The sequence below is a fragment of the Zingiber officinale genome, chromosome 9A (assembly GCF_018446385.1).
Source record: "Zingiber officinale cultivar Zhangliang chromosome 9A, Zo_v1.1, whole genome shotgun sequence".
In the NCBI taxonomy this organism is placed as follows: domain Eukaryota; kingdom Viridiplantae; phylum Streptophyta; class Magnoliopsida; order Zingiberales; family Zingiberaceae; genus Zingiber; species Zingiber officinale.
In genome coordinates, this window is record NC_056002.1 from 119,309,022 (window position 1) to 119,381,110 (window position 72,089).

General features: G+C 42.4%; 1 protein-coding gene and 1 long non-coding RNA gene across 2 annotated transcripts; both read right to left on the reverse strand.

Annotated features, from left to right (window-relative positions):
- Positions 1–28,711: 28,711 nt before the first annotated feature.
- Positions 28,712–29,892, reverse strand: LOC122020377 (protein MKS1-like). The gene has a single exon (XM_042578287.1). It carries the CDS (start codon positions 29,741–29,743, stop codon positions 29,060–29,062), a length of 684 nt encoding a protein of 227 aa, XP_042434221.1. The 5' UTR covers positions 29,744–29,892; the 3' UTR covers positions 28,712–29,059.
- Positions 29,893–56,997: 27,105 nt separating this feature from the next.
- On the reverse strand, positions 56,998–57,559 carry LOC122019855. Its single transcript, XR_006122050.1, has 3 exons — positions 57,448–57,559; positions 57,298–57,361; positions 56,998–57,066 (listed from the first exon to the last, which is right to left on the reverse strand). It is a non-coding gene; the product is annotated as an uncharacterized LOC122019855 (long non-coding RNA).
- Positions 57,560–72,089: the final 14,530 nt, after the last annotated feature.

A 72,089-nucleotide genomic window follows, 5' to 3' on the forward strand; every position in this document is an offset into this window, starting at 1 on the left:
ACGGTCTTCCGCTCGGAGGGTTTATAGACGCCGGCTCGTCTGTCGATTTTTAACGTCGAAGCTCGACGGTCTTCCGCTCAGAGGGTTTATAGACGACTGCTCGTCTCTTGATTTTTAACGTCGGAGCTCGACGGTCTTCCGCTCGGAGGGTTTATAGACGCTGGCTCGTCTCTTGATTTTTAACGTCGGAGCTCGACGGTCTTCCGCTCGGAGGGTTTATAGACACCGGCTCGTCTCTCGATTTTTAACGTCAGAGCTCGACGGCCTTTACGACTCATTTTAACACTGATGACATACGTCCTACCGAGCGGCGAGGGGTCTTCGTCTTCAATGACTTGGCTTGGATAATTTTTACGCCCGGTCGAACGGCACGGGGTCTTCGCCATCGATCTTGACTGTTGTAACCATACGCCCGGCCGATCAGAACGGGTCTTCGCCATTTAGTCGGTGACTCGGATCTTATACATCATGGAGATAGGCCGCTCGACCGATAATGCCAATTGCGTTTAACATTTTGCTTCCTGCATTTCAGATATACAGCCAAACGGAAAATATACAGGACACAGTATATTGGTGCACCTTTCACCCTGCCCCGGAAAGGCTGTAGATAATTTGTGCTTCATGGTTGATCCAAGTCCCAATCCATCTTCATCCGCTCGGCGGTGCTCCCCCTTGGATGTCGGTTGGATCATTGTCTCGGCGGAGGCGTTCGCTCGGGGATCATTGCCTCCGCTCGACCACCTGATGCTGACGTTGTTTGTTGCTTCAGCCGCTCGGCTTGCGCATTCTCTCTTTGTTGCTCCACGAGCTTAGCTGCTCTTGCCTTGATTAGAGCGTCGAGCTCCTTCGTGGAGAGCATCACCGTGTGCGGTCGTCCAGTCTCGTCCATTGCTTTCGATCGGATGCAGGAGCGTTCCCACAGACGGCGCCAAATTGATCCTGTCCAAACGCTGAATCAACGGACGTTGGGCACATGGCGCTCTCCAACTGCTGACGTAGATCTCTGGCCGTCCGCACGGACCTCCGGCAAACCTGCAAGCAAGTCGGGCTGGGAAGGGGTTCCCGGCGACGACCCTCCGACGCTCAAGTCAGGTAAGCGAACAACGAAGAAGTGGCTCCCAGTATCAAATAACGCATACCTCTGGTGAAATGCAAAGCTCCTTATATAGAGCTGGGGAGGAGCTCAGGCACACATACCTAGGCAAACACGTGTCCTCAGCCCATACCCCAGTAAGGGCCTGTCAGCAAGCTTACCTGACACCATACTGCTACAGTCCAAGCATGTCTTCGATGGGACAGCGGAACCCCTTGTCGTAAGATTTGGAGTATGGCCGGATTATAGAGCATGTCCGCTGTCAGAAGATGTCTCTTGTCCTTTTCTCCTTACTCCCTGCCGGGCGTCCGGCCGACCATCACTCGCCTTACGTCCGACCGGTCATATATAGTGATCTACTTGGGAGATTCTCGGTAATGTGCTCTGTGGAGACTGTTAGCAGCATTCTACCTTATGTCTTCGGCCGAGCGTGTCATCCGCTCGGCCCTACGATCCTGTTCAACAAGCGCAGGAACCCCGACTCCCGCCGGGGCACCTTTTGCCATCAGTTGGACACCGGTGGGCCGGCCGGGCGGTCGGCCCACCATTCTCCGGTCGGCATATCGATCCAACCTTTTCTAAGGCGTCCGGTCGGTCCATCCTTCTCCGATCGGCCACCTGGCCTTTTGACTTCCACGTGGCGTTGACTCCCAGGACGGGGGTCCCCTGTTCTTACCGCCGGATCAGTAATGCAAAATACTATGATAAAACTAAAGTTAGATTTACCAAGATCCGTTGGTTCGGTTGATTACCCGGTCGACCAAAAACCATCCGATCAAACTTGCTTGGAGTTTACTCTTCCAAGACTTCTCATTATCTAAGGTTACCTCCTCCTAGGAGTTTCTCCATCTATCTTCACTCACCATAATGTAGAGTTACCTCCCTCTAGGATTTTCTCCACCTAGCTTCATTCACTAGGACCTAAGGTTACCTCCTCATAGGATTTCTCCACCTAGTTTCACTCATCAGGACCTAAGGTTACCTCCCCCTAGGATTTTCTCCACCTGGCTTCACTCACCAAGACTCAGCATTGAATTGACCTACTAGGGATTCGATATCCCTCTAGACCTATCAAATCTTTCTACCTAGTTTCCACTATCTGTTGAGATTTCTCTTACCTAGTTGTTATTAGGACTTCCTTTGCCTAATCACAGTTAGGATTAGTCAATCGGTAGACTTATCATCCTTGTCTAGCCGCGACTAGGACTTCTCTTGATCAAGCTCCATTAAACATATTTGTCGAACATTAAAACCTCGTAGGTCGATCGCACCAATATAACCCAACCTCTGAAACCTAGAGGTAAAATCTAATTGTCTTAATCCCAGAGTTAAAAAAATAAAAATGTTATTAGATAATATAAATATATACCCCATGAGCACCTAATTTTTTTTTTAAATTTTAATTTTTTTTAGCTTGAACACTATAATCCAATCCCTAAACTCTAAATACAAAATCTAACTAGCTTAACCCCCGGAGTGTATATATATATATATATATACACACACACATACTATAACTCAAGAGGGAAGTCTGAACCCTAGAGGAAAAATCTTATTGACTTAAACTCATTAAAACTCAATTCCTAAATTCTAAAATTTTGAACTCTAAATACATATAATATACCAAAAAATAAAAAATTTAAAAAATGTTCTGAGTCAATTCAGGCGCCTGGATTAACTCCAGGCGCCCGGGGTCAGCAGGGTCACGCGACGTACAGTCCACAACAGAGCAATTTCGTATATAAATAATTGGTGATAAATTCAGCTATTTAATTGGTGACAAAACAATAAAATAGTAAATTTAATCAGTGGCAGTAGCCACAATTTGTTTACACTAAACAAATATTCTAGTTCTGCCCCTCCTGATCATAGTTGTTAAAAATCGTAACTGTTGGTGCAACCTTAGGTTAAGGTTGACCTGGGTGACCCGACTCGAGTTGACCTGACTCGAGGTATATTTTGATGTTTGACAAGAATAGAGAAGTTATATTTTGATGTTTGACAAGAATAGGAACTTGGGGGATTGTGGGTGCAACCTTTGGTCAAGGTTGACCTGGTTGACCCGACTTGTGTTGACCTGATTCGGGAAAAGTCCAAGTATGGAGACTTGGCACGGAAAGGTCCAAGCAGGGAGCTTGGCACGGGAAAAGTCCAAGTATGGAGACTTGGCACGGGAAAAGTCCAAGCAGGGAGCTTGGCACGGGAAAAATCCAAGGATGGAGACTTGGCACGGAAAAGTCCAAACAGGGAGCTTGACACGGGAAAAGTCTAAGCAGGGAGCTTGTCACGGGGAAAAGTCCAAGTATGGAAGCTTGGCATGGGAGGTCGGAGAGGGCTCAGTAGCTCGTTCTCTGGACTGGATGGAGTCGGAGAGGGCTCGGTAGCTCGTTCTCTAGATTGGGTGGAAGTCGGAGACGGCTCGGTAGCTCGTTCTCCGGACTAGGTCAGAGAGGGCTCGGTAGCTCGTTCTCTGGACTGGATGGAGTCGGAGAGGGCTCGGTAGCTCGTTCTCCGGACTAGGTCAGAGAGGGCTCGGTAGCTCGTTCTCTGGACTAGGTCAGAGAGGGCTCGGTAGCTCGCTCTCTGGACCGGACGTGGAAGTCGGAGAGGGCTCGATAGCTCGTTCTCCGGACTAGGTCAGAGAGGGCTCGGTAGCTCGTTCTCTGGACTGGACGTGGAAGTCGGAGAGGGCTCGGTAGCTCGTTCTCCGGACTAGGTCAGAGAGGGCTCGGTAGCTCGTTCTCTAGATCAGGAAGGCTTTAGGTTTAAGGCTGGGAAATTGGATCGGTCTGCTGACCGATCCAGTGATATACTGGGTCATCTGATCGATCTAGTGACCGATCAGAAACCAAACAGATTGGGAGAAGGAATAGTCTGATCGGTCCACAGATCGATCAGGGCTCTGGCAACCAACTCGCTGTGAGAGTTGGGATCGGTCTGGGGACCGATCAGCCTAGGGCCTGATCGGTCCACAGACCGATCAGGGAACGCAACCAACTCTCTGTGAGAGTTGGGATCGGTCTAGCTTACGGCCTGATCGGTCCCCTGACCGATCAGAGCCATCCTGGACCGATCAGGGTGGAGCCTGATCGGTCCAGGTCTAGCCGTTGAGTCACAACGGCTAGATTTCTTTCTGTGTCTTTTTCTTCGCAGGTTCATATAAGAGGGCAACTACAGGGAAGAGCAGTTTGGTTCTTGTTCCTTGCGATCTGAGTTTTGCTGAGCTCTCCATTACTGAAGCTTCGTGTGAGCTTCCCTCGGCTGGGTCTCCAACTGATAGTTGCTGCTGTGGTTGGCCTCCGTGAAGTTGCTGCTTCATCAACAGTCGACAAGAAGGCAAGCAAACTAGTGTTTTTACATTCATATTGTTCTTGGCTTCTTGCTGTATTTCTTGTACGCTGATCTTGCTGTTGCAAGAGAGATTATGGCGAGGTTTCTCCACCCAGAAGGAGTTTTTATTAGCCGGTTCTCCGGGGTCTCATCCACCGACGGATTGATAGGATTCGTCCACCTTACGGACACGCCGAGGAGTAGGAGTATCATCTCCGAACCTCGTTATATCGTCGCGTTTAAGGTTTGATCTTCTCCATTTTCGTTTCTATCTTTTATTTTCGCTACGCTAACTAAAATTGTAGGAAGAAACGTGAATTTGGAGTCGGCTATTCACACCCCCCCTCTCTAGCCGCGTCCGAAGGTCCTAACAAGTGGTATCAGAGCCAGGTTGCTCTTTGTCGGATTAACACCCGGGGGAGCACGAGCTAGAGAATGGATCAACTTGGAGAAGACGTCACGATTCCACCCTTCTACGATCGCGACAACTTCGCGTATTGGAAGGTAAGAATGAAGTATTTTCTTATGACTAACCTAGTAAATTGGAATTGTGTACAAGTAGGTTTTATTCCTCCGGTGGATAAAGAAGGAGAACCTCTCGAGAAGAAGAAGTGGACGAAGGAACAAATCCACCAATCCATAATCAACGACGAGGTAACGAAAATCTTTGAATTTTCATTACCTAATGATATCTTGTGTAAGATAGGTGGATACAATAGTGCCAAGGAGTTGTGGAACAATTTGGCTAAGTTCCATGAGGAGAACTCCAATTCAAGTCATGAAGAGGAGTCAAGTGAGCCAAGTAGCTCACATCATGGAGGTATGGAATTAGAAGTTGAGGGCTACTCAACATCTAAGGAAGAAGAGGAGGAGAGTTCTTCTTCAAGACTGGAGCAAGAAGAAGAAGCTTCTACCTCCGGAAGGGATGAAGGAGAGAGCTTATATCCATCCTCAACCTAGGTAACTCAAGCAACTTAATTTCAAGTAAATTACATATAATGTGCTTTGAGTGTAAGGAATATGGACATTACAAAAGTAAATGTCCAAAGAGGATTAGGAAGACTCCACCGGCACCAAAAGTCAAGGAAGCCGGAGTCCCGATATGCAAGGGCAAGGAGCACGTGGTGTGCTTCTAATGCAAGCAAAGGGGACATTATAGGAGTCAATGTCCAAGGGGGAGGCAACCTCACAAGGACAAGAAACCAAGCACATCTATGGGGGGAGCTAAGGCAAACCCTAAGGTATCCTTTAAGGCACATTCTTGCAATTCTAATAAGACACATGCTAGTAGTTTTATTGCAATTGTCAATAATGATAAGCATGATAACCATAGAAACCGATACATGTGCTTAGGTGCCAAACATGTTAGCCTAGATAAGGACAATGCTAGAAATGTCAACCCTAGAGTTAACTGATCTAAGGTTAAGGAAAACCTAGATAGGAATCCCAAAACAACTAGACATATGCCTAGGAATACCTTAAAGAAAAACGAAAAATTAAAGCTTGAGGTATTAAAGAAGGAAAATCAAGTCTTGAGGTCAAGACTTGACACTTTAGAAAAGGCTTTTAAGAATTTGGAGAAGTCAACTCTAGGGTCTAAGGGTTAAAAACCAAAGCCCAAGGACATGAGAGGTTTGAGTCACAAACCTAAGTCTCAAGTGGTCAAACCCACTTATCATAATGTTCCATTCGATTATGGAACAAGACCTAGGGCTAAGAAGACCATCACCAAGGTTACAAGGGGAGTCACCCCTAGAGTTAATCTTGATGAGTCTCAAATGACCAAGGCTTTAAAGCCTAGGAGGGTCATTAGGAGGGTTGCTAGGGAAGTCATCCCTAGTGAATATTTAGTGAACCCAATGAGCTCAAATAGGTATTGGGTTCCTAGGAGCGTGATTCCTTCACGCTAGATGGTTTAGAGTGTGCCAACCTTAATTGGATAGGTAGTTAACCTACTCATGGCAAAAGGTGGCATTTTAGGAATTTTCAAGGTGTAATCAAGCATTGAAAATGAAATTAAAAATTATTCCTAAGGTGATTATGATGTGCCAACCACATTTGAGGAGTTTTCTAGGGTCAATCTAATTGACACATAGTGATCTAAAAATCTTTAGTATATGATTTTAGGTCTATTACACTTAGGAATATAGAATTTATAGTAAAATGATCAAAATTATCAAAAATGGCAACTAAGGCTAGAATTAGGTATTTTCTATACCTTTATATGTTATTTGTCATACATTGTTTGTCATATGCATGTCAAGACATCATATTTATTTTATTATCATTTGAAATGTCATGATAATGCTTAGGTTAGTTATATGTCATGCCTTATTTAAGTTTCATACTTGATGACATGACATCATGACATTGGCACATGTTTTCACTTATGATATTATTTTATGCCATGTCATCATCTCTTGCATTTATGATCAATTAATTTGATTTAAGGATAGAAACACAATTTGATATGGAGATCAAATTGTTGTTTAGAAAATGCATGAGAACTTAGCTTAAGATGACCTAAACCCATATCTCACATCAAAATTGACTTGGATGTGTTTGATACACCTTAGATGTGTGTGAGATATTAGGATTATGAGTTAGGATCAAGGTGCATAGTTCTTGTACCTAGATGAGCCTAATTCGAATTTGAGGATCATAGGGAAAACTTGTGTACAAGTCATGTACATTTAGCCCTAAGATTGTGGTCCTAAATTGAATGGGTTTAAGATCATTTCAAAATTGATTTGAAAAACCTTGATGAAGCTTTTCTAGTGATAGCATTCATCATTGAGCAAGTTGATACAAAGATGGATTAACCTTGAGCTATTTCAAAGTCTTTCAAACTTTGTATCAAGATTTAAAAATGAGAGTTATTTTCATAGAAAACTATTTTTCCATCATAATATATGTTATGAGGAATGTATCCTCAAAATTTTATAATTTTTGGAATTTTCTGTAATTTTTTAGGGGTTTCTGAATTTCGGGAGAAAAATCAGAAATTCTTATCAGAGAATTGTGGACCGATCAGAGAAGATTCTGATCGGTCCAGGGAAGTCTGGATCGGTCACTGGACTGATCCAGGGCAGTGTGGATCGGTCTGGTGACCGATCCAGTGAAGTCCTGATCGGTCTGGTGACCGATCAGAGCGTGCCAAAATGCTGATTTTCGACTGATTGTCTGAAATTTCAGCTGTGGAAGTTGGTGTTTTAGATTTCTAAAGGGTTGAAACTCTCCAAGACATTGTTGGTGCAATGGTCAAGGAGGAGTTGACCTTTAGGGGGAGTTTTACCTATTGGTCAAGGGGGAGTTGACTTTTAGGGGGAGTTTTTACTTGTCAAGATTTCTGAGGATGAGTGATATGGGATTATCACAAAGTTGATTGTTGACTTTAGTATCAAGGGGGAAATTAAGGGTTTCAATGAAAGGTATGAGACTTTCATTAGGAAGAAACTCTTGACCTTTATTCACTCTTTTTTATGTGTGTCAAAAAGGGGGAGAATGTTCAGAGAATGTTCAAGGAAGAACATTAGAGTTTGGGGAGAATGTTCAAGGAAGAACATTGGAGAACTATTGGAAAACCTAAGTTAGGTTATCGGGTTAACCTAACTTGATTATGGTTTTTGTCAAACATCAAAAAGGGGGAGATTGTTGGTGCAACCTTAGGTCAAGGTTGACCTGGGTGACCCGACTCGAGTTGACCTGACTCGAGGTATATTTTGATGTTTGACAAGAATAGAGAAGTTATATTTTGATGTTTGACAAGAATAGGAACTTGGGGGATTGTGGGTGCAACCTTTGGTCAAGGTTGACCTGGTTGACCCGACTTATGTTGACCTGATTCGGGAAAAGTCCAAGTATGGAGACTTGGCACGGAAAGGACCAAGCAGGGAGCTTGGCACGGGAAAAGTCCAAGTATGGAGACTTGGCACGGGAAAAGTCCAAGCAGGGAGCTTGACACGGGAAAACTCCAAGGATGAAGACTTGGCACGGAAAAGTCCAAGCAGGGAGCTTGGCACGGGAAAAGTCCAAGCAGGGAGCTTGGCACGGGAAAAAGTCCAAGTATGGAAGCTTGGCATGGGAGGTCGGAGAGGGCTCGGTAGCTCGTTCTCTGGACTGGATGGAGTCGGAGAGGGCTCGGTAGCTCGTTCTCTGGACTGGGTGGAAGTCGGAGAGGGCTCGGTAGCTCGTTTTCCGGACTAGGTCAGAGAGGGCTCGGTAGCTCGTTCTCTGGACTGGATGGAGTCGGAGAGGGCTCAGTAGCTCGTTCTCCGGACTAGGTCAGAGAGGGCTCGGTAGCTCGTTCTCTGGACTAGGTCAGAGAGGGCTTGGTAGCTCGTTCTCTGGATCGGACGTGGAAGTCGGAGAGGGCTCGATAGCTCGTTCTCCGGACTAGGTCAGAGAGGGCTCGGTAGCTCGTTCTCTGGACCGGACGTGGAAGTCGGAGAGGGCTCGGTAGCTCGTTCTTCGGACTAGGTCAGAGAGGGCTCGGTAGCTCGTTCTCTAGATCAGGAAGGCTTTAGGTTTAAGGCTGGGAAATTGGATCGGTCTGCTGACCGATCCAGTGATACACTGGGTCATCTGATCGATCTGGTGACCGATCAGAAACCAAACAGATTGAGAGAAGGAATGGCTTGATCGGTCCACAGACCGATCAGGGCTCTGGCAACCAACTCTCTGTGAGAGTTGGGATCGGTCTGGGGACCGATCAGCCTAGGGCCTGATCGGTCCACAGACCGATCAGGGAACGCAACCAACTCTCTGTGAGAGTTGGGATCGGTCTGGGGACCGATTAGCCTAGGGCCTGATCGGTCCCCTGACCGATCAGAGCCATCCTGGACCGATCAGGGTGGAGCCTGATCGGTCCAGGTCTAGCCGTTGAGTCACAACGGCTAGATTTCTTTCTGTGTCTTCTTCTTCGCAGGTTCATATAAGAGGGCAACTACAGGGAAGGATCTGAGTTTTGCTGAGCTCTCCATTACTGAAACTTCGTGTGAGCTTCCCTCGGCTGGGTCTCCAACTGATAGTTGCTGCTGTGGTTGGCCTCCGTGAAGTTGCTGCTTCATCAACAGTCGACAAGAAGGCAAGCAAACTAGTGTTTTTACATTCATATTGTTCTTGGCTTCTTGCTATATTTCTTGTACGCTGATCTTGCTGTTGCAAGAGAGATTGTGGCGAGGTTTCTCCACCCAGAAGGAGTTTTTATTAGCCGGTTCTCTGGGGTCTCATCCACCGACGGATTGATAGGATTCGTCCACCTTACGGACACGCCGAGGAGTAGGAGTATCATCTCCGAACCTCGTTATATCGTCGCGTTTAAGGTTTGATCTTCTCCATTTTCGTTTCTATCTTTTATTTCCGCTGCGCTAACTAAAATTGTAGGAAGAAACGTGAATTTGGGGTCGGCTATTCACACCCCCCTCTCTAGCCGCGTCCGAAGGTCCTAACAGTAACTACTACATTATAAACTTATGTTGTTCATGTAACTGACTAAGGGGCTGCTTTTTTTTGGGGGGGGGGGGGGGTTTGGAATGAGAATGGAATGAAACTTTGTGCTTGGTTTGGGGAAATGATGGTGGGACCTACGAATTCATTCCTCTAAATATAGGAATGGACCATTACTGAGTAATATGGGGGGTATGAGAATCATTCTCATTTCATTAATATTTGTAATCATTTCTATTCTCATTTCCATTCCCTTACCCGAACCAAGCGCCCCCTAAGTCATTAGGATTTATGTGTACTATAGGAGATAATAATATTGAATAGCATACATAAGAGCAATAATATCATTTTATAAGAGTGGATGGAGTGGGATGCTCTTTTAATTTAAAAAATTAAAGATTAATAATAATAATAATAATAATAATAGTTAGTCATCGTGCACACGTGTTACATGTGTAATATAATATATGAATACAAATAAATTAGTACTCTAGATCCATAAATTGGACTTGGTAAGGATATGTCATGCTCATATAGTAATACAACATAAGGATGACATTCTAGAAAGGTATAGAAATACAACATAAGGATGACATTTGAAAAAGGGTATGTTTTTTAACATCGCCGCTCAATGTTTTTATAGAAACTTTTTCGCTCACAGTATTACTAATCCTAAAATATAGGACTAAATAAAATTATGACAGTATATCTTTTTTATATAAAATATAATGTGAGAAAATTATTAATAAGATTTAAAATTATTTTGAATGTGTAAAAATAAATATTAAGAAAAATTAATTATTAATGGTTTATATTCTTAATTAAATAATAAAATAATAATAAAACCACATTGCACCCTTTTATTATATTTTTCTAAAAAAATATATAATAAACTTTCCTGCAATTTACTATAACACGATCGCAATCTCATTGCCTTCAGGCAGCCAGGTGGCTGCAACCTGTTGTGAAATCGTAGGCTGCAGCCGGCATGATGAGCTCACGAGTCACGGCAAGGGACCGCAATTTTATAGTTGGTTGGGACCTCACCTATTTGACAATTGGTCACTGTCTTTGATCGCAATTTATCTCTTAAAATTAAATCCACTGACCAATTGAACAACTTTTAAAATATAAAATATTTAAATAATTAAATAAATTTATTTATTTATATTTTTAGTTAATATATAAATGAATCGAATTCAAATCAAATTTATGTTAGCTAGAGTCCTAGAACTAATCATTTGATGATTACATTTTAGGCTTGTTGTATCATATTCTATATCAATAAAGGCATTTGGTTTTTGGTTATTGGTGCCAAATAAACTAAGTATAATAACGTCCTTGAGTAGAAGGTTCTTACATATATCAATCGATTGGTTGAATCGATAGTGAGATGATATAGGGAACACTACTCTAAATCATTCCTAGTCGAGTATTAACGTTCGGGGACAATGTTAATGCAATAAGACTAGCATATAGGTCAACTCGATGACTTGATCTCACAAGTCATGGATATAGAGATATCAAGTTGACACATGGGTATGCATTAGAGAATGTATACTGAATGACCCGCCATGAGAAAGTATCATGGATCGTTATATGAGTGTCATATACTTTCTCATGTGGCTATTAGTATGACTACTAGTTCTTAGACCTGAAGTCACCATGATCCCTACATAAGGAGTTATGTACTTTAGTTTCGTCAAACGTCACCCGTAACTGGGTGGACTATAAAGGCGATTACTGGGTATGTAACAAATTATGCGGAGGGATGTGAGTGATGTAGATTTAGATTGATTAGAGGATGACACGGTCTATGCCTCATATTAATTAATCTAGATGTCTAGTGATCCTGTCCGAGCCAGAAGTCAATAGACGCTGGGCACGTGGCGCTCCAAGGCTCGCTGATGTAGGTCTCCAACTAGTGTCGAGATGCTCCGGCTATCCTGCACAGAAGTCGAGCCGGGAAGGGGATTCCCAGCGACGACCCTCCGACGCTCAAGTCAGGTAAATCACGATGAACAAGGTGGCTCAATTACTGCATACCCCAAATCCTTGCACGTCTTTATATAGGTTGTGAAAGTTTCAGCATAAAGCACATTAAGTGTACATTGTCCTATGGATTATGCCCCCTTTTCACTTTTCTAAAATGATGATTTAATATCATGATAGCATGCCCTCGATGGGACAGCAGAATCCCCTGTCACAAGATTTGGAGCATGACACACACGTGAAACCTACAGGTTGTTCGAGAAAGAAATCCTCTGGCCCTTTCCTTTGCTCCAAACTTGTAGTCCGAGCGGAAAGATACCTAAACATCCGGCCGGACATCCGCGATGGTTTACTTGTGCTTTGTGGAGACTAACAAACAGGGGTGCTTTATGACGTGATCGGTCAAAGGTCAGCTCGGTCCATGACCTTTTAAGCGGCGTGGAACCCGATTTGACAGTGCCTACCAACTATAAGTGCAAACCGGTAGGACCCTTCGGTACTCGATTCCATCGGTAGGAATCCGATCGGACCCGGCCATCTATGGTCGTCCGTCCGGTCGGACCACACTCTCCTCTGGGTGGGCGGCTATTCGGTGACTTCCACTTGGCGTTGACTTTGCAAGAGAAGGGGGGCTCTTACTACCGGATCACTTGCCTTCCCTTAAGTCTAGTCGAAGGAGGCGCATAGTCCGACTGACTGGAGTCTAGCCGAACGGCTCTTCCATGCTAATCTTCTCCGCCCGGTCAGTGGCAGAGGTATCCTTGAATGAATCAATGATGGCTTTCGCCGGATCTCCTTGCGTTCTGCGCCAATCTTCGACATCAATGTCGATCATACCTTCATTAAATGCTCCGAATGATTGACTGCCACGTGGAGCAATGCCATCAGAGTACGGAGGCGGTTGCATGATATTTGGATGTGACCGAAGCAATTCGAAATAAACGGCTAGATGTATGCATTGATTCCCGTGACCTGGATCCGACGGTGGAGGCCGACCGGCCCTCACCCTATAAATTCTTCGTTTCCTTCTCGCCTTCACACGCCTCCGTTACCTCTACTGTTGCTCTCTGCGCTGTGGAGCTCCGGCGATCTTGTTGCTGCCTTCTGACGCTCTCCGGCGCCTTTCCTTTTTTTTGTTTTTTTTTTTTTTTTTTTGTTTTACCTAAAATATTTCCGCTCGGCTTCTAACAACTGCGCCTTCTCGTTTCGAGGTGGGTGGAAGAGATAGCAGTTTCCAACCGTCTGGCCATGGCGGACGAGGAGATAAAACAACTACGGGCGGTGGTCCGAGCGGCTCCCAAGGACCTTCCTACTCAGTGCAAAAAGTGAAGAAAACTCAAACTCGCTGGGCTGGCGAAGAAAGCAGTGATCGGGCCCACGCCTGGCAGGAGTCCGGCGGCGGTCAAGTCGCTTGACCTGAAGACAACTCGCCACCACTCGGAAGAACACGGCCATCTCCGATCTGGAGAAAACGGAGGCCCGGGGCCTGGAGTTGAAGATAAAGGAGCTGACGGAGCAGCTTGATCGGGAGAAGGCAGGCCGCTCGGCCGATGCGGAGAAGATTGAACGTCTGAATGAGGCCCTCACAAGCTCCCAGGCAACCTTCAAAGAATACCAGGATGCCGAGCCGAGCCGAGTCGCCGCTCTCCGACAAAGCCACATCCGATCGCCCGAGTTCTCGGAGAAAATTTGCGAGCGGATGTACTCGGCTTTCGACTTGGCCATTACGGCCACTATGACCTATCTGAAGTCGAAGGGCCTTCTTCCGGAGTCCACCAATATTCCGGCCGGTGATCAAGTGGAGCTTCTGAGCAACATTCCGAGGGACCTCTACGACTACATCGAGTAATTCTTGTAATTTCTCCGCTCGGCTGAACATGAACCTTTTTGTACTTAGGCCACTCGACCTAAGGTTCTAATTTTAATGAAATGCTTTCCTTTCGTGTACTCTATCTTTTTGCACTGTTCCCTAGCTAACACTTGTACGGTCCGCTCGTCTTCTATCACATCATACCCCGGGCATTCGAGGTGCATTCTTCCAGAATGAAGTGTTTTCCCCAGCTCTTCCGTCCGGCCGCATATCAATCTGGGCTGTTAGCCAGAATCGCTCGCTATAAGCCGATCCGAATCTTTTAAACCTCGAGTCCGATCGGAAAATAGCTTCGGTCTGACAATCGGCGGGGAATACGAATAATCGCAGTGTCGACGATATTCCGCTCGGATTATTTATAGACGCCGGCTCGTCTCTTGATTTTTAACGACGGTGCTCGTCGGCGCGGATATTTATAGCCGGTCGGCGCGGCTCTCGATCTTTAACGACGGAGCTCGTCGGTATTCCGCTCGGAGGGTTTATAGACGCCGGCTCGTCTCTTGATTTTTAACGGCGGTGCTCGTCGGTAGCGGATATTTATAGCGGTCGGTAGCGGCTCTCGATCTTTAAGCGGAGCTCGTCGGTATTCCTTCGGAGGGTTTATAGGCCGGCTCGTCTCTTGATTTTAACGGCGGTGCTCGTCGGCGCGGATATTTATAGCGGTCGGTAGCGGCTCTCGATCTTTAACAGGGAGCTCGTCGGTATTCCGCTCGGAGGGTTTATAGGCCGGCTCGTCTCTTGATTTTAACGGCGGTGCTCGTCGGTAGCGGATATTTATAGCCGGTCGGTAGCGGCTCTCGATCTTTAACGCCGGGGCTCGTCGGTATTCCGCTCGGAGGGTTTATAGGCGGCTCGTCTCTTGATTTTTAACGGCGGTGCTCGTCGGCGCGGATATTTATAGCGGTCGGTAGCGGCTCTCGATCTTTTAACGGAGCTCGTCGGTATTCCGCTCGGAGGGTTTATAGGCCGGCTCGTCTCTTGATTTTTAACGACGGTGCTCGTCGGCGCGGATATTTATAGCGGTCGGTGCGGCTCTCGATCTTTAACGACGGAGCTCGTCGGTATTCCGCTCGGAGGGTTTATAGACGCCGGCTCGTCTCTTGATTTTTAACGGCGGTGCACGCCGGCGCGGATATTTATAGCCGGCCGGCGCGGCTCTCGATCTTTAACGACGGAGCTCGTCGGTATTCCGCTCGGAGGGTTTATAGACGCCGGCTCGTCTCTTGATTTTTAACGACGGAGCTCGTCGGCGCGGATATTTATAGCCGGTCGGCGCGGCTCTCGATCTTTAACGACGGAGCTCGTCGGTGTTCCGCTCGGAGGGTTTATAGACGCCGGCTCGTCTCTTGATTTTTAACGACGGTGCTCGTCGGCGCGGATATTTATAGCCGGTCGGCGCGGCTCTCGATCTTTAACGACGGAGCTCGTCGGTCGATCGGAGGGTTTCTAGACGCCGGCTCGTCTCTTGATTTTTAACGACGGTGCTCGTCGGTGCGGATATTTATAGCCGGTCGGCGCGGCTCTCGATCTTTAACGACGGAGCTCGTCGGTATTCCGCTCGGAGGGTTTATAGACGCCGGCTCGTCTCTTGATTTTTAACGACGGTGCTCGTCGGCGCGGATATTTATAGCCGGTCGGCGCGGCTCTACGGTTTAACGTCTGGGCTAGACGGCCGTCAAGGCTAATTTTGACACTTCCGTTCGGAGTTGCTCTTCGCCTTTCCCCCAGCTTGGATAATGCCCTCCTGGCCGCACGGCTCAGGATCTACTTCATCGAGTATTTTGGCTCGGATAATATACCTCCGTTCGAAGGGTACGGGGCCTTCGATCTTCGAGCGTTCGGCTTGACCAATTTAATTCCGGCCGAACGGCACGGGTTATTTGCTTACAAGTCTAACCACATAAACCTCCCGGCCGATCGGCCTGGAGGCCTTCGCGCTACGATGATAATGCCTTATATTCGCTCCTTTGACTTTTCATCTCTGCATTTCAAGTATTTAGTTGAAAAATGAAATACACAGGGTGATTTACAGTGATACACCTTTCACCCTGCCCGGTAAGGCTGGAGGTGGTTCGCGCTCCACGGTCTATCTAGCTGCCGTCCGTCCTCATCCTCCAGATAATACGCGCCCGAGCGGAGCTTCTCGATGATTTTGAAAGGGCCTGCCCATGGCTCTTCGCCGCTCGCCCTCACAAGTGCTGAGCCTACAGCATGTTCAGTTGACGACAAATACATATACAGTGACTCACCTCCGATCGGCTTGGCCAGTACAGGCAAGGAATTCAGATATGTTTTCAACTCTTCAAATGCTCGGTCACACTCTTCGTTCCACTGGAACTTAGTAGCTCTGCGTAGGATCTTGAAGAATGGCAGGCTCCGGTCGGCAGTTTTGGAGATGAATCTGGACAAAGCAGTTATCCGACCGGTCAACCGTTGCACTTCCCTTGTGTTTTTGGGAGGAAGCATGTCTTGCAGAGCTTTCACCTTGTTGGGATTTGCTTCGATCCCGCTCGGTCACTATATACCCCAAGAACGCCCTCCTTTAGCTCGAGCAGGCATTTCGGGATTTAGCTTGACTCCATATTTGCGCAGTGTTCGGAAGGTTTCTTCCATATCCTTGAAAAGATCGGCCTCGGACGGTTTGATAAGAATGTCGCCCACGTAAACTTGCTTCCGATCTGCTCCTTGAATACCTTGTTCATCAATGACGATAGGTGGCCGGCATTCTTCAATCGAGCGGCATCACATTGTAGCAATATGTGCCGTCGGAGTGATGAAGCTCACCTTTTCTTGATCTTCGCGGCCACGGTGATAACCCCGGTAGGCGTCGAGCATGCAAATTAACTCACAGCCGGCCGATCGATTCGGGGCGGAGGATAAAAATCTTTGGGACATGCTTTGTTTAAGTCCCGAAAGTCAATGCAAACTCGCCACTTGCCGCGGCTTGGAGACCAATACCACGTTGGCTAGCCACTCGGGAGCTGCACCTCGCGTATGTGGTAGGCCTCAAGTTTCTCTACTTCCGCGGATTATAACATTACGCTCGGCTAAAATCTCTTTTTACGCTTTCTTGGTAGGCGTCGGTCGGACATGCAACTCATGTTGCGCTAGGCTAGGCGAAATTCCGGGCAACTCGTGTCGACCAAACAAAGACATCATGATTTTGCTGGAGGCATTGGATCGACTTCTTCTTCTTTTTTCCTCTAGATCCGAGGCGATGAAAGTGGTGGCCTCCGATCGGGTCGGATGGATCTGAACTTCCTCCTTTTCATCATAAATTAAAGCGGGAGGTTTCTCGGTTATGGCGTGTACCTCGATTCGGGGACCTTCCGAGCGGAAGAAGCTTCTGCTCGGATCATCTAGCAACGCCGAGCTGCTAGTTGATCTCCCGCACTTCTCCAACTTTGTCCTCCACGGAAATTTTATCTTTTGGTGGAAGGTTGAGACAACCGCTCGGAATTCGCCGCGGTCATCCCAAAATAACGTTGTAGGATGAGGAGAGTCAACCACCACAGTTGTTGTCTGGTCCTCTGGCGGTTCTTCTCCCGGTGGAGGTGGCCGGTTGTCCGGTGAACTTCATTGCCGTAAACCCGTAGGCGGGGTCGTCATTGAAGCGACTCGGCTCGATCAATTTGCGGCTGATCGAACGCCTTCTTGAATATGATTGAGCTCCCTGTGTCAACAAATATGGGTGAATGGTGTAATTTGCTATTACCGCTTTAATGAGCAGCGCGTCGTCGTGGGGTACTTCTACTCCTTCCAAGTCTCCGGTGATTTCCGGTCCACTTGCCCGCTCTTGGCTACAGCCGACCGTATGGATCTGCAGCTGCCAAACGCCTGCCTTTCTTGCTCGGTTGGAGTCTCCTCCGGTCGGCCCACCAGCAATAACGTTGATTTCGCCCCGGGAAGTATTGCTTCTGTTTTCTTCCTCCCGAGTGGATGGTCGGGACCGTTCCCTGGACGTCCGGCGACTCTCCTGTCTTGGGGATCTATGCCGATCGGACGTATGGTGATGTCGCCTCTCTATGCGGGTCCGGTCGGCTTCCTGGGTCCTTTGCCTCGTGTTGAGGGGAGGAGACCGTCGTTCGGCTCTCCGGGGAACAGGATTGGACACAAAGGGAAGGCTTCGGCAATCCCTCGTGTTGTGCGTATCCGTTTGGTGGAATTTGCAGAACATTGGGGTCCACCTCTTCTTTGGCTTGGGCCGAGCGGCAGCCACTTCTTGCACGTGCGATCTGGTGTGGGGAGATCGAATTGCTTCAGCCCTTGGTCCTCTAGGTGGTTGCTGAGCGGAGTGCTGCTTCCGCTCGGCATGAACAAGTGCACGCTCGGTTGGAGCTTCTTTTTTCCGAGCGGCTTGCGCTTCTTCCACGTTTATGTATTCGTTGGCCCGATGTAGCATGTGATCATAGTCTCGGGGCGGCTTTCGGATGAGCGACCTGAAGAAGTCCCCATCAACAAGGCCTTGTGTGAAGGCGTTCATCATCGTTTCCGATGTGGCTGTTGGGATGTCCATCGCCACTTGGTTGAATCGCTGGATGTAAGCTCGAAGCGATTCCCGGGCCTCTTGCTTGATGGCGAACAGACTTACGCTTGTTTTTCGATAACGCCGACTGCTGGCGAAGTGGTGGAGGAAGGCCGTTCGGAAGTCCTTGAAGCTTGTGATGGATCCGTTCGGCAGCCTCCGAAACCACCGCTGAGCCGATCCCGAGAGCGTGGTAAGGAAGACTCGGCACTTCACTCCATCGGTGTATTGGTGGAGCGTGGCGGTATTATCAAACTTACCCAAATGATCATCCGGGTCCGTTGTTCCATTATACTCGCCGATCGTAGGGGGCACGTAGTGCTTGGGCAGAGGATCTCGCAGAATGGCTTCCGAAAATTGGCGGTTGGTCCGCTCGGGAGATGAGTCCGTCCGGGGAGCTTTCCCCTTCTTGTCATCCCGCCTTGGCATTTCATCTGAGGAAGATCCTATATCTCTTCGGGCTGGCGTGGCTCCAGGGGTGCGAAATAAGGCCCGGTGGAATGCGACGGTGGCTGGAGGTGCTTCCGCTCGGCCCCCCGACGCGGACGTTGCTTGTTGCTCCGCCCGCTCGGCGGATGCTTTTTGCTTTTGCTCCACGAGTTTGGCGGCCCTTATCTCGACCAGAGCGTCGAGTTCCTCCCTTGAAAGCGTCACCGTGTGCTGTCGTCCAGCCTCGTCCATTGTCTATGCTCGGATGCAGGAGCGTTCCCACAGACGGCGCCAATTTGATCCTGTCCGAGCCAGAAGTCAATAGACGCTGGGCACGTGGCGCTCCAAGGCTCGCTGATGTAGGTCTCCAACTAGTGTCGAGATGCTCCGGCTATCCTGCACAGAAGTCGAGCCGGGAAGGGGATTCCCAGCGACGACCCTCCGACGCTCAAGTCAGGTAAATCACGATGAACAAGGTGGCTCCAGAAGTCTCAGAGTACATACCAGCCTCCTTTGTCGATGAAACCTGAGGTTCTTTATATAGAGCTGTGAAAGGTTTGGGCACGCGTACCAAGGTGCATAAGTGTCCCCTGTCCTATCCTAGGTATGCGGCTGTCAGAAAGCTTACCTGTCCTTTCCTAGGTACGCGGCTGTCAGAAAGTTTACCTGACCCATATCGCTACAGTCAGAGCATGCCCTCGATGGGACAGCAGAATCCCCTGTCACAAGATTTGGAGCATGACACACACGTGAAACCTACAGGTTGTCAGAGAAAGAAATCCTCTGGCCCTTTCCTTTGCTCCAAACTTGTAGTCCGAGCGGAAAGATACCTAAACATCCGACCGGACATCCGCAGTGGTTTACTTGTGCTTTGTGGAGACTAACAAACAGGGGTGCTTTATGACTGTGATCGGTCAAAAGGTCAGCTCGGTCCATGACCTTTTTAACTGAGCGTCGGAACCCCGATTTGACAGGGTGCCTACCAACTATAAGTGCAAACCGGCCGGACCCTTCCGGGTACTCGATTCCATCGGCCGGCCGGCCGGAAGTCCAGTCGGACCGGCCATCTATGGCCGTCCGTCCGGTCGGACCACACTCTCCTCTGGGTGGGCGGCTGTTCCGGTGACTTCCACTTGGCGTTGACTTTGCAAGAGAAGGGGGGGCCCGCTCTTACTACCGGATCATCTAGGATAGAAGGACACTTGTCATATTTTGTGAAGAGTCACAATTAGTAGTCACAAAGTGATGTTGGATCTCAACATTTCTTGTAACTTGGGTAGCAATGATGTATTGTTAGATGCCGCTCATTGCTTATGTTTCTAAAGGAGTTTAGAAACATTTCCAACGTTACAAGAACCTATTGGGTCACACACAAAAAATAAGTGGATGGAGATTAGGTTCATATGATGAACCAATTGGATTAGGTTCATATGATGCACCAAGGATTGGATTCAGATTAATTCAAATTAGACTTATTGAGTTAGACTCAATTAGATTCAATTGTTGAATGAGTCTAATTTAAATTTGATTAATTGAGTCAATTTATATTAATGAATTGAGATTCATTAAATTGAAATTGATTTGAATGAAAGGTTGGATTTAACTCAACAAGGAAGAAAATTGGTCAATTTTGACTTGACCAAATGGAAGTTGAAATATCAAGTTTGACTTGATACATTGCCACATCATGAAGGTTGACTCATCCTACATGGCATGACTAACATTGCCACATCATCTCCACCTCATGAGGTATGCCACCTAATGGAGGTTACACATCTCATGCCATTTAATGTGGTCGGCCACATTAATGAGGGAGGTTACATGGTGTGGCCGACCACACTAATGTAGTGTGGTGGTTTTGGTTTTGGGTATTGATGTGTGCATTCATTCTAACATCTTCTTGCTTGGCCTTTCTTCCTCCTTGTTGTGGTTGCCGTGAGCTTTCATCAAAGGAGAAGGTGGTTGAGTGAATCCAAAAGAATAAGGAAGGGTGAAGGTCACAAAGGAGGATACTACTTCTTGAGTGTATGAGATTTCTTTTGCATCCTCTCTTTTTCTTCCTTTCAAATCCTACCCGAGAGCCCTAGAAAGTGCTAGCATACTTGGGGTGCTCTCTTCTCCATCCTTGAGTGTTAGAGAACACTTCTTGTTCGTGTAGATATCACTAGAGAGTTGTCTACGTTGACAACTTCGAGATCCGGCGTACCTTGGACTTGCGGGATTTGCGAGGGCACGATTCAAAGGTATAAATTGTTTTTTCCTTTGTAGATCTACTGTAGATCATCGTTTGAAACTCGTACTCATATTTTCAAAAGTTTTCTTCGCACGGATCCAATGGCTAGGGGGTTTCGGGGTTTCCGCGACGTAAAAAAGCGGTTTTCGCGGCCCTAAAAACCCAACAGTGGTATCAGAGCCACGTGCGAAGCGAGTACGAGTTTAGATTCGTATTTTTATGAAAAATATGCATACTGTAACATTCTGTGAATTTCCTAATTTTTATGATTTTATGGGTATTTTTCTCGTAGAAGCGAAGCACAAGTGTTCCGGCACTTGTAGGCTTCGACTGCCGAGAAGAATTTTCCAAAACGGTAATGTTTCGATCCAAAATCTTTTGGGACAGCGGACTAAGGCGCTCTTGGATCGCTTAGGAGCAATTCGCGATGGTTAGATCGCGGGTAGGGGTACTGCCCCTAACCCCGCAAGGGGATTTGCTCTGCGATTGTGCCCGAAATCGCTAATCGGGACCGCCGGGAAAAATTTACTCATAAAATATGTAAAATTATGAAAATTACAGAAAATTATGGAAAAATATATAATTTTGAATTATATATTATTTTTGTGATAGTCATGGCCCAAAGACCCAATTTGATTGGACAATATGTGTTGTAATTCATAATACGGTATGCGTGCCGTTATGTGATGTGCGTGCTTGTATTTTTATTTTTTTATTTTATTTTCGCGACCTGCGCGTCGTGTCTTTCTCATATATTCTGGTTGTAAATTAGATTTAGACTCGAATATAACTCGAGTTTCAAAATTGTAATGTACAAAATTGGAGTTGTGGAAGGTCCACTCGAGACGGAGTTACGAGGAGGGCGCGAGCAACACGAAGTGGTCAAAGGAAGGAGCTTGAGAAGCTGTTGACCTTAGGTTGACCATCTGATATTCTCATTGGCTTGAGAAGATCGTAGTAGGGCCATGACATAATCACAAAATTATTTGATTAATTATTTAATTAATTGTTTTGTGTGTATGTGATGCATGCTAGTTAATTAAGTAATTAATTAGTGCCTTACGATTAGATTAGATCTAAGTCGTGCACATGATGCATCCTTCGATTAGACTAGATCTATCGAGTATATGATACGCATCATCGTTTAGATTAGATCTAAATCACGTCAACTCGTAATGCCTACCATGCCGTGATACCTACCACTACCTCGATCGCATGTTGTTGTTGAATCTGCCAAAACAGAGCAACACATACTATCTTGGTAGGGTACGGAGGGACAATCTTGGTCCCGCCTATCAACGCATGGGTGAGTACAACTCAATTAGATTGAGTATTCCTATTTAACTCGGTTGGATCGAGTATAACTATAGGCATTCTTCCAACGGTTGGAAAGATAGGTCAAAATCACATATATATTAACTCTCGGGCGTATTAGCCAAAGCTAACTCGAGTTTTAATATAAATACGGATATTGAACCTATAAACAAGAGTTGTATAGAGATGTAATTGGTAATCGTTACCTACCGATCATACTAAGTCTTGGGCGTATTAGCCAAAGCTAACTCAAGGGTTAGTATGATGTGGATCTTGTCCCGCATGAATTATAGAATTCAGTGGGAGCATCATTTAGTTAAAGGCCTAATTAAATGATTAAAAATATGATACTTATTTCTGCATTTATTTCTGTTGTAGAATTTCTATGACGTCGAACACGAACATCTTCTCTCTGCGTTCTGTCCTTAAGAAGGACAAGCTCAACGGAGCAAATTTCCTGGACTGGTACAGGAATCTGAGAATAGTTCTCACTCAGGAACGTAAACTGTACGTTCTGGATCAGCCCATTCCGGAGGCTCCTCCTGCCACTGCCACGCGAGTAGACCGTGATGCTTACAAGAAGCATCAAGATGACGCATTAGATGTGTCCTGTCTTATGCTCGCGACCATGAACTCTGAGTTTCAGAAGCAACATGAGTTGATGGGTGCTTATGATATGGTTGAACATCTTTGTCACCTATATCAAGGATAAGCAAGACACTGGAAGAGGAACTCCAAAGAATACCTGGAAGATCTTAAGAAGAAGAGAAATAAGATTTTTACTTCAGGTATACATGTTATAGAAGTCAACCTCTCTATTTCTTCATCGTGGGTATTAGATACCGGATGTGCTTCGCACATTTGTACTGATGTACAAGCGCTGAGGAATAGCAGGACATTGACGAAGGGTGAGATAGACCTACGAGTAGGCAATGGAGCACGAGTTGCTGCTATTGCTGTAGGAACTTATCATCTATCTCTTCTCTCTGAGCTTGTACTAGAATTAGATGATTGTTGTTATGTGCCTGCCTTGACTAAGAACATAATTTCAGTTTCTTGTTTGGACAAGAAAGGATTTTCGTTTATAATAAAAAACAAATGTTGTTCTGTCTATTTAAACGATATGTTCTATTGTAGTGCACCTCCGATAAATGGACTCTATATTCTAGACCTGGAAAAACCCTATCTATAACATAAATACCAAGAGGTTCAAGTCAAATGACCTGAACCAAACCTACCTCTGGCACTGTCGCTTAGGTCATATAAATGACAAGCGCTTATCCCAGCTCCATAAGGATGGTTTGCTGGACTCATTTGATTTAGAATCATATGAGATATGCGAGTCATGCCTACGAGGCAAGATGACCAAGACTCCCTTTAGTGGGCACAGCGAAAGAGCGACTGATTTGTTAGGACTCATACATAATGATGTATGTGGCCCTTTCAATGTCGCTGCTAGAGGCGGTTATAGGTACTTCATCACATTTACTGATGACTTCAGTAGATACGGTTATGTGTACTTGATGACACATAAGTCTGAATTCTTTGAAAAGTTCAAAGAATTCAAGAATGAAGTACAGAACCAGATTGGCAAGAGTATTAAGATACTTCGATCCGATCGAGGTGGAGAATACCTTAGCCATGAGTTCCGTGACTATCTAGCAGAGTGTGAGATCCTATCCCAACTCACTCCTCCTGGAACACCACAGTGGAATGGTGTATCTGAAAGGAGGAATCGTACCCTATTAGATATGGTGCGATCGATGATGAGTCACACAGATCTTCCGACATACCTTTGGGGTTATGCTCTAGACACGACAGCTTTTATACTCAACCGAGTTCCATCAAAGGCCATGATAAAGACACCATATAGGATATGGACAGGGAGAGATGCCCAGGTGTCTTTCATGAGGATTTGGGGTTGTGAGGCTTACGTTAGACGTCAAGTCTCAGACAAATTAGGATCCAAATCTGACAAGTGCTATTTTATTGGATATCCTAAGGAAACTAAGGGATATTACTTCTACATTCCTAGTCAGCACAAGGTAGTTGTGGCAAAGACTGGGGTCTTTCTAGAAAGGGACTTTGTTTCTAGAAAGACTAGTGGGAGCGCGTTCGATCTTGAAGAAGTTCAAGATGAGAACAATAGCACTGAAGCCTCGATGGAAATTGAACTGGAACCACAAAGTGTTGTGGATGATGTTGTTCCACAAAGAGTTGAGGAACAACAACCAGTTCAAGTAGACATACCTCTTCGCAGGTCTGATAGGGTACGTCGTCAGCCTGAGAGATACTCATTTCTCTTGTCTGACCATGATGACGTTGTGCTCATAGAGGATGAGCCTACCACCTATCAGGAAGCTGTAATGAGACCAGATTCCGAGAAATGGCTAGAAGCCATGAGATCCGAGATAGAATCCATGTACACTAACCAAGTATGGACTTTGGTTGATCCACCTGAAGGGGTAAAACCCATTGGATGTAAGTGGGTCTTTAAGAGAAAGACTGACATGCATGGACTTATCTATAAGGGTCGCTTGGTAGCTAAAGGTTTCAAGCAGATTCATGGTATTGACTATGATGAAACCTTTTCTCCAGTAGCGATGTTTAAGTCCATTCGGATCATGCTTGCTATTGCAGCCTACCATGACTATGAGATATGGCAGATGGATGTCAAAACCGCGTTTCTGAATGGAAACCTACTCGAGGATGTGTACATGACACAACCTGAGGGTTTTGTAGATCCACAGCATACTAGCAGAGTATGCAAGCTGCATAGGTCCATTTATGGACTAAAGCAAGCTTCTCGGAGCTGGAATCTTCGTTTCGATGATGTAATCAAACAGCTTGGTTTCATCAAAAACGAAGATGAACCTTGTGTCTACAAGAAGGTTGTAGGGGACATAGTTGTCTTCCTCATATTGTATGTGAATGACATACTACTCATTGGGAAGGACATCCCTATGCTTCAGTCTGTCAAGACTTGGTTAGGGAGTTGCTTCTCAATGAAGGACTTAGGTGAAGCATCCCGCATTCTTGGGATACAGATCTATAGAGATAGATCTAAGAGATTGCTTAGCCTAAGTCAGAGTACATACATTGACAAGGTACTCCTTCGGTTTGTCATACAGAACTCCAAGAAGGAATTTCTGCCGATGTCACATGGCGTGAGTCTTTCGAAGACTCAAGGTCCCTCTTCTAGAGAGGAGAGAGACCGCATGGATCAGATCCCTTATGCCTCAGCCATAGGATCGATCATGTACGACATGCTATGTACTCGACCTGATGTCTCGTATGCTTTGAGCATGACGAGCAGATACCAGTCAGATCCAGGTGAAAGTCACTGGATAGCGGTCAAGAATATTCTTAAGTACTTAAGAAGGACTAAAGAATATTTCTTGATATATGGAGGCAATGATGAGCTAGCTGTAAAGGGTTACAGTGATGCTAGCTTCCAGACCGACCAGGATGACTATAGATCGCAGTCGGGGTTCGTGTTTTGCATTAATGGTGGTGCTGTGAGCTGGAAGAGTTCGAAGCAGGACACAGTAGCTGATTCTACAACAGAAGCCGAGTACATTGCTGCATCGAAGGCAGCAAAGGGATCCGCAAGTTCATCACTGAACTTGGGGTGGTTCCTAGCATTGTTGACCCCATTGAGCTCTATTGTGACAACAATGGAGCTATAGCACAGGCGAAGGAACCTCGCTCACACCAGCGGACCAAACACATACTACGGCGCTTCCATCTCATTCGAGAGATCATCGAGAGAGGAGATGTGAAGATTTGTAGAGTACCTACAGAGGCTAACATCGCAGATCCCTTGACCAAGGCTTTGGCACAGAGGAAGCATGATAGTCACACTAGGTCATTGGGGCTTAGAGCCTACACTGATTGGCACTAGTGCTAGTGGGAGATTGTTAGCTAGAGCCCTAGAGCCAATCATTTGATGATTGTATTTTGGACTTGTTGTATCATATTCTATATAAATAAAGGCATTTGGTTTTTGGTTATTATACTTACTTGTATTGGTGCCAAATAAACTAAGTATAATAACGTCCTTGAGTAGAAGGTTCTTACCTATATCAATCGATTGGTTGAATCGATAGTGAGATGATATAGGGAACACTACTCTAAATCATTCCTAGTCGAGTATTAACATTCAGGGACAATGTTAATGCAATAAGACTAGCATGTAGGTCAACTCGATGACTTGATCTCACAAGTCATGGATATAGAGATATCAAGTTGACACATGGGTATGCATTAAAGAATGTATACTGAATAACCCGCCATGAGAAAGTATCATGGATCGTTATATGAGTGTCATATACTTTCTCATGTGGCTATTAGTATGACTACTAGTCCTTAGACCTGAAGTCACCATGGTTCTCTATATAAGGAGTTATGTACTTTAGTTTCGTCAAACGTCACCCGTAACTGGGTGGACTATAAAGGCGATTATTGGGTATGTAACAAATTATGCGGAGGGATGTGAGTGATGTAGATGGGATCTATCCCTCTTATATGACGGGAGTGACATCGATATTCTTGATAGAGTGAGACCACGAAGTGCATGACCATGCCCAAATGAGTCAATATAGGATATTGAGCTCATTTGATTTAGTGTGTCTACTTGGAGTTCAAGATTTAGATTGATTAGAGGATGACACGGTCTATGCCTCATATTAATTAATTTAGATGTCTAGGATAGAAGGACACTTGTCATATTTTGTGAGGAGTCACAATTAGTAGTCACAAGGTGATGTTGGATCTCAACATTTCTTGTAACTTGGGTAGCAATGATGTATTGCTAGATGTCGCTCATTGCTTATGCTTCTAAAGGAGTTTAGAAACATTGCCAACGTTACAAGAACCTATTGGGTCACACACAAAAAACAAGTGGATGGAGATTAGGTTCATATGATGAACCAATTGGATTAGGTTCATATGATGCACCAAAGATTGGATTCAGATTAATTCAAATTAGAGTTATTGAGTTAGACTCAATTAGATTCAATTGTTGAATGAGTCTAATTTAAATTTGATTCATTGAATCAATTTATATTAATAAATTGAGATTCATTAAATTGAAATTGATTTGAATCAAAGGTTGGATTTAACTCAACAAGGAAGAAAATTGATCAATTTTGACTTGACCAAATGGAAGTTGAAACATCAAGTTTGACTTGATGCATTGCCACATCATGAAGGTTGACTCATCCTACATGGCATGACTAACATTGCCACATCATCTCCACCTCATGAGGTATGCCACCTAATGGAGGTTACATATCTCATGCCATTTAATGTGGCCGGCCACATTAATGAGGGAGGTTACATGGTGTGGCCGGTCACACTAATGTAGTGTGGTGGTTTTGGTTTTGGGTATTGATGTGTGCATTCATTCTATCATCTTCTTGCTTAGCCTTTCTTCCTCCTTGCTGTGGTTGCCGTGAGCTTTCATCAAAGGAGAAGGTGGTTGAGTGAATCCAAAAGAATAAGGAAGGGTGAAGGTCACAAAGGAGGATACTACTTCTTGAGTGTATGAGATTTCTTTTGCATCCTCTCTTTTTCTTCCTTTCAAATCCTACCCGAGAGCCCTAGAAAGTGCTAGCACACTTGGGATGCTCTCTTTTCTATCCTTGAGTGTTAGAAAACACTTCTTGTTCGTGTGGATATCACTAGAGAGTTGTCTACGTTGACAACTTCGAGATCCGGCGTACCTTGGACTTGCGAGATTTGTGAGGGCACGCTTCAAAGGTATAAATTGTTTTTCCCTTTGTAGATCTACTGTAGATCATCGTTTGAAACTCGTACTTGTATTTTCAAAAGTTTTCTTCGCACGGATCCAATGGCTAGGGGGTTTCAGGGTTTCCGTGACGCGAAAAAACAATTTTCACGGTCCGAAAAACCCAACAATTTAAACCACAGCATCGCTGCCTACTAGCCTCGATTTCGTAGCTTGTTGCTACCTCTCGGTTGCAATTTCAAAGCTAGTAGTAGAGGCGAGTAAAAATTCATTTAAATCAAATTAACCGACCAATTTAAAAGTTCAGTTAAACCGAAATTTCACAGCAGTCGCAAACTTCATGCTTTAGGTCTCGAAATTTGAATTCTTATGTTTTTTTCATGATTTTTTTCCATCTCTTTTACGACTTAAAAAAATTTAAAGTGTATTTTATAAAATAAATACACCATAAATATAAAAGCTAAATATATATGTTTTAGGTCTTTTTCAAAATTAAAAATATGCGGTTTCATCGCCTCCATCAAACTTATAATTTTCAAGATAATTTTAATAATCCAATTGCATTTTCTTATTAAACTAGAGAAATTAGACGACGGTTGAAAAGTCAAGAAGTGAAATTGGAACCGAAGACAGAGAGGCTCACATTATGACGAGATAGAAAAAAACAATTCAAATTGTGCCAATTTACCAAGTTCTTTCTTTTGCATTAATTTTTTATTGTCGCGTATAACTTTCTAGTCAATTAAAAAAAAGAATAAAAAATTGTCAAAATCCAAAGCTGCTTGGGGAAAAAAAAAAAATCAAATGGCTGAGGAGATCAATTGCTTACCTGTGTGGAAATTATGAAGATTTGTGGAAGATATCGAAAGTCAGCTGGAAATGGAAGAGATGTAGCTCTCAAATGGCCCACAGAGAAGTTCATGGATGGTTCCAACCTTCTCTAGCAAAGCTACCTCCATCCATTACTGGCCATTCCTTTTCCAATCTTCTCCCTTCTGCGTTTCATTCTTCTCTTCTTCCATTGAAGGAATCCAAGTAGGGAAGCACGTTACAGAGATTTGGTTTCTCTTGACCTACAACGAGTCTGGGAATTGGTGCATGAGATCCCAAATGGCTCCAGGAGATGGGACAGTGGGCGTCGAGAGCAGGTTGTTGCTAGGGCTGGCCAAGAAGCTGCTGCTCAAATTGTTAGGGGTTTTGTTGGCGAAAGCCGGGCTCAATTCAAACAGGAAGCTGAGGTCGAACGACGGCGAGAAGAGGTTGGGCGAGATCGGAGGAAGCGCCGCCGGCATCGGCGTCAGGATCCCGGGGAACAGACTCTGTCGGTCCGGCGCTGGCAAGCCGTCCATCGCCAGATCCGATGTGCCGGACCTGGCTGCTGACGCGCGCGGCGACGGCCTCTCGAAGGAGGCGATGCGGGCGGCGGGGGAGAGCGCGCCGCCAGGCGAGGGCAGGGAAGGAGAGTGAGGGTCGGCGGATTCCTGGCCGGTCAGTCTCTGGACCAGCGTCATGAACTCGCTTGTCGTGGCGTGGATGATCTTGGGGGAGACGGAGTAGATGATGACCGGATCGCGACGGGGAGGCGGCAGCTGCTGCGGCGGCGGCGGCTGGCGCTCCTCCGTGGGATGGCGGGGCGGCGGGGCGATGGGGGGCTTCCTGATCATGTGGGAGTCCTTGCTGACGCTGAGAGGCGACGGACGGCGGCCTTGAATCTGCAACTCCCGCCGGGGAGACGGCTGCAAATCGGAGGGATCCATGGTGGGATTTGAGGTGGAGAGGACCAAGAGGGCTTAAGAAGGACGCGGAAAGGAAATTTTGTTGAAAATGTGAGAGTTCCCGAGAAATATTTAATTTTTTTAAGGGGCGGAGAAGTCAATGAAACCCTTCAAATTTTTTATCCTTAACTACCATTTTTTTTTAAAAAAAAATAAATTGGTAATTTTGTAACCAAGCCCCTGAGATTTAGTTCATTTGTATTATGTTGACATCACATATCCAACTGACGCCGAAGATGATCAATTTTACTCCTTAGAAATGTGGCAAAGGCTATTCATTTGTTCTCAGCGTCCCCATTAATTTATTCCTAAGAATAAATCACAAAATAATATTATTGATAATTAAGTACGGATGAAATATGAAAGAAGGCATAATATTAAATCAGAAAGTATTAATTTTATAAATTTAATATTTTTAAATCAATTGTCTATTAAAAAAATTATATATTAATTCATCCAAATTAGAATTCTATTTTTAAATACCTGAGAAATTAAAATGGTATTCTATACCTGCATTATTGTCCCGAGGATAAAAAATAATATTATCTAGACTTAAATCTTGGTCTCTTGAGAGAGCTTTATATCCTAATGAAATAGGCTATAATAATTTTTTAGTTCATTTAAAAGGAAAACAAACTAGTTAATCTCGAGGAGAAATTTTATAATTTTCTAAAAAAGGACAACAAATTACTATATATGCTAATTATTATTATCTAGTTTATCACAATTAATATAAATTATACATGAAGATAAAATGTCATTAAAGAATTATTATTACATTTCAACTATTTGAAATAAATTTTAGCCGTCTCATTACCGAACAATTTTTTAAAAAAATTAAAATCTGTTACCCTGGTAATTTCCGACAACTGCTCCACATCATTTAGATCAAGTAAATTAGGAAATTAAAATTAATCAAAGGGTAACTTTTCGATCGTCTCATTACTGATCGTCTCATTACCGACTGAGCAAGAAGATAGGAATGAGGGAGGAAATGAAATAAACACAAGACCAAAGAGTTAGATGAAAATTCGGTCAACAAGGGCTAATTGAGTTGGATAAGAGGGTTGACTTGACTGATTTTGCCAACTCTATTTGCTTGGTTTGAATAAGACCAATAAGACTGAATTTATTGAAACATCATTCTTAACTCATATATATATTTTTTTCTTCTTGTTGTATTATTAATTAAGTTTTATGTTATAAAATATAGCATGTAAATTAAGTTATCATATTTTAGCTTTTTGATAAAAACTTTATAAATATTGAATGATTCACATTAAATAATAATATCTCTCATTTCCCTCGTTGCATTGTGTAATTATCTCCGAAGGTTGTGCCATAAATGTTTAGGTCTTTTATTTGATTCCCATGTTTGAGGCTTTCTAGAAGGAAGTAAAAGAGGAAGCAGTTGGTGTGTGGAGACAGTGTATGTGCAACTGAATAACAAAACCAGATGAGAAAAATATTTCTTTTAAAAAAAATTCTAATTTAACGGAATTGATTTAGACCAACCTACTTTTTATCTCCATATCTACCTGATTGATTTTGTTCGACTTTGTTTTAATTTTAATTTAGTATCTTTACTTAATAAAAATGTAAATAGATAATAAAAAAAAGATGAAATTATGCTTATGGTTCAGGACGGAGAGCCTTTCCTTATATCCGTCAGACAGTCACGGTTAAATAAATTAATTTAAAAGATATTTTGAAAGTCTCAAATAATAATTATAGCAATAATAAATTAATAGTAGCAATAACAAATTAAACAGAAATTGACTTACGGACGGAGTCTTAGTCAACGGACTACGACCCGGATCCAATAATTGAGATGTTGCAATTTCTTTATTATTTATTTATTTTATTTTTACAACTTGCATCTCGAAGGCGAAACGTCCACTTCTTCTGAGCGAAATTAATTTGAGTGCTCCAGATCGCTTCTAAATTTAATTTAGATCGTTAAATTACACAAAACTGTCAATGGTAGCAAAAAAATGATTACATCATCCCATATATTGTTTACAGTTCGTACTTAAATTATAAGAAAGGTCAGAAATTTTTATTTTTTCCGAAAACGTAGATTATGTAAAAGGTAGAATTAGTCCATATACTATCCTATATTATTGGAAGAAAATAAATTAGAAAATTAAAATTAATTATCACATAAAAAAGATAATACAACAGTTGTATATATGTAATGGACAATAATAAACGTATCTACATGTGCCAAAGTGAAAAATAATCATCGCCCATCTTATCATTAAGTTATGAGTCTAAGTCTGTGAGGGCCCACACAGACATCACACATAAAATTAAATTCTTCATTTCATATTTCCATCTAAGCAACTGATTGTTTTATGCCCTCCACCAACTGACCGAGTCTGCGTCTGCTCACATTTACATAATTATGTGTGTTGGTGTGTTTTTTTCTTTCTAATTTAAAAAAATGAAATTATTAGGGGGCGAATGCTAATTTAATGTTAAAATGGAATTGTTAGAAATCGCATCTTTTTGTTCTCTCTCTCTCTTCTCTTCTCTCTCTGCCGCTCGGTGTCTCTTCGTCTCTCGCCCCCGCGATGGTGGGGGAATCCGCCGCCGAGAAAGCCGCGGGGGCTTCGGCGGGCGGCGATTTCGTCATCCGTCACTGGCGATCGAGCGCCCCCGCCGCTGTGGACCACTCTCGCAGGCGCTTTCGTGCGCCGACCCGCCCCCCGGCGCTCGACGTCGGTCTCTCCTCCCCTAACGGCGACCCCGGAGCCGGTTCGGATCGCCCCCTTCGCGAGGATAGCGACTCGGGGTACATCAGCCTCCGCGACCTCATCCGCTTGCCGCCGGGATCGCCCGCCGGGACCCGCTCGGCATCCACCCCTGGCGCCGGGGGCGGAGGCGAGATCCGGATCAGGAACCGCCTCGTGAAGCAGGCGGCGCACGCGTACCTTCATCCGACGCCGTCGGGAGCTGAATACTACTGCCCGAGGCGCAGCAGCCGCAAGCTGCGGCGGGCGCTGGCCATCCTCACCTGCGGCCTTGCCGTGGAGCCACTCGATGCCTGCATCACTTTCCTCCTCCACCTGTTCCGCCGCTCGCGGTAGCGACGGCTCTCCTTAACGGCGCCGCCATCACCAAGTTCGGACGCGTTCAGGTTTTTTTAACCTTTTTTTTCTTCATTTAAAAAAAACATTTTTGTTTTTTTTCCTTAACTATTTTGTAAATAAACACCAATGTTTTCTTAAAATCGTTTTTTTTTTGGGAAATCAAAAGAGAGACAATTTGCTTACATTCAAATTCACAAATCGCCTGGAATTATTTCAGTATAAACAAGTTTCCAACAGCATTTGTATAAATTTTTGATTGAATCAATCGATCAAATTAAGTATTATTAGGAAGACTGGCGATAAGCTAAGCACTGCAGTTGGGCCAACAAGTGACGGAATGCTCATGTGGGCTTTGTGGTGTTTATGTGAACAGGAAGTATGATAGAGAGGCCTGGCCCCTCGTGATATGATGCGCATGTTTATCTCATTTGTCTATTCATTTTACTTTCTGAGTAGAGTAGGACTGTTGGCCTTATCTGCCAGTTGAGATTGACCAGTTTGATAAGGTGTATGCATCAATTGAGGGATATAATTTGAAATGATTTTTTAAAAGTTTTTTTTGGATTGTTCGATCTTTAGTATGACGCATTTGATATTTGTCAACAACAAATGGAATAATGAAAAAAATATATGTATGGTAATTGAATTATGGGATTAACTCCTTTTGACCCAAAAAAGTAAAAAGGTTTCTAATAATTATAAATTTACGCTGGAGGTTGATGGGTTTCTAATAAAATCAATCACCTCATTTGATTTTTATTAACAAATTATTAAGCCACAATGCAACATCGTATAAGAATAATTTTATCAACTCAGGGTATAATGTAATTGTAAGGCATTAAAAGAGAAGATCGTCCACTTATTATATTATTATAAATATATAAAAGAAGCCAAATATCATGCCACCATTTAAATCAAACTAATTTATGATGGTAATATATATAATCAACACTTACACCAATGTCAAGTTTCCAATTCATAGTTGGTACTTGCCTGAGTAATTAATTCAATAGATCTTGAGATTAATTTTTAATAATTATAAAATGTCGTTGGGAGCCTGATCTCCTCTATATAAAAGGTTATTATGTTAGAATAAATGTTCCTGTGATTTATCCATTTCAGAGAATATGGGCTTGTCTTGAGGGGTTGTTAAGATGATAAATTCACCTCCAACTTATATTAAGGATAAGGGAAGGTCAAACTTGGACTAGCCTAAGCGCTTGCACTTTCATTAGGACATTTCTAATGAAAGATTTTTAAAAGAAGTTTATGCAACGAAAAAGTTGAAAAAAAATTGAATAGCTGTGGGCATGAGATTTAAGGTTTTTATTTGAAGAGTAGTAGTGGTAGTAAAGAAGTTTATTAAAGCAGAATAAAATAAAAAGGTTGATTATTATTATTATTTTTTAATCATTTGTGTGGACGTGATATTTAAGATTTTTATTTTAAGAATAGTAATGAAATTTATAAAATTTTATAGAGGAGTTTTTTTTAAATAGTGAAGAGAGTAGTAGATTTTATATTTTTGATGTGACATTAATATAATATATCGGAGAATAAAAAAAATTATTTAGAACTTTAACAATAAGAGGATAGATGTCCTTAACCTCTTAGTCGATTTGTGCTCGCAAGTTAGTAGATAAAAAGGAGAGTCGATAAAGTGATCAGAGCGATGATGCGGCAATAGAGGGAGGCCTACCTGGCACGGGGTCAATTGTTAAGGTGGAGGTCAAAGTCAAGGTGGTCAATGCCAGATGGTAAAGGACCGAACGAAGGATAATTGCAATAGTCGGTCGGGTCGGTGAGGGCCAGACCGGCTGAAGACATGTCCGTGCAGACCACTCGTCCATCTCGGAATGATACATAAGATAGTCGACGCTCAATACGGAGCAGTAGGACGCCAAAGGAAACTAGATAACTTGTCCAAACGGAGGAGGAGTTCATGTTACTAAACAGTCATCGTATGGAAGGACAATTGAGGTCGACAGAGTAGAGGGGTCCCAGTCGAGTGACTATCCCGCTTGACCAAGCAGCGGGACTTGGCCAACAATGGAGCGGGGTCCTGGCCGAGCGGCTATCCCGCTCGACCAAGCAACTGGACCGCCGCAGTCTCTCTTGACATCTTTTTGGGAGATAGTGTCGTTGACACGAGACATGATCGACAGGCGGATCGTACGGCGAAAGCTTCTATTATCTCATCAGGGATATGCATGCCCTGTTAAGATATGCTATCAGAGATATTTTCCTGACAAGTCATTTCATAAGATGTATTGGAGAATGTACTCATGCCTCGAGAAGCATGCACATCACCCCCTAGGGCTCTATATAAAGGAGGTATATCATCGGCGGAGGTACGCATGATTTATTGTTTGTGCATAGTTCTACAGTTGCTCCACTTTTCTCTATATTTTGGTGACTAACTTGAACGTTGGAGGGCCAATGCCAGGGATCTCTTCCCTGGCTCGATGCTGACGTTATTTGTTTTGTACAGTGGAGCGAGGTCAACATCTAGTCAGTGAAGCCGCCACCTCCCCAGCTTCCCGCTTTCAGATAGGATCATTTTGGCGTTGTCTATGGGAACGTAGCCTGCATTCGAACGAGAAGATGGAGGACACTGGACGATTCACCACGGTGACACTGACACAAGAGGAGCTTGATATGCTGGTACAAGCCAAGCGCAGTAGAGTAGCGGTGATAAGCGGCCAAGATAGTGGAGTAGCAACAACAACATTCGCTGGCCGCACGCCAAGCGCAAGAGCCCGTAGCATCAGCCGTTGGTTGACCAGCTGAACACGGTGATAGAGCGGACTGAGCATCCACTCGGGGTAATAGCAAGAAGCCAGCTGGCACGTACGGGAAGCGCCCAATGCGCCTATTCCTTTTCACCGAGCGTTGTTCAGGATCCCATAGGAGGAAAGGGGCCGAGCGGATAAGGATCGGAGGTCTTCTTCAGATGATGCACCCGTTCGGGATGCAAGAAAAGGGAAGGTGTTTGACCGCGTTAGCCGGCTAGAAGAGGGGGTTGAATAGCCCTAAAACAACACAAACACAAAGCACCATTATCGAACTTTTTTAAAATAACACTTGCATATAATTAAAGAAAGAAAGCAATAAACCAAAAGAAGAGGCTTACAGACTTGACTTGGTTACAATCGGAGAGATTGTTAATCCAAGGAATGAATCACACACTAAAAAGTTCTCCTTCAGGCAGAGAAACCTCTTACAGCAATGAAAGCGTAAAAAAGAGAAACTAAACTAGAAATGGAAGCTCACAAATATTGTATTATTGCTAATTCTTGTTGTGTTGAAAAGTTTATGGACCAAGGTTGTATTTATAGTCTTGGTCGGGGCGCTAGGATGGTTCCAGGCGCCTGGAGGGGGATAAAATTTTATCCCCTTCGTAACGGATCGCGGTCAAACACGATCAAATCAAAATCAGGTTTCGGGCGCCCAGAATCGCTCTGGGCGCCTAGACCACTAAAGTCAACTTAGTTGACTTTTGGTCCGGGACCTCTGCTCCGGTGTTGCTCGCCTCAGTCGGGTCTTCCGCTCTGGCTCCGCTCGCTTGGGTGATTTCAGCCAATCGAAATAAGTCTCATCCGAACCCAATTTATTCTCGAGCAACCTTCCGCTCCAGCTTCTCGTCCCTCGGAAACGTCATGCACTTCCTTCTCGTCCGCCTGCGTACTCTTCCACAACACCTCGTCTCTCGGACGCACTGAGTCCGTCGACTCTCTCCCATGTCGTCCTTCTCTCGACTCTCTATGCTCCTAAGCTCCTGCATACTTAGACACAATGTTAAAACATCACGAGACCTAACTTAACTTGTTGATCACATTAAAACAACCTTGGGGTTTCAACAATCTCCCCCTTTTGATGTGAGCAACCTAAGTTAAGATAAGGTAAATAGACATAAAAGTAAAACAAATAATATTGCAATAAAGTGCAAAAAAAATTTAAAAAAATTGTAATCTACCTCCCCCTAGACTTAACCTTTTCCTTCTTCCCCTTTGATTATATAAAAAAATGGGGTACCAAGAGAAAATCTAAGGGTAATAATTTTGAAAACTTTGAAAATTTTGAAACTTATTTCAAAAAATTTCTAAGTAAAAGAAAATTTCAAAAAAATTCTAAGTTTAGACAATTTTGCAAAAAAAAAAAAAGTATTTTAGAAAATTTTTCTAAATTTTTTTGCAAGCATAAATATTTTTGAGAACTTTTCTAAAAAAATTTAAAGCAAGAAATTTTTTTAAGTTAAAAATTTTATGGTTAAAAAGAATTTTAAGTAATTTTTAGAAAAAAAAATGTTTTAAATTTTTTTTAAAGCATTATTTAATTTCAATTTTAATACTTTATCAGTAATTTAATTAAACATTTTATTTCAATATTTTAGCTTCCCAGCAGTGGCGAGACACTAGGCCTTCTTAGTTATTAGAGCAGCAACCACTTTCTTAGGTAAAGCCTCATAAAGAAATTTAATGTTTAATTTTCTCGCTGAAAGAGCTAAGTCTAATTTAGAATTCAGGTTAAACAAGACTTTGGAACTCAATATAGGTTTCAACCAACTGGATTAACTAAGAATTTCTTAGGGACATACTTTTTTAAAGTATTCCTAATTTGTCCCTTGTGATATATAAAATACCAATTTAGATTGTTGTATTTTCTAAAATTTGTATTATGTGAACATACATGATTTTTTAAGTTATCTACTTGTATTTTTAAATCATTATTTTCTAATTTTAATTTGTCTAATTCTTCTAATGTGTAAGATTTAGCTAAAATTACTTTTAAATTTTTAATATATTTTTCTAACTTACAACAATCCTTAGTTAATAATTTAACAAACTTAAATAATTTATCGGGAGGAAGAGATCGTACTTGACTTACCTTGTCGCTCTCGTTATCCGTGTCTCCCCTGAACTGCTACTTTCTTCCGACGTAGCTCCCCCTTCATCGATGCTCTCGATGCTCATTTAGGACGAACTTGAATCATAGTCCTCGTCTTGATGACTTGCCATTAATGCAAGTTCGGAGAAGGCCTGGACTTCCGATTTAGACGACGTATCGTCCCACGTCACTTTTAATGTCTTGAATTTGTTCAGTTGGACAAGCTGCTGTCCTTTGTCTTTATTTCTTAGCTTGGGGCAGTTGTCCTTGTTGTGCCCTTCTTAGTTGCAGTGGTAGCATCGGATCGTCCTTTTTTTCTACCCTGCGGATGGTTAGTTTTTCTAAATTTACATAATTTCTTAAATTGTCTTACCGCCATTACCATTTCTTCATCGTCAATAGAGGATTTTGACTCTTGTTCGTCTCTCGATGCCTTTAGGGCGATGTTGTGCTTCGGCTCCTTCATACCTGTACATCTCGATTCATGCACTTCAAATGTGGAAAATAATTCTTCTAAGGAAATAATTTCTAAGTCCTTAGATATATAAAATGCATCTACTAGTGATGCCCATTTAGTATTGCTAGGAAATGAATTGAGTGCGTACCTTAGCGAATCTCGATTACTTACCTTTTCTCCCAGATTCGAAAGTCCGGTGATAAGATCTTTAATTCTCGAGTGCAGATGCGTAACTGTTTCATCTTCTTCAAGTCTAAGGCTGGTGAGCTAGTTGTGAAGTAAATCTCGTCTTGCGAGCTTGGCTTCGAATGTCCATTCGTACATCTCAAGGAACTTTTCCCACAGTTCCTTTGCTGAGTCATAGTTGCCAATCTGGTTGACTTCTTGTGGTGAAAGGACGTTCAGCAGATGAAATTCTGCTTTGCCGTTTGCCACGTAGTCGGCCTGCGCCTTTTTCGTCCACTGGTATTTTTCCTTGCCCTCCGGTACTACAAAACCAAATTTCATTATTAAAATTAAATCAAAGTCAGTTTTGAAAAATACCTGCATTCGCTTTTTCCAGCTAGCGAACTCCCCCTCGAACTTCAGTGAGTATATGCTTGGTCCGACCATTTGTTCGGTGCTTCGATCAGCGGTTAGTCCTCCTGAAGCGTTTTGGCTCTGATACCACTTGTTGGACTGCGTTGGCCGACTAGAACGGGGGTTGAATATCCCTAAAAAAACACAACCACAAAGCACCATTCTCGGACTATTTTAAAATAACACTTGCATATAATTAAAGAAAGAAAGCAATAAACCAAAAGAAGAGGCTCACAAACTTGACTTGGTTACAACCGAGGAGGTTGTTAATCCAAGGAATGAATCACACACTAAAAATATCTCCTTCAGGCGGAGAAGCTGTTGGTCCCTTTGGAGGCTGGCAAGAGGGGAGGGGTGAATTGCCCTACAAGATAAAACAAAAAACCCTTCTCGGATATTCAACTAACTTAAAAGAACTTGTAATTAAAAGGGCAGAGACTAATTAAAACAGAAAATAGACACAGAGGAATTACTTGGTTTGCAATCAGAGGATTGCTAATCCAAGGCAAAGAAGGCGCACTAATTGATTCTCCTCTGGGTGGAGTAGCCTCTTACAGCGTTGAAAGCACAGAAAGAAATAACAAATGAAAGCACTGGATTACAAGTAGTTGTTCTTGATTAATTTGTCTTGCTTCTAGACCAAGGCTATATTTATAGCCTTGGTCAGGGCGCCTGGAAGGGTTCCGGGCGCCCTGTGGGGGATAAATTTTATCCCCCAACGTTCAGATCGAGTCAAAGCTCGATCTACTCGAAAATCAACTTCCGAGCGCCCGGAAGGGTTCCGGGCGCCCCGGAGCCCAAAGTCAACACAGTTGACTTTTGGCCCGGGCTCTTTGCTCCGGTTCAGTTCTCCTCGGTCCAGGTCTTGTTCGCTCCAGTCTCGCTAGCTTGGGTGATCTCGGCCATCCGGAATAGGGCTCACCCGAACCCAAGTTCCGGCCTTCTCTTCGAGCAGCCTTCCTTCCCGGTTTCTCGTCCCTCGAACGCTGCGCACGTTCTTCTCGTCCACCGGTGTACTCTTCCGCGGACACCTCGTCCCTCGGACGCACCGAGCCCGTCGGCTCTCTCCCGTGCCGTCCTTCTCGCTAGCCGCGTCTTCCGCTCGACTTCCTGTGTTCCTAAGTTCCTGCACACTTAGACACAAGGGTTAAACTACGCAGGACCTAGCTTAACTTGTTTGATCACATCAAAACACCTCGGGGTTCCAACAATCTCCCCCTTTTTGATGTGAGCAACCCAAGTTAAGCTAGGGTAATACAGATGCAGTAAAAATAATTTATTTGCAATTAAGTCCAAAGATATTTCAATTTAATAAGTGTATACTTCCCCCTAGACTTAACATACTTCTCCCCCTTTGATCACATAAAAAATAGGGGTTCTCTAAACAAGTCTAAGGTAAAAAAAATTTAATTTCCAAAAAAAAATTATTATAAATTAATTTTAAATATATAAATTGAATAACTCTTTTAAAACATTAGGTAAATTAAATTAATGCTTTTTCAGTTAGTCAATTAAACTTTTCATTTCGATACTTGGCTTCCAGGTCATGGCGAGACACTAGACCTTCTTGGTTATTGGAACAACAACCACTTCCTTAGACAAAGCCTCATAATGAAATTAGTCGTTTAATTTCCTTGCTGAAAATGCTAAGTTAAATTAAACAGGTTTTTGGAACCCAGTAGAGGTTCCTACCTACAGGGTTAACCAAGTATTTCCTAGGTACATAGATTTTTGATATATTTCTAATTTGACTTTGATGAAATCTATAATACCAATTTAAACCTCTATAATTTCTAAAAGTAGAAATATTTGAACTTTTATATTTTTTCAATCTTTCTATTTCTTCTTTTAGTTTTTCATTGTGAATTTTCAATTTATCAAAATCCTCTATTAGACATGATTTTGCTAAAATTCTTTTTGTTTCCAGAATTTCATTTTTTAATTTGGTATTTTCATTTTCTAATCTATACATGGATTTAGTCATTGCCTTAATGCCAGAGTAAAGTTGATCAGAGGGTAAGAGGCATACCTCACTTACCATATCAGACTTGAAGTCTGAATCTCCCCCTGCTTCGCTGCTCTCATCTGAGGTCGCTCCCCCTTCATCGATGCTAGGTTCTGACGAGCTTTGCCTTCGTAACTTGCCATCACGCTATCCCAGCATATTCTTGAGCTTCTGATTCGGATGAAGAAGTGTCGTCCCAAGTTGCTTTTAAGTTGTGTTTCTTGGGTGTCTTCATTTTGACCTTCTTGAGTTCTGGGCAGTCTTCCCTTAGGTGTCCCTCCTTCTGACACTGGTAGCACCGCACCTTTCTTCTACCTTTTTGATTCTTTTGATTCTGCATTTTAAATTTATTAGATCTAAAAAACTTTTTAAAGTTTCTTACCATGTATGATTCTTTGTCGTCTTCGGAGTCTGACTCGGGTTCATCCTTGTTGGTTGCGTTTAGAGCCATAGTCTGGGTTGTGTCCTTTGATGTCTCTGCACATCTAGTTTCGTGTAATTCAAGGGTAGAAAAACATTCCTCTAATGTACTTACCTCCAAATCTTTTGAGATGTAGTAGGCGTCGATGATTGAAGTCCACTCCGGAGTTCGAGGAAATGCGTTGAGCGCGTAGCGTATTGTATCCCAATTTGATACCTTTTCTCCGAGGTTCTCGAGACTAGTAATTAGTTCTTTTACCTTCGCGTGTAAACTGGCTACTTTCTCACCTTTTTCCAGACGGATGTTCATCAGTTTATTACGGAGGATGTCCCTTCTAGCGAGCTTTGCTTCGGACGTACCTTCGTGGAGTTCCAAGAACTTCTCCCAAAGTTCTTTAGCAGACACATAGTTTCCGATGCGATTGACCTCTTGAGGCGGTAACACACTCAGCAGGTGATGTTCCGCACGGCTGTTTGCTACCGACTCATTCTGCTCCTTCTTTGTCCAATCGCTCTCTTCTTTTTCTTTTCCATCTTTATCTACTGGAGCTATAAAACCATATTTCATAATAAACCGAATTTCAAAATCTGTTTTTAGGAATACCTCCAAACGACGCTTCCAGTCAGCGAAGTTCCCCTCGAATTTTGGTGGGACGATACTTGGTCCGGCCATCTTGTTGCTTCGATCGGCGGTTAGTCCTCCTGAAGCGTCTTCGCTCTGATACCACTTGTTGGTCCCTTTGGAGGCCGGCAAGAGGGGAGGGGTGAATTGCCCTACAAGATAAAACAAAAAACCCTCCTAGGATATTCAACTAACTTAAAAGAACTTGTAATTAAAAGGGTAGAGACTAATTAAAACAGAAAATAGACACAGAGGAATTACTTGGTTTGCAATCAGATGATTGCTAATCCAAGGCAAAGAAGGCGCACTAATTGATTCTCCTCTGGGCGGAGTAGCCTCTTACAGCGTTGAAAGAACAGAAAGAAATAACAAATGAAAGCACTGAATTACAAGTAGTTGTTCTTGATTAATTTGTCTTGCTTCTAGATCAACGCTATATTTATAGCCTTGGTCGGGACGCCTGGAAGGGTTCCGGGCGCCCTGGGGGGGATAAATTTTATCCCCCAACGTTCAGATCGAGTCAAAGCTTGATCTGCTCGAAAATCAACTTCCGGGCGCCCCGGAGCCCAAAGTCAACACAGTTGACTTTTGGCCCGGGCTCTTTGCTCCGGTTCAATTCTCCTCGGTCCAGGTCTTGTTCACTCCAGTCTCGCTAGCTTGGGTGATCTCGGCCATCCGGAATAGGGTTCACCCGTACCCAAGTTCCGGCCTTCTCTTCGAGCAGCCTTCCTTCCCGGTTTCTCGTCCCTCGAACGCCGCGCACGTTCTTCTCATCCACCGGTGTACTCTTCCGCGGACACCTCGTCCCTCGGACGCACCGAGCCCGTCGGCTCTCTCCCGTGCCGTCCTTCTCGCTAGCCGCGTCTTCCGCTCGACTTCCTGTGTTCCTAAGTTCCTGCACACTTAGACACAAGGGTTAAACTACGCAGGACCTAGCTTAACTTGTTTGATCACATCAAAACACCTCGGGGTTCCAACAGAAGCCTCTTACAACAATGAAAGCGTAAAAAAGAGAAGCTAAACTAAAAATGGAAGCTCACACATGTTGTATTGCTAATCCTTGTTGTGTTGAAAAGCTTCTGGACCAAGACTGTATTTATAAATTTGGTCGGAACGCCTGGATGGTTCCAGGCGCCTGGGAGGGGGATAAAATTTTATCCCCTTCGTAACGGATCGCGGTCAAACGCGATCCGGTCAAAATAGATTCCGAGCGTCTGAAATCGCTCCAGGCGCCCGAACCACCAAAGTCAACTTAGTTGACTTTTGATCCTGGCCCTCTACTCTGGTGCTACTCGCCTCAGTCTAGGTCTTCCGCTTCGGCTCTGCTCGCTTGGGTGATTTCAGCCAACCGAAATAAGGCTCACCCGAACCCAATTTCAACCTTCTCGAGCAACCTTCCGCTCCGGCTTATCATCCCTCGGAAATGCCTAGCGCTTCCTTCTCGTCCGCAAACGTACTCTTCCGCAGCATCTCGCCTCTTGGACACACTAAGCCCGTCGGCTCTCTCTCATGTCGTCCTTCTCGCTAGTTGCGTCTTTTGCTCAACTCCCTGTACTTCTAAGCTCCTGCACACTTAGACACAAGGTTAAAACACCACAGGGCCTAACTTAACTTGTTGATCACATCAAAACAACCTTGGGGTTCCAACAGAAGGCACCTAGGGAAGATGATTCACCTGAGTGAATCAATCAACAATTTTCGGAGGGGATCCTGAACGACCCTCTGCCAAGGCACTACATGCCATTAGCGATCGAGGAGTATAATGGAACTACCGACCCGGATGACCATTTGGCCAAATCGACAACGCGGCCACACTTCATCAATACACCGATGGAGTGAAATGTTGGGTCTTTCTCACCACCCTCTCCGGGTCAGCACAACGCTGGTTCAAGAGGTTGCCGGACTGATCCATCCACAGCTTCAACAACTTCCGAGTGGCGACCTTAAACCCGCGTCTACGTCAGCTGTCGAGTGACAACCTTAAACCCTCGTCTACGTCAACGGTCAAGCGACGATCGGAGTCGTCCGAAGTGCAGCGGAAGAAGGCAATGCGACGGGTTTATAAACCTCGGGGCCGACTAATCGGAGCTGTCCGATCTAGGTTACAGAAACTCAAGTAGAAATCAGACCATTGAATTTGAAGCGCCAAACGTCACATTGCCAGCGGATATCCACCTGTCATGTCAAGCATGCGGTGGCCGCGGGTAGGACACGTGGCGCTTAGCCATGGGACGACATTTAATGAAGGCAATTAAGGAGGCATGGGTTGTGCTCAGCCATCATGAGCCAGGATTTGCATGATCTCCTAGAAATATGGCTGGCGTAAGCCCTGATCGCGCTCATCCAAGACAACGCAAGAAAAGATTTTTCAAGTATGAATGTTTGTTGTGCTGATTGACGTAAGGAAGCAGACTTATCGCCGAACAATAGTCTTCAACAAGCCTATCTATAGTAAAAGTTGTTAACATTTGCTCGGTTATAGAAGAGTAGTCCTATAGCCGACCGACGGATTATGTCAGGCCGATCAGAAGATAAGGAACGTCATAAGCCGAGTAGGTGAAAAGCTTCACAGACAATTTTGTCTAGTCAGTCAGACTTGCAGCCTCCTTCGACTAGACTTAAGGGGGAGGCATGTGATGCAGTGATAAGGAGGGGCCCATCCTGTGGGGGATAGCTAACATGGTGGAGGTCAGAGTCAAGGCGGGCAATGCTCAAATATTATCGGTCAGTCAGGCGATCAGGTCAACGATTAGATATCATCTGTCGGTCGGGCGATCATGCCCCGACCGAGAGGATAAAGTTTCGGTCTAATCCCGCCTTTGACACTGGGAGGTGTCAAATGACCGACGCTCAATGGAGTATTAGACGTCGGATGGAGGAGGAGACGATATGCAGAAGTCAGGCCGAGCAGCTACCCACTCGACTAGGCAATAGGACTCGATATTGGCAGAGCTGAACTTCAACCGAGTGGACGTGACATAAGCACAAGGGAGTTTCGGCAGAGCGGACGTGACACAAACATAGGGGAGTTTCGACTGATTGGACGTGACACAAACACAGGGGAGTTCCGGCCGATCGGACGTGACACAATCATAAGGGAGTTTCGGCCAAGCGGACATGACACATACAACGAAGTCCTGACCGAGCGGATGGTACATAGGAATAGCGAAGTCCCAGCCGAGCGGCTATTTTGCTCAGCCTAGCAGCAGACCCCTTGTGTTATCTATCGACATCCTTTTGAAAGTTAGTACCGCTGATACCAGCATGGTTAACCAGAAGATCGTACGGCGGAAGCTTACACTGTCACATCAGAGATATTCTCATCCTATTAAGATATTGTGTTAGGGGCACTTTAGTGACAGGTCTTTTCAGGAAAAACTTTGGGAAGTGTGCTCACCTTGGGGAGCGTGCACGCGCGCTACAGGAGTTCTATATAAAGGGGAGTCCAAGCATCGACGTAGGTACACAATAGATACTATTCATGCTACACTGTTCATTCTTGTTGTTGCTCCACCTTCTACTTCATCACCGGTAACTGACTTGAGCATCGGAGGGTCGACACCGAGGATCCTTTCCCTGGCTCGGCACTGATGGCATCTGTGCTGTAGGACGGAGTGGAATCTACAGGCGATCAACGAGAGCGCTAGATCCCCTGCTTTCCATCTCATTGACTTTCCTAATAGGTCCTTTCATAGGATGTATTGGAGAATGTACCCATGCCTTGAGAAACGTGCACATCATCCACCAGGACTCTATATAAAGGGGGGTCCATCACTGGTGGAGGTACGCATGATCTACTGTTTACACATAGTTCTATAATTGCTCCACTTTTCTCCACATTCTGGTGACTGACGCCGGGGATCATTTCCCTGGCTCGGCACTGACGTTACTTGTTTTGCAGACCAAGCGAGGTCAACATCCGGTCAGCGAAGCCGCCACCTCCCCAGCTTTCCAGCTTCCCGCTTTTGGACATTATCAGATGACTATGTTTTTTTATCTTGTTATCAACCACTTCATTGTGACCTTTCAAATCCTTTGTAATTTTCCTTCAAAGTTTCATTTTTTTTCTTCCCATCCTTTGTCATGCACGCTAGCTTTTTTTTGGTTATTCAGGTATCTAGCTCTTCGAACCAACTAATATTGGAGGTGATCGGTCCCATCCCACAAAAATTTTCCACCGGATGTCAGGATAAATCAGGAAGTGCATGCGAAAGCTCATCCAAGTGGTCATCATTCTTAGGGTTACCCCACTTGAGGAAACTTTCTACAGTACAACACATTTGAGATTCGACCCGTAGATACTTGGTTAACCACCTAGAGGGTCTAACCACTGTACCATTACCCTAAGGGATATAGATGCTAGATTCTTGCCATTCCTCATCTTGTTCTTGTGTACATTGTTTGAATGCATAGCAGAAACTTGAATCAATACCGAAGCTGCATGCACAAGTCTGAGATTTACTTGGTATTCACCTCTTAGATGACTAATCCAAGGCCTACTCCTAGTGATCTCTCTCTACTATGAACTTCTCCTTTTCGAATACCTTCCTGAGGTGCATAAGCCTCTTACAATATGTTCTTACAAGAACACAAAAAGAAAACGAATACAAAGATAAATGAAATTGAAAATAACTTTACAATGAGTAACTTACTTTGGATGCTTTCTTGTTGTTTGGAAATACCTCTTATTAATCCAGAAATGTATCGACACTTCGGCTCAGAATTTCCAAGAACTGACCCTGGAAAACATCTCGAAACCCTCTTTTAAAGTCTCTAGGTTGGGATTGATTTTTATCTATTAGTCGACTGATCTTACCCATCAATCGATTGATAGTCTCATACCACTGAATGACCTCTAAATTTTTTAAAATCTATTTGATTTTATTGATTATGTGAACATTAGTGGATTGATATCAGTTGTGGAGAAATTTTCTATTCCTATTGATTGTTTGTGTGTTTTTAGTGTGTTAGTTATATGCTTACTTTGACTTGAATTGAGCCAGTTTTGTTACCGGTTTGTTAATTTGTATTGATTTGGCTTATTTCATTTTTAGATGGTACGAATTATATACATTATGACTCATCATGATGTGCGACGAAAAGAGATAAAAGAGGCTATCCAAGAGATAATGTACGACACTACTTATGGAGTCAGAGGATACACCAGGAGACTCAATAGCTTATTCTCAAAACTCGAGCATTAGGATTTTCCTATTCTAGACAATTATCAGATTTGAGCCTTGGTTCGTTCACTACTGAAACATCTCAATGAAGTAGCACATCACATATAGGGGCGCTATGAGGGACACATCACATATGTGGAATTGGTCAGAAAGCTACTTCCTCATGTAGACCATCTAGATGACATTATACCACCTCCTCGAGAGGATGCCTGCTTGCCTGATTTTAGTACCTCTACAACACCTAAAGAGATAGAGATTATGTTAACTACTATTGCACTAATATCAATTCTAATGGAAATAGTAATGACCTATATATTTTTTAAAAAATATTTATAGGTTTACATTACTGTCATTATGTTTATTTTCACTAGTTTTAACTTTGTACTTATTGTCTTTTGAATGTAAGACATGAAAAATATTATGGTGTAATAGTTGTTTATTATAAATGATTTGTTCATTTATTATAAATTTGATGGGTTGTGTATAATATGATTAAATAATATTTGTTGGATTTGGTCCTATTAATGATGAGTAGAAATAAGTTACTATTTAATTTTATAAACCAAATCAAATTATCATTTAATTAATTGTGAATTACATATATACATATGAATTATAGATTACACTAAATAGCTAAATAATGTGTTTGTTTATGCTAGATGATGACTTTTAAGAATATCATAGTTAAACTTAATAAAGGAGAAAAATAAAATGAGGATAATTATAAAAATATGACACCTCAAGATGCGATATATACTCGAGGAATAAGAAGTTCTTGAGGTTGTCAATCGAGTTATGGAAGAACCTATTGATGGTGCTATAGTACAACACAGACGTGGTCTTGATACCTATAAGACATGGAAGAAGGACTCTACTACTAAGAGAATATTGATTAGTTCTATGGTTGATGACCTGATATGTGAGTATGTTATATAGTCTGGGTTTCCCTTAGAGAGAAATATAGTGGAGTGAGCCTGAGTAAACTTCAACAACTAACTATTAAGTTTGACAGTTGTAAGAAGTGTCTGAATGCCATCATGGCCTAACACTGAGGGAAATGAAAAATATGATTCAGGAGCTAAAGGTTGTAATCTGTTCCCTTCTTGATTCTTGGAAAACATTGAAACAAAATCTTACTCACAGTGAAAGTATTAAAACTTTTGTTGATATCTCACTCCATATTGAACTGGTGGCAAAGAGAATAGAATCCGTAAGGATTTTTGGATAGACTTTTGTAGTTGAAGGTTATGTTGGATCTAAGAATATGAAAAAAAAATAGTTCATGAAGGGAAAGGGAAGGGGAAAGGAAGATGGTACTGTTGTTGCTGCTGCTGTTACTTGGATTGGCCTAAAGAAAGAGAAATTTAAAGGGAAGAAGCATGAACTGAAATATAAAAGCAAGCTAACTTGCTATAATTGTGGCAAGAATGACCACTTTGCTTAGAAATATACTGAGTCAAAATAGGTAAATCCATATTAATCTTCTATTCATAAGCATTATGTAAGTACTCCGAGTTAGTTTTGATGTGATCAAACCATGTTTAGTTAGGTTATGTGTATTTGATCCTGTGTCTAAGTGTGTAGGAATTTAGGAACACAAGAAGTCGAGCAGAAGATGTAGCTAGCGAGAAGGATGACACGGGAAGGCAGTCGATGGGCTTTGTGCATCCAAAGGACGAGGTGTTACGGAAGAGTATATCGGCGAACGAGAAGGACATGCGCGGCTGTCCGAGGGATGAGAAGCCGGGGAGGAAGGTTGCTCGAGAAGAAGGTCGAAGTTGGGTTCAGGTGAGCTCAACTCTAGTTGACCAGAGCATCATCCACACAAAGAGATCAGCTAAGGAGCTAATATGCCTCATGGAAGGTGTCTTCCATGGCTTGGAAGACGCCTTCAATGAACAATACCGAAGGCGTCTTCTAGCCGATTGAAGGTACCTTCCCTAACCGTTATCCAAAGATAAAACTTTATCTTCGGCAGATAGAGTTTTTCACTTGAAGGCGCCTTAGACCCTATTGAAGGCACATTCCACCATCGGATAAGATTTTCTAAGAGTTATAAAAAGGCCCCTGGAGTTAGGAAATATTCAATAATTGAACTATAAATCATGTATTCAATTTCCTAGTATTTGCTGAGCTTAAAAGAGTGTAAGAGACTTCTCTGCCTTCAACAAAGAAGACTGATTAATGGAGCTTTCTTCATTGCCTTGGATTAACAACTACCTAGGTTATAACCAAGTAAATTGCTTTGCCTCTTTTTCATTAATTATTTAGTTTTATTATAATGTTTATTTTAGTTGTGCTAGTCTAAGCAAATCAAAAGAACAAGAATGAATTGTTTTTTTTAAGCAATTCACCCCTCTCTTGTCAGACCCCGCTGCACCAACAAGTGGTATTAGAGACAGAATGCCTCATAAGGACTAACTGCCGATTGAAGCACTGAGACGATAGCCAGACTAAGCATCTATCCACCGAAGTTTGAGGGAGAATTTGCATTATAGAAAAAACGCATGGAGGTATTTTTGAAAACTGATTTTGAAATTCTTTTGATAATTAAATATGTTTTTGTAACCACAAAAACCAATAAGAAAAAGAAAAAGGAGAGTATCTCTGGACCAAGAAGGAGCAAACAGGCTTCGTAGCAAATGGATGAGTCAAATTTCATCCGCTAAGCATGCTACCTCCGTAAGAAGTCAACAGAATTGACGACGCCGAATTAGCAAAGGAACTTTGGGAGATACACAAATGAACATCTAAAGCCAAGCTTGCAAAACAGGATTTGCTCCGGAACCAACTGACCAACCTCCTACTGAAAGAAGGAGAGTCAGTAGAACAACTACACGAAGAACCGAAAGAGTTAATCATTAGATTTACGAATCTCGAAGAATAGACAAAAACCTGTTAGGGTTGCAAACATAGTCCCACATTGAAAACACATGGAAAAGATTATGGGTTTATAAGAGAAAAGATATCTTCATTGGCATGAGGCCTTTTGGGGAGAGCCCAAGAGCAAAGCCATGAGGGCCTAGGCCCAAGTGGACAATATCATGTCATTGTGGAGATATGTGAGCATCCTTTGAGCACAACAATTGGTATTAGAGCCTGGACTGCCAGAAGGTTTAACCGCCGACTGTGCATAAGAGTTATGATCTGATTGAGCCATGTGGGTACAATATTGACCTCGAACAAAGAAAGGAGGGCTCCTATGTTCGGATCAAGAGGACCAGACACCAAGCAGGAAGTCTTAGTTGCGGCTAGGCAAGGAAGTCCTAGTAGGTCGGGTGCACTGAGGGGCAGGAAGACCTGGTGGGTCGAGGATCAGACGTGGGAAGCCTATGGTCCTTTGTTTGAGGGGGGATTGTTGGGGTTATAAACATAGTCCCACATTGAAAACACATGGAAAAGATTATGATTTTATAAGAGAAAAGATATCTTCATTGGCATGAGGCCTTTTGGGGAGAGCCCAAGAGCAAAGCCATGAGGGCCTAGGCTCAAAGTGGACAATATCATGCCATTGTCGAGATATGTGAGCATCCTTTGAGCACAACAAAATTGAGATTCTTTAAGGTATGCGTTAAATGCTTTCCCTAGGACACAAGATTGGACGTCTATAGTAGACTCCTATTATATTTTAAAAGATCTACAGGTAAGTACTTTAGAGAGTTTATTTTTCATTTTAGAATTTTACAAATCTAGATGTGTAAAATTGAAAAAGGAGCCCAGTCAGAACATTGCCCTAAAGGTAAGAACGGATGATCCAGACTCTAAAGCGTCAATCGATGATGACGAAGCGACCCTAATGATATGAAAATTTAGTAAGTTTATTAAATCTAATAAATTTAATAAAGCGCAAGCTGAGAAACATTCTCGGAGCAAAATGAAGGTCTGATGCTACAATTGCAACAGAAAAGGACACATCAAGGATGATTGCCCAAAGTTGAAGATAAAGGAGAAAAAAGAAAGAGTCAACCAAATCAAGGCACAAAAACTTAAAAACAATATGAGATGAGTCATCATTGGAGTTAGAAGTTGAAGAATACACCAAACTAGCCCTATTGGAGGACCAACAAGGAGAAAATGAAAGCAGCTCAAAGATGAGCATCGATGAAGGGGGAGGTTCCGCAGATGAAGCTACGATGAAGGAGGAACATCAGAACACGAGATTGTTGGAACCCCAAGTTGTTTTGGTGTGATCAACAAGTTAAGTTAGGTCCTGTGTTATTCTAACATTGTGTCTGTTAGGATGTATACTAAAAGCCTAGCTTTTGGTATAAACATTTATCTAGAAATAAGAATCACATTGGTCAAATGTCTACATTTATGATAAATGTAGTTGTTCAATTAATTTATATTGTAGATAACATGGTGTGTGGTGTCACACACAGAGGATCATGTTATCAGTACCTTATAAATTATAAACAGTAGCTCATGACCATGATGGAAAGGAACAAACCATTGGAAGGTTGTAGTGTAATTAGGTATTAGTTTATCTTAACTATATAATTACACTAGTACACTTAGAGTGTATTGAGTAGGACCATTAGAGGTCGTTTCTTTTATACTGACTTTATAAAGGAACAAAGACCTCAATTATTATGGAAGTGCGTGCTCTTAATCCTAATATAATAACAAGCACATATATTTGATATTTATTTCTTTAATTTATCAATGGGTGAGATTTAGTTCGATAAATCAATAAGCCCGATAAGTTGGGAAATGATATCACTTATAGTGTGTGTTGTTGATTATAGAAGGAAACTGTGTGATAGTAATCTAGGTTGAGAATGTCCCCAAGAGGAGCTCATAAGGATTGTCATGTTAAACCCTGCAGGTGAACTTAGTCTGACATGACGATGAAGTTGAGTGGTAATACTCTTGGAGCTAGATATTAATTAAGTGAGTTGTCAGTAACTTACTTAATTAGTGGACATTTGTTATCTTAAATACAGGGAGACTAACACACTCATAATAAAAAGGAGCCCAAAATGTAATTTGGGATTGGTGCGGTAGTTCAATAATAGTTCTTTAGTGGAATGAATTATTATTGATGAAATTAAGTTGTGTGTTCGGGGCGAACACGGGATGCTTAATTTTATCGGGAGACCAAAACCAATTCCTCCTCTCGGTCCCTATCATAGCCTCTTGAATATAGAGATTTATACCCACCACATACCCACCTTCTTACCCATCCAATGGGGCTAGCCAAGCTTGCTTGGAACCCAAGCTAGGGCTGGCCAAGACCAAGTGGATGAGCTAAGTTGGTGGCCGGCCAAAGCTTGGGTCCCAAGCTTAGGTGGCCGACCACTAAAATATTAAAAAGGATTTTAATTAAAATTATTTCTTATGTGGATATCATGGTTTTAAAAGAGAGTTTAAAATTAAAAATTTCCTTTTATAGCTTTCTACAAAAGATTAAGAGAAGAGATTAATCTCTTTCCTTATTTGTAGATTAAAAGGATGGTTTTAATTTTTGGTAAAAACTTTCCTTATTTGTAAATCATCTACATGTTTAAAAGAGAATTTAAAATTTGAAATCTTTCCTTATTTGTTGATTAAAATGTGGATTTTAAATTTTAAGAAAACTTTCCTTTTTAACCATGTTCATGATTTAAAAGAGAAATTTAAAAATTAAATATTCTCTTTTATAAGTTTCTACAAAAGATTAAGAAAATATTTGATATCTTTCCTTATTTGTAGATTAAAAGAGATTTTAATTTTTAGAGATAACTTTCTTTTTATCCACATGTTTAAAAGAAATATTTTAATTTATTAAATTTTCTTTTTATAAACCAATAATGAAGGGATAAAAATTATTGGAGAAATTTTTATAAATTTCTGGAAATAAATTAGGAAGTTTTAATTCTTGTTTAATTAAAACTCTCCTTGATTTGGGAAAATAAGTGGCCGACTTATAATGAAAAGAAAAATTATTTTTAATTAAATAAAATTTTCCTTTTCATGGCAAAAGAATTAAGGAAGTTTTTATTTAAATTTCCTTATTTGCCAAGATCAAGGATTATAAAAGAGGGGGTAGAGGTGCCTTCATGACGAACGACTCTATTATTCTTTTCCTCCCTCTCTTCCTTGGTGGCCGGCCTCTTCCTCTTCTCTCTTCTCCTTCTTGTGGCTGAACCATCTTGTTCTCTTGGAGTCCTTGTGGTGGCCGGATCTAGCTTGGAGAAAAGGAGAGAAAGGAGGCTTCGCTCTTGCATCCCTTGGAGCTTGGTGGTGGTGGCCGAACCTCATCCTTCCTTGGAGTCATGTGGTGGCCGAACCTTGCAAAGAAGAAGAAGGTGCCTTGGTGGTTCTTGTCTCAGAAGATCGTTGCCCACACAACGTCCGGGATTAGAAGAGGAATACGGTAGAAGATCAAGAGGTCATTATCTACTAAGTAAGGTATAACTAATATAGTTTTCCGCATCATGTTAGTTTTATCTTCATGTAAAATACCAAATACAAGAGGCATGCGATTCTAGTATTTCGAATTAGTTTTCGATGTTGTGTTCTTTTTTTTCCTTGTGATTTGATTGTTCCTTTTGGTTGACCTAAAGTTATTTAAGGAAATTAAATTTTAGCTTTCCTTAAAAGGTTTTGTCTAGGCGGTGGTGGTTGTTCCCATATCCAAGAAGGTCATGTGCCTCACCATGCAGTCTTGGAAGCCAATTTTGGAAATTAATATTTAATGGAATTAATAACCTAGGTGATTTGGATCGAACGTGTTAAGTTCCGCAGGAGATCCAAGTCTAAACATAAAAGAACAAATAAATTAAACTTAGGATCAAACGTGTTAAGTTCCGCAGGTGATCCAAGTTTAATTTAAAAAAACACATGGTAGCTAGGAAAAGGTTCAGACATTTGTATAAAATTTTTGTACAGTGGAACCATTAGGTTTTCCGAGTAGCAACCAACAGTGTCTAAGTGTGCAGGAGCTTAGGAACAAAGGTAGTCGAGCGGAAGACACAGCTAGCGAGAAGGATGACAGTCCAAGGGACGAGGTGCTGCGGAAGAGTACACCGACGGACGAAAAGGAAGCGTGCGGTAGTTCCAAGGGACGAAAACTGGAGCGGAAGATTGCTCGGGGAGTAAAAGATGCAGCTAGCGAGAAGGACGACATGCGGTGCGTCCGAGGGACGAAGACTGCGGATGATTACGCCGGCAGACGAGAAGGAAACACGCAGTGATTCCGAGGGACGAGAAGCCGGAGGGAAGCCCGCTCGAGAAGATCGGAAGTTGGGTTTGGGTGAGCCCTTTTTCGGATGGTAGAGATTGTAGGACCGTTAGATTCGATAGAGGGGGGGTGAATATCGATTCGAAAATATCGAGTATAAGCGCAGCGAAAAAGTAAAGTAGACACAGGGTGTTTTTACTTCGTTCGGAGCCTGTGATGACTCCTACTCGAAGGCCCGTACTCCTTGAGTACTTTCGTTGGACAATTCACTAGCAATTCGGATAATTACAATTTAAGTACAAAAAGATGCTAATAAAAAAAACAAAGCTGTACCGACAGACAACGAAATTAAAAGAGCGGGATCGTGTCGTCGGAGCTTTGTGAGCGTCGTTGGAGCGCAGAGCAGCAGAGCGAGTAATCTCAGAGTTCTCAAATGTGAAACAGATGATTCTGAAGCACCTGCCTGGAGCTTCTTTTATATGTTTGGCACCTGGATTCCTTCCCGGCGCCTGGAATGTGACATAGCTGCTCAAACCGAGATGCTCCATGTGGCGACGACTTGGCCTGGATATAATTTGCTTTCCAGGCGCCCGGATCCCCTCCGGGCGCCCGGACCACTTTGTTCCAGAAAGCTCCCTTTTCCTGCAAAACAAAGTTAGTCCGAGGCAATATATATCCTGCAAAATAGATTGTTAGCACATTTTATAATAGTATGAATTAGCACAAATAGTATGACTTAGATTCCGTCTTTCCGAGACCGGAATCTAGTCACGATCTCGACTTAGATATCCGAAATGGATCTAAGCCGGATCGACGCCTAATGTTCCCTTCCTGGGAACGCGTCCTCGCAGTCACTCCCCTCTAGTGACTTACCTCACTTACCTGCCAGACGTCCGGTCAGCCCTTCGACCCGTCTGGACTTCTTGCCAGCTATCCGGTGTCACGCCCCAGAGGAGTCTCTGTCCGAAGAAATTTCGGCAGCATCTCCCCTGTACGGCGGACAATCTGAAACTTTTCTACAAGCACTATATACCTCAGCCACATGCGGCTGGAATAATAACAATAAAAGAAAACAAACACCACGCAGTTAATATCAAATTCAGCCTCTGGCTGACACAACCACGCAGTTAAAAATAAAGCAGCCCACTCAGCTGTACCAAAACCAAAACACAAACTGCTAGCCGGCTAGGCTTACACAACCAATAACAAATACAAAACACCACATATCAACGTCAACACTCTAAAAATAAAACCAGAGTACAGAGCTAAACAAACTGATACATAAAACAAACAAAACATACGTGAACCGATAAGTCTTCTGATGTGACGTGGGGACCAGCAGACAGGATGCTCCAAGCGACACCATAAATAACCTGGTACCTGAAAAAGATAGTGTCAACGGGGGTGAGTTCAACAACTCAGCGAATACCAATGGACATGAGTAGTAAGATATATCTAACAGCAACAAACATGGAATACAGCTTCCTAATCATATATAGGGAATACGCAAAACTGAAAGGTAACAGAGGAAGCTGTACTCACCAGGAACTCCTATCCAGACAAAAGGGTCGTCAAACCGAAAGTGTCAATAATCCTGTATGCAGGTCAAAAGTATGTATCCATCCAAAATGCAGCAACCAAATGCACAAACACAATCATAAAATATAAATGCATCAATGCATATGATGCTAATGATGCGTCTGGTCACCCCTAGTCATCACACACACAAATGGTGAGACCGAGTGGGTAGGGTGGAAACGTGCACTCTGTCGTCACTACTCCCGATGAGTGACCGAGTGGACGCTGTCGGAGTACTCCTGTCCTGTGACACCAAATCATAAATGGGGAGCTCAATGCTCTCATCTCCCCGAGATGACGGGAGGAAATCTCTGCCGGCTACCGCGCCTGACCAACGGAGCTAAACAGAGTCCACCGTCACGGCTACTACATGCTACACTAAATGCCGAGCCAAACAGAAGGCGATCGCGGCTACCACGCCGAGTCCTCGGACCAACGGAGCCAAAAAGCAGAACCGCCACACACCTGTCCGATATACCACTAAACCATGAGTGGGGTGTGTGCAGTAAACTGGCGATGGGCTCAACCATAGTGGAGCCGACAATCGCACAGCATGCAATCATGATGCATGTCACTATGCATAGCAAAAACTGATCAACATAACCATATCCATACATACAAAATGGGTACTGTAAAAGCGATGATCACATACCAAGATCTAGTGTACACAGGTCAGATAGAATATCAAAAACCCTATGTCCTGAACATAATAAGTATGGAATATCCTGATCAACATAGAAAAATCCATATATACATAATATGGGTACCACAGTATCAGTAAGCCAAATCCACAGATCTAGGGTATACAAATCCTCTAAGGTATAACAACCTAGACCCAAATAATATCCCTCTTCCATAGCATATGTACCAACAATATACACAGATCAAAGAATCAGGGTCTAAGCACCCGAATCATATATGATATACAAATAGAGGTACACAAATCTGATATGGCACTAAAACCTAAGTATCAGATAATCTAAATACACAGGCCAGAAACAACAATCCAAATCCTAGTCCTAACCTCAGTAAGCATGGTATGTCACTCTAGAAACAAAGATACTCATGGTAACAAGATAATCATGGCAACAAATCACGAGATATAAGCACGGATACATCACAGGTGACAAACCTAACATGCTAAGGATATCAAATAGTGACATACCAACGACAAACATGTTCATTGCATGTAATTATAAAATACTATGCATATCCAATGACAATATCATAAAAGATAAGTCAAGAGGTACCCGCCTCAAATGTAGATCGAGCTAGACAACCTCTGCGTCAAAGTGCTCATCCCAAATCAATGTCCTGTAATAGTCACATTTAATTTAGCTACATATGTATATCACATAGCTAATCTCTTAATTATCAGAAATCCTATTTCATTCATTTATTCTCGAGTAACAAACGATTCGGACCTAACCATCTAGTTATCCAATTATCCCTAATTCAAAACATAAACATAATTCACCAACAGCATGTATTACAATTACTACACTTCCTTCATAGCTCGGATTAAAGCATATCCTAAAAACTCACCTTAGAAACCTCTTCCTTGAGGTCCTTAGCCGAAGCAAAATCGCCACCGCAAATTCCAAAAGCCCTAAATCAAAAATATCAGCATAACCAAAAATATCAGCACAACCGTATCAATGTTTCCAACCCAAGGGCTAAAATCCAAATACTCACCCAAACATAAATGCCCGAACTGTCGAGTCACTGCCGGACGTGGCTGAAATCGGATAACGTCGGAAATCCAGTGGCTGAACAAACTCCAAGTCCGGTGGTCGTCACAAAGGAGAGCAACAACCCAATGGACACACGGTGTCGGCACGCAAAGAGATCAAGTCGTGGCAGTCGGAGCAAGGCTCAGCACAGTACCTCTCCTTGGCCGAAGGTGACTCCGAGGGAGGAAGAAGCTTGGTCGGCTGACATTGGCCCTTCCTTCCGGCGATCGGGCAACGCGAAGAAAAGAAAACTTTCGGCGCTGCTCGGCCGGAATAGAGGAAGGGATAAGGTAGCAGAACATGGTAGTCGTCGCGAGAGGTGAGGGAGGAAGGATCGGAAAGGTGGCTCGACCGGCGTGGGCACTGGATCGGTGTCGGCGCGCAGAGGAGAAGAGGAGTGGCGCCGGTTGATGGAGCAGTTAGGGCAGAGAAGAAAGGAAGAAGAGAATCGGGATCGGGGGAAAAAGAACTCGGGCACGCGGGGAAAACAAAAGAAAGAAAAGAAAATAAAGCAAAGAAAAAGGAAAAGAAAACTTTTCCTCGTTACAATGGGGTAGCTTAAACAGGTTTTCCCGGGGCCCCGTTTTTTTATCCCCGTAACCGAAGTCATACAGTCTCCGAAAAATTCCAGAAAAATTTCCAAAAATTTCGGAAAATTCCTTTATTCATATTCGCCTATTTTTCGGTATTTTACATCCGGTCAGCCCGTCGACCTAGCTGGACTTCTTGTCAAGCGTCTGGTCAGCTCGTCGACCCGCTTGGACTTCTCGCCAGCTATCCGGTCAGCCCGTCGACCTAGCTGGACTTCGTGCCAGACATCCGGTCAGCCCGTCGACCTGTCTGGACTTCTCCTGCACACTCGATCAAAGTGTCAGATAACAACAAAACTAACTTAACCTATTTGTCATTCATCAAAACTTAGGTTAGACCGTTAGTGCTACCCGCACCAACAATCTCCCCCTTTTTGATGGAATGACAACCTGGTTAAGTTAGTGAAAGGACGCAAAAATAAATAACACAGGTACATCGGTTTTAAAGTTAGTTTTAGTGTTTTCAATTTGGTTTAGCTAACTTAACCACTTTAGCTAACTTAACCACCTAACCCTCCCCCTTTGGCATTCATCAAAAAAAATAAGCAAGGGTAAACAATCATAGTGTAGAGTTGCTGTAAAAAGTAATCAAATTAAAAAACAGCTAATTTTGAAAAATATCTAAGTTTGGTTCAACATTCAAAGATAAAAGTACAATTTTTTAACACCAAGTTAAAAAAATAGTCAAGTTGACTTGGGGGAGACAAGTTGAATTTTGAAAAGTATAAATTTAAAGTTAATCAAGTTTAACTTTTCAAGCGTGTAAAATTTTTCAAATTTAGTTTTCATGTTTAAGTAACAATTACTATTCAAAAAGGTAAGTTTTCAACTTCGATTTTTCAAAACAAAGCAAAAATTAAACAAGTAAGATTAATTTTTCAAGACGTAAAAATTTTTGCCAAAATAAATTTTAAACACTTTTAAACTTCCAAGTTTAATATTCAACTTTTAAAATCAGGTTTAAAAATTAGGTGGGATTAAACTTCCAAGTTTTTCAAACACTTAGTTAAATTTAACTTTTTGTAAACTGGTGTTCAAAAATAAGTTAGTTTTAAAATAGATGTATAAAAGCATTTTTCAAACACACAAAATTTTAAATAATTTCTCCCCCTGAACTTGATACTTAACATTAAACAGCTGTCTAACCAATTAGGTACTAACTAACTATCAGAAGATAGTAGCTTTCACTTGGTTAGTCAGATTAAGTTGATTATAAGCAGTCAGTGTTTGACTTGACTGATGATCTTAATCTGATTACTGTCTGATTTGTATTTAACGTCCAGACTCATGCTGATGCACTGAAATAAGCATCTTAAGTCCAGACAGTGGCCTATGCATCTCACCCCTTTCTATGTTTGTCAAACACAAGCAAGGTAAACCTAAGGTGTTGGTGAGATGCTCAAAAACTAGTCCTATGGGTACATGCTTTCTAGGGATTCAAAACTAGTCTAAGGCCAAAACTATTTTTGAAAATCTAAAAATGGAAAGTTTTGAAAACAAACAAGTTTAACTTATAATTTGAAAACAATTATTTTTGGAAAATCCTAGTCTACCAAGATTGAACATAATCAATGCAAGTCTGAAATATCACTAGATAAATCCAAAATATTTTACAGATAGTGTAGCTACAGAAGTCAGTCATAACTAGAGCTACTGAGATGATGAAGGGGGTGGTCCAGATCCCAAGGATCGGAGAAGCGCCATCAGCTCAGTGTGTCGGGTCTCCCCGGCAGCTCGTAACTCAGCAACCTCTCGCTGTATGTCCCGATGAAAACCAGAGTTCTCCTGCTGGAGACTCGCCATAGCTCTCTCTAGTCCGGTCATACGGTCGGCTAGAGTGCGGGGAGCGTGACGTGGTGCTCGAGCTGGTGGTGGAGGTGGAACAGCCTCCTCCGGAAACAGTGCAAGCATGAACTCATCCTGCTCGGCCTCCCCCTGTGCTCCTGGGTCGTGCTGGTGCTGTGCCCCCCTCCGCCAAGACATAGTCTCGTCATCCCTATCTACGTGGATACCAGCTAAGGAGAAGTTCCGAGCTGCTATAACATCGAACTCGGTCATATAGGCAATGTCTCCTCTAGTGACATCAATGTGCAACGAGGACATATAGGCTGTCAGAATGTGACAGAATGGCATGTAGACTCGTCTATCAGTCACGTATCCAGCCGAGTAGATAATGGTGGAGAAGATATGTAGGTTGATGTCAATATCTAACCTATGAATCAGGGCATAGAGTAAAAATGAATGGAATGGGCGCATCACAGCGATGTCCCGAGTCGTCAGTGGTAAAATGCAAAGGACTAAGACCCTATAAAGAGCGTAGTCCTGGACTCGAAGTTCTACCGACCTAAACTGGGTCACAGTGGGATCTCGCTCTCCCCCAAAAAAATACGAATAGATCGTATCGAGAGTAATATGTGAGTAGGGATCCCCGAATGGTAGATCCCTGGGAGGATAGCACAAAAAGGAACAAGTAGATGGACGTAACTCTAAAAACACTCGGATAGTCGTGGGGGGAAATATGATATCAGTACCCGCTGCCCTAGTGGTATAGGTGAGATCGTCTACTTTCGCTAGGTTATTGCAAAATTCAGCACACAGACTTATGTTTACTGGACTGGTACATTTGACAAGGTTCTTTAAGTTATAGTGGTTTACAACTTCTATAACGGAGGGACATAAACCTAGAAAGAACGATCTATCTATGCAGGCAGTCCTAATGGCCATGTAAACGGTTGACTCAAACTTAATCCTTAGTTCATCTGTGGGAAACCTAGGGTCAGTGATAGCATTGGAGGGTCCAGCACCAGTATTTGTTCGTTTCCTACTGTATAAAAAAAATATTCTAAGAAAACATGAGAAGACAAATTTTAATAAATTTTCAGATAGGGGAAGAAGATTTACCGAGGAGACATCGACAAAATATAGATCTGACGACCTCGGTTGAATCGCAACAGCGTCTTCACCGCAAGAAAATTTGATTTAAAATACTCTCGCACTGAGGTTCGGAGTGAACCTTGGCAGAAGTGAAGTTTTTGTGTGGCAAGGATTAGGGGCGCCTGCTGCCCCCTATTTATAGGGAACTCCGGGCGCCCGGGGTTGATTTTAGGCGGGGCGCCCGGATCCCCTTCCAGGCGCCCCGGAGGGGAATACCAGGGGCGCCCGCCCCTGGTGTTTGACCTTTTTTTTTTAAAAAAAAAATAATTAAAGTGAGTTTTAAGTTTGGAATTGAAATTAATTTTAAAAACTAAAATTAATTTTTAAGTTTAAAATTAAGTTTTAGAATTAAAATTTTGAAATTAATTAATAAGTTTAAAATTAAAATTTTGAAATTAATTTTTAAGTTTTAAAAAAATTTGAAATTAATTTTTAAGTTTTAAGATTAAAATTTTGAAATTAATTTTTAAGTTAAAAAAATTTTGAAGCCTTATTCATCTCACCCGATCTATATTATCAATCAGGGAATCCTATGATTTTGTGAGATGAAATTAGATTTTTAATTATGGAGTTTTGGTTTAACTTGTGTTAGGTTCAGATTTAGCTTTGGCCTCCACAAATAGGCAATCTTCGGATAAACTTCTAAGCTTGGTGAGTCACATGGATGTCATTAGAAGTAACCAACCTTTCGAGGTTTTCCGAATAGTCCTATCCACGGAGCTTAGTACTAGATCTTGGTCTAACTGGTTAGGATTCATTTAAGGGTAGCTTCGGTCAGTTCCACTTGGCCAAATGCACCAGATCGAAACCATATCTTTCTAGACATGCGATGCCCAAGTTTCCCTAACGTACTATCATCCAAAAACTTCACCAGTACCATGATTCAAGTTAAACTTGGTCTCTAATCCTAATTACCCTGCCAGGTTAGTTTGTTTTAGGTTACCTTGTCGGGTAAGTTAGTTTTGGAGGTGCCAGCTATTCTAAAGCCTCCCCCTGAATTATTGGCCATTAAATTAAATTTTGGATTTAGGTTTGTGTCGATTCTTTTTATAGTTATGGTTAACTTGATGATAATTTTGTTGATTTTTAAAGTGTTTAAATTTTGAATTTGATTTAGGTTTGTATCTTGGATTTTGGTTTGGTTTATTCGATTTTATATAATGTATTTTTTCTTTAGGTATATAATATTGATTAAGTCCTATTTGCGTGGTTAAGCACGCTTTCGGAACCCAAGCTAGATTGGTTGATTTGTATTGGGTTATTAATGATTTGAAGGTTTTATTTGAATTCGACTTATATCCTAGTCTGGTTTTATTATAGCATGCTTTTTGATTATTTAGGATTAAGTCTAGATTTTTTGATCTTGTTGTGAATTTTTCTAACACTTCTTTTAAATTGTTAATCTCATTTTTTAATGATAAATTCTCCTCCTCAAGTGTTAGATCTTGAGTTGGATTTGTATTTTCTTTTTGTTCCTTGAGGTTTTGATTTTCCTCAAGAAGTGATTTGTTTTCATTTTCTAGTTTAATCAATTTACTATTTAAACAGGAAATAATTCTAAAATTTTTTTTGTTTAAATTAAAATCTACCTCATTCGGGCCTTCGGAAACGAGTACAGACTCGTGGCTTGTTTCGGGTTCAGACCCGTCTTCTGTTTCAGCTTCGTGGGCCATCAGTGCGAGGTGGCTCTGATGTTTTTGCTCTTCTTCCTCCGATTCGTCCGAGGAGTCGTCCCACGTTGCTTTGAGGGTCTTCTTTTTGGTTGGCTTCGGTTTGTCGAACTTCAGTTTTGGACATTCGTTCTTGTAGTGTCCCTTTTTGTTGCAGCCGTAGCAAGTCACGTTCTTTTGTTTTGAGGGAGAACTGATCTTTTGAAGGTCCTTTTTGCTGAAGCTCCTTTTTCTCCTGGTGAACATTTTTCTTACCAAGTTCACCAGGTGTTCTTCGTCTTCGGAGTCTTGGTTGGAATCTTCTTCATATTCAGGTTTGCTCTTCTTTTCTTTGGAGGAACCTGCAAATAAGGCTATACCTTTCTCGGCTCCAGCATTAGTTTGTTCATGTAATTTTAATTTAGAAAGATTTTTAGAGATTTTGTAGGCATCTACGATTGATGCCCACAAACTATTACGTGGAAAAGCATTTAATGCGTACCTTATTAAGTCTCTATTTTCCATCTGGTGGCCTATCGCATGAAGCCCGTTGAGGATGTCCTTGATCCTCGCGTGGAGCTGATTCGCCGTTTCACCTTCCTGCATTTTTATATTAAAAATTTTATTTAAAAGCAGGTCTCGTTTTGTTACCTTGGCGTCGCTCGTTCCCTCGTGCAGCTCGATCAATTTGTCCCACAGCTCTTTAGCGTTTTTGTGTGGACCAACTCTGTTCAGTTCTTCTCTTGTTAATCCGCACTGTAGAGTGTTGATCGCTTTATTTTCTGTTGACGCCTTTTTCTTCAAATCTGCTGTCTAGTCTTCAGGATCCAGTATATTCCCAGAGTTATCCGCTGGAATTTTATAGGGTCTCATAACGCTCATCCACTGGTCGAAGTCTGTTTTGAGGTAAACCTCCATGCGCTTCTTCCAGTACGGAAAATCGTCCCCGTTGAAGAGTGGAGGTCGTACTGTGCTAAATCCTTCTTGTTGGGACATCCTGTACACAAGTAAATAACCAAGAAAAATATCCCAAGACTTGGTCATGGATTAGTAGTGCGGGAAGAGAAAATAGTAGAAAAATCTAGATTGGTGTTGCAACAAAAAAATATTTAAAAAAATGATCAACCAGTTTGGAGTTAAGTGTAAAACTGAAGACCGAAAAAAAAGAAAAAAAAAATTCACCCCCAGTCTGATTGGTGGTTGCACCAAATCAGAGCGGTACCCGCTCTGATACCACTTGTAGGACCGTTAGATTCGATAGAGGGGGGGGGGTGAATATCGATTCGAAAATATCGAGTATAAGCGCAGCGGAAAAGTAAAGTAGACACAGGGTGTTTTTACTTCGTTCGGAGCCTGTGACGACTCCTACTCGAAGGCCCGTACTTCTTGAGTACTTTCGTTGGGCAATTCACTAGCAATTCGGATAATTACAATTTAAGTACAAAAAGATGCTAATAAAAAAAACAAAGCTGTACTGACAGACAAGGAAATTAAAAGAGCGAGATCGTGTCGTCGGAGCTTTGTGAGCGCCGTTGGAGCGCAGAGCAGCAGAGCGAGTAATCTCAGAGTTCTCAAATGTGAAACAGATGATTCTGAAGCTCCTGCCTGGGGCTTCTTTTATATGTTGCTCCGGGCGCCTGAATTCCTTCCGGGTGCCTGGAATGTGACATAGCTGCTCAAACCGAGATGCTCCACGTGGCGACGACTTGGCCTGGATATAATTTGCTTTCCGGGCGCCCGGACCACTTTGTTCCAAAAAGCTCCCTTTTCCTGCAAAACAAAGTTAGTCCGAGGCAATATATATCCTGCAAAATAGATCGTTAGCACATTTTATAATAGTATGAATTAGCACAAATAGTATGACTTAGATTCCGTCTTTCTGAGACCGGAATCTAGTCACGATCTCGACTTAGATATCCGAAATGGATCTAAGCCAGATCGACGCCTAATGTTCCCTTCCTGGGAACGCGTCCTCGCAGTCACTCCCCTCTAGTGACTTACCTCACTTACCTGCCAGACGTCCGGTCAGCCCATCGACCTAGCTGGACTTCTTGCCAAGCGTCCGGTCAGCCCGTCGACCCGCTTGGACTTCTCGCCAGCTATCTGGTCAGCACGTCGACCTAGCTGGACTTCGTGCCAGACATCCGGTCAGCCCGTCGACCTGTCTGGACTTCTCCTGCACACTCGATCAAAGTGTCAGATAACAACAAAACTAACTTAACCTATTTGTCATTCATCAAAACTTAGGTTAGACCGTTAGTGCTACCCGCACCAACAGAGATCACCCAACCGAGGCGAAAAAAGTCAACCGAAGTTGACTTAGGGTCAGGGGCGCCCGAAATTGTCCGGGGCGCCCAAACCAGCTCGGGGCACCCAAACCAGCCCGGGGTGCCCGGAACCCCTCCGGGCGCCCGAACCAGCAGTTTTGACCAGAACACGTCTAATGCGTTCTGAACGTTGGGGGATAAAGTTTTATCCCCCCCAGGGCGCCCGGAACCCTTCCAGGTGTCCCGACCAAGGCTATAAATATAGCCTTGGTCCAGAAGCTCTACAACGAACTCCAGTATTTCATTTCCAATATTTGTGTGCTTTAGAGTTGTATTTAAGCTTCTATTTTCTATGCTTCAACGTTGTAAGAGGCTTCTCCGCCTGAAGGAGTATTCTAGTGTACTTAACCTTCCTTGGATTAACAACCACATCGGTTGTAACTAAGTAAATCTTGTACCTCGTCTTTTTAATATTTTATTTATTTGCTTAGTTTATTTTACAAGTGTTACCTTAAAGAGTTCGAGGAAGGGTTGTTCGTTTTTTGATTTTGCAGGATATCCATCAACCCCCCTTCCAGCCGGCCGCAACGTTCCTACAAGTGGTATTAGAGCCGAGTACGCCTCAGAGGGACTAACCACCGTCTGAAGCAACAAAACGATGTCCGGAGATAATGTCTACCCACCTGCATTCGAGGGGGAGTTTGTTGTTGGAAACAAGAAATTGAGGTATATCTTAATTCTGATTTTGATATTTCTTTAATATTAAAATTTGGCTATGAAGCACCAAAGACAACGAATGGAGAAAAACTCGATCTACGCCTCTGGAACAAGAAGCAACGGGACGAGTTAATGGCAAACGGTCAGGCAAAGTTTCACATTCTAACCGTAATACCAAATGAAGATTTCAACAGAGTCGGCGAATACAAAAGTGCAAAAGAACTTTGGGAAAAGTTCTTGAAGCTCTACGAAGAACCTTTGGAAGCCGACGACTCAATAGACACCGAGCCACCGACAGAATAGTCCGAGACTGAAGAAATTGCCGATACAACAATCATAGCGAAAGACTCACCTACAGATGAAGAAAGCTCATCCAAGATGAGCATCGATCAAGGGGGAGAGTCTCCAGAAGAAAGTAATTCAATAGGGGGAGAACCAACGACCGATGAGGTAAGTAAGGTATGGCCTCAACCCTTTGAACAACTGGTTCAATCTATTGAAAAATTACCTGAAGATTTTTGCGAATTAAAAATTGAATCATCAAAAGAGTTTTTCGGATTAGAAAATCAACTGTCGAACACTTCTTGCAAAAATATTATCGAAAGAGTTTCTCGAATTGCAAAAAGTTTTGATGAAAAATTCTTGTGAATTACAAAATATTTTGTCGACAGATTTTTGCAAATTAGAATTTATGACAAAATACTTCTGCGAATTACAAAATATTCCTCTGAAAGAATTTTGCAAAGTAAAGACATTGCCGAAAGAATTTTTACAAATTATATTGTCAAAAAATTCTATTTTAGAATTTATACTATCAAAATATCTTTGCGAATTAGGAATTCAAAAAACAATAGAAAATGACATGTTACAATTTGTACAAATTTTTACATGTTCGAATTTTCTTGCTTCAAATGTAAGAAATTATGATAAATTAAAATGGAAATTTAAAACCTTCTGATAAAAGCATTAGAATAAATAAATGCATAGAAATTTTTTAATTATTTCTACATGTTCCAAAAAAAAAATTTATGCATAAAGTTTTCTACTCAGAAAACTCTTAATTTACATGATGAAAACTTAGAAATTTTTCAAAATTTATTTTTAACTTAGAAATTTTCTCTGATATTTTGAGATTGCTTTTTGTGAAAATTATTACAAAATTTTCAAAGTTCTCAAAATTTTCTAAAAGTTCTTAATGACTTAGAAATTTTTCTTGACTTAGAAATTTCCTTGACTTAAAAATATTTTTCAGAAAATCATTGAAATAGATCTTTATAAATTTTCTAAGTGTCAACCCTTAGATTTTTCTTTCAACCCCAATTTTTTATGTGATCAAGGGGGAGAAAAAAAAGTATAAGTCTAGGGGGAGGTAGAAAATTAGATTTTTTTTGAAAATTAATTTTTTCTATCTTGTTGCATGTTATTGCAAAATATATTATTTCATTATTCATGTCTATTTTTGACCCTATCTTAATTTGGGTTGATCACATCAAAAAGGGAGAGATTGTTGGAACCCCAAGGTTGTTTTGGTGTGATCAACAAATTAAGTTAGGTCCTGTGTTATTCTAACCTTACGTCTAAGTATGCAGGAGCTTAGGAACACAGGTAGTCGAGCGGAAGGCGCAGCTAGCAAGAAGGACGACAGTCCGAGGGACGAGGTGCTACGGAAGAGTACACCGGCGGACGAGAAGGAAGCGTGCGGTGGTTCCGAGGGACGAAAGCTGGAGTGGAAGATTGGTCGGGGAGCAAGAGACGCAGCTAGCGAGAAGGACGACACGCGGTGCGTCCGAGGGACGAAGACTGCGGATGAGTACACCGGCGGACGAGAAGGAAACACGCAGCGATTCCGAGGGACGAGAAGCCGGAGGGAAGCCCACTCAAGAAGACCGGAAGTTGGGTTCGAGTGAGCACTTTTCTGGATGGCAGAGATCACCCAACCGAGGCGAAAAAAGTCAACCAGAGTTGACTTAGGGTCCGGGGTGCCCGGACCAGCCCGGGGCGCCCGGAGCAGTCCGGGGCGCCCAGACTAGCCCGGGGCGCTCGGAACCCCTCCAGGCGCCCGGACCAGCAGTTTTGACCAGAACGCGTCTAATGCATTCTGAACATTGGGGGATAAAGTTTTATCCCCCTAGGACACCCGGAACCCTTCCAGGCGCCCCCACCAAGGCTATAAATATAGCCTTGGTCCAGAAGCTCCACAACGAACTCCAGTATTTCATTTCCAAGGCTTGTGTGCTTTAGAGTTGTATTTAAGCTTCTGTTTTCTGCGCTTCAATGTTGTAAGAGGCTTCTCCGCCTGAAGGAGTATTCTAGTGCGCTTAACCTTCCTTGGATTAACAACCACATCGGTTGTAACCAAGTAAATCTCGTGCCTCGTCTTTTTAATGTTTTATTTATCTGCTTGGTTTATTTTACAAGTGTTAGCTTAAAGAATTCGAGGAAGGGTTGTTCGTTTTTTGATTTTACAGGATATCCATCAATCCCCCTTCCAGTCGGCCGCAATGTTCCTACAGAGATAAATGAGGTACATGCTCTATCTCCTGAAAAGTCATTTCAATTTATCAAGATGGTTTCTAACAATAAAGTAAAACTAGAAAAAGAAAATGTTAATATAAAAATAACCTTAGCCAATTCATGCTCCTTAAAAATGTATGATAATCTATGAGTAGAAAATGAAAAATTGAAAGCACAAATAGAAAAACTAGAAAATGACTATACATGTTTGTATTCAAGTATGTTTCGAAAACTAGAATTAAAAAATTATCGAAGAATTAATTAATACGTCAGAAATCATCAAGGATAAATTAGGAAAATCCTTAGAAATTATGTACCTTCAAAATTTTTAGTAAATCTAGTAAGTAGGAATTTATATTGAGTTCTAAAATATTTTTTAGAATAAATTCCTAAATTTTTTAATTATCAAGATAGAAATTGTTTTAATTAAAAAAATATTCTTCAAAGTAAATTTTTCTGTTCGAATTTTTTATTCAAAATTTTTATACTAATAGAACAGTAGTATTTCTGTTAAGGAAAACTTTTCTTAATTTTTTTTGATTGAGTTATTTTCTTTGAATTTATCAAAGAAAATCATATCTTGAAATTTAAAATTATTATACAAACTTATTTTGTGAAAATTTTTATTATTCTGTGATAAAACATGATATTCTCTATCTTAACAAATTTTTTTGAATATTATCTAAATTATTACAAATTATTTTATGAAATGTAAATTTTTAATATTAAAAAGTCAAGAAAATAGAAATGTGAAAACTTTTATTTTCTACTGGTTTAACTTATTCTGCTTAAACTCAACAATACTTTTCAGGTTTTTCGAAACTGAAAGGTAATTTTTAAATTATTTTTTTTTCAAAATAGAAGATTAATTATTAAAAATATAATATATTTAAAAATTATTTCTAAAAAATATTAACCTACTGATAATTCTTGTTATGCATCCCTAGAAATTTTTTTAATTTTTTTCTAATTGTTTATTTTATTTTTCCTATTTTTTATGTGATCAAAGGGTGAGAAATATGTAAGAGTTAAGAGAGATTAAGGGGGAGTTAGGATAATTTTTTAAAAATTTTATCCTTGTACTTATTTTATAATTTTATTAACTTGTTTAATTCATTGCATTGCAATTTTTTAGTTATAATTGAAATTTACTATGTTATTTTATTTTGGCTTAACTCTAACTTAACTTGGGTTGATGCACATTAAAAAGGAGAAAATTATAAGTTCCCTGAGTTAGTTTTGATGTGATCAACCAGGTTAAGTTAGGTCTTGTGTATTTGATCCTTGTGTCTAAATATGCAGAAATCTAGGAATACAAGAAGTCGAGCGAAAGACGCATCTAGCGAGAAGGATGACACGCGAAGAGAGTCGACTGACTCGGTGCATCCGAAGGACGAGGTGCTGCTGAAGAGTACATCGGTGGACGAGAAGAGCGTAAAAATAACTTTTCTAAATAGCATATTTTGATTTAGAATTATATTATATGGATGTAAAAATAACTTTTCTAAATGGTGAGTTTGATGAGAAAATCTATATGACATAGCTAGAAGGTTACATTGCTGAAGACTAAAAGAACAAAGTGTGTAGACTTAAAAGGTCTATTTATGGTCTAAAACAAACATCAAGATAATGGAATATAAGAATTTTATCTTATGATTTTGAAATAATTAATGAAGATCATTATGTCTATTGAAAAAGGGACAAAAAAAAGTTTGTCATATTATCATTATATGTTGATGATATGTTAATAGTTGAAAATGATAAAGAGTTTGTGATGGAAGTCAAAACATGACTTCCATTACAATTTGATATAAAAGATATGGGAGAAACTAAGTACATCTTAGGAGTAAAGATTATAATAGATCAATCAAAAAGATTTTTGGATTTGTCTTAAGAGGTTTATATGATTAAGATATTACAACAATTCAATATGTTAAATTATAACATTGAACATACACCTGTAGCAAAAGGTATTGAGTAAGAATATGTATTCCAAGATGTTAGAATCGATGGTCGCGGCTAGAGAGGGGGGTGTGAATAGCCGACCCCAAATCTTCGTTTCTTTCTACAAGTTGACGTTAGCGCAGCGGAAAATAAAACAAAGAAACAAAGACAAGAAGATCAAACCTCAACACGCAGCGATGTAACGAGGTTCGGAGATAAACTCCTACTTCTCGGCGTGTCCGTAAGGTGGACGAAGCCTACCAATCCGTCGGTGGATGAGACCCCGGAGAACCGGCTAATAAACACTCCTTCTGGGTGGAGAAACCTCGCCACAAACTTTGCAACAGCAAGCAGAAGTACAAGTACAGCAAGAAGCTAAGAACATAAATATAACAACACTAGCTTGCCTTCTTCTCTTCGACTGGATGAAGCAGCAGCTTCACAAGACGCCTACAACAGCAGGAACCAGCCGATGAAGCTCACACGAAGCTTCAAGCAAAAGCGAGCTCAGCAAAGCTCAAATCACAGCAGCGAAGAAGAAGAAGCAGAAACTTCGAACCAGAAGAAAAGTATCTTGTAGCAGCCCTCGATCTCCTTTATATAGCCTGAACCTGCAACTACAGTAAAGCAGACAGCGAAGAAGACGGAGATACCCGTTGAATCTCAACGGATATACCTGGACCGATCAGGCTCCACCCTGATCGGTCCGAGACCTCCCTGATCGGTCTTTGGGACCGATCAAGACCTATGCTGATCGGTCCCCAGACCGATCAGCACTCTTCACAGAGAACTCGCCCAACTCTCTGATCGTCTCCTGATCGGTCTGTGGACCGATCAGGGTGCATGTGGATCGGTCCACAGACCGATCCCCTCCTTTTCTCTTTGCCTTCTGTTCGCTTTCTGATCGGTCTGCAGACCGATCAGATAACATACAGTAGCATACTGTTTGGTTACTGATCGGTCACCAGACCGATCAGATAACCCAGTGTATCACTGGATCGATCCACTGATCGATCCAGCTCTTGGTTTTTGCCCAAACCAAGTCCCACGCCTTCCAAACCAATATCAGGTCAACCTTGACCTATTGGTATCTCATGCTTAGCATCTGGTCACTCCCTTGACCTGCTAAGACTCCCTACCAAGTGTTCGGTCAATCCCTTTGACCCACTTAGACTTTTCTCTTCGTGCCAAGTAACCGGTCACTCCCTTGACCTACTTGACCTTCACAACACCAAATGTCCGATCAGCCTTGATCCATCTGGATTTTTCCTTGTCCGGCTTTACTCACCAGGACTTCCCAACTGCCTGGCTTCACTCACCAGGACTTTCCCCAACTGCCTGGCTTCACTCACCAGGACTTTCACTTTCACCTAGCTTCACTCACTAGGGTTTTCACCTGGCTTCACTCACCAGGATTTCCAATCTGCCTGGCTTCACTCACCAGGACTTTTCCGTCTGCCTGGCTTCACTCACCAGGACTTTCTATCTGCCTTCCTGGTCTAGAGAACGAGCTACCGAGCCCTCTCTGACCTAGTCCGGAGAACGAGCTACCGAGCCCTCTCCGACTTCGTCCGGTCCAGAGAACGAGCTACCAAGCCCTCTCTGACCTAGTCCGGAGAACGAGCTACCGAGCCCTCTCCGACTTCCACATCCGGTCCAGAGAACGAGCTACCGAGCCCTCTCTGACCATAGTCCGAAGAACGAGCTACCGAGCCCTCTCCGACTTCCACATGCCAAGTTCCCATACTTGGACTTCTCCGTGCCAAGTCTCCATACTTGGACTTTCTCCCGTGCCAAGCTCCCTGCTTGGACTTTTCCCATGCCAAGCTCCCTGCTTGGACTTTTCCGTGCCAAGTCAATTCACCTCGGGTCAACCAGGTCAACTTTGACCAAGGGTTGCACCCACAACCTCCCAAGTTTCTGTTCTTGTCAAACATCAAGATACAACTTGAGTCAGGTCAACTCGAGTTAGATCAACCAGGTCAACCT

Coding starts and splice junctions, on each gene's coding strand:
- LOC122020377 (XM_042578287.1), bottom strand. CDS start 29,743: ATGGATCCCTCCGATTTGCAGCCGTCTCCCCGGCGGGAGTTGCAGATT.